The sequence below is a fragment of the Haliotis rubra genome, unplaced genomic scaffold, assembly GCF_003918875.1.
Source record: "Haliotis rubra isolate DU_JTF1 unplaced genomic scaffold, ASM391887v1 Scf3, whole genome shotgun sequence".
Taxonomy (NCBI): Eukaryota; Metazoa; Mollusca; class Gastropoda; order Lepetellida; family Haliotidae; genus Haliotis; species Haliotis rubra.
Window position 1 is genome coordinate 689154 of NW_025766968.1, and position 63030 is coordinate 752183.

General features: G+C 42.2%; 2 protein-coding genes across 6 annotated transcripts; both read right to left on the reverse strand.

The window, feature by feature from the left end:
- Positions 1-10271: 10271 nt before the first annotated feature.
- LOC124282500 (ctenidin-1-like) lies at positions 10272-11905 on the reverse strand. Its single transcript, XM_046718509.1, has 3 exons — positions 11681-11905; positions 10862-10943; positions 10272-10528 (listed from the first exon to the last, which is right to left on the reverse strand). Exons 1-3 carry the CDS (start codon positions 11903-11905, stop codon positions 10272-10274), a joined length of 564 nt encoding a protein of 187 aa, XP_046574465.1.
- Positions 11906-19631: 7726 nt separating this feature from the next.
- Positions 19632-46979, reverse strand: LOC124282397. 5 transcript variants are annotated; one of them, XM_046718374.1, is made up of 11 exons: positions 46818-46979; positions 46447-46490; positions 45730-45876; positions 36448-36520; positions 34443-35111; positions 33030-33099; positions 30638-30763; positions 29521-29568; positions 28445-28579; positions 27078-27150; positions 21206-21715 (listed from the first exon to the last, which is right to left on the reverse strand). In XM_046718374.1, the coding sequence occupies exons 4-11, from the start codon at positions 36493-36495 to the stop codon at positions 21568-21570; spliced, it is 1317 nt and encodes a 438-aa protein (XP_046574330.1). In that variant the 5' UTR covers positions 36496-36520; positions 45730-45876; positions 46447-46490; positions 46818-46979; the 3' UTR covers positions 21206-21567. The 5 variants fall into 5 exon arrangements, 4 of the variants coding, with proteins under 4 accessions (XP_046574330.1, XP_046574329.1, XP_046574331.1 ...); XR_006900145.1 differs by lacking the exons at positions 45730-45876; positions 46818-46979 and adding an exon at positions 19632-20021 and having other exon boundaries at positions 21336-21715; positions 46447-46604; XM_046718373.1 differs by lacking the exon at positions 45730-45876.
- Between the last annotated feature and the right edge of the window lie 16051 nt (positions 46980-63030).

Here is a 63030-nt window from a genome sequence, read left to right on the forward strand (position 1 = left end):
CAGTTGGAAATCGGAGGTGTGCCATTTTGAGATGATGTAATACCCATGTCGGGTCTGTGTGAGCATTTTGGTGTTGGGCTGTCCGCGTTAGGGTGACATCGTACTCGAACATTGGGTCAGGGTAGGCCCAAACCCTAATTTGGTTTATCTGCTCCAGATGACACTGCTCCACAGGGAACCAGCCATTGTTGTGCATGGACCACAGAATGCCGGCTACAGCTTCAAGTTGAGGATTTGTGATGGGGGATTTTAGATGGCAAGGATGTCCAAAATTCAAACGCATACTGTCTGGTTTGGGTGTACAGATCTACATTGCCACAGCAGACGAATGATGGATTGTAACGAAGATTACCCAAGAATTGGTCTTCAGCAACTAATGCTTGTCGTAAGATGTGACTAACGGGATCGGGTGGTCAGGCTAGGTTGACGCATGTCATCGTATTTTAATTGTCCATGCTGTTGATCACTGGGGTGTCTGGTCCAGACTTGATTATTTACATAAAGCTGGAATATTGCTGAGTGCGGTGTTAAACAACCACCCAACCAATCAATCAATCAATCAATCGATCGTAACAAAGTACCCACGAGCTCGTTCCCCAAATGGTACAATTGCTGGAAACCATTCTCTGAGTCGCCTTTAATATGGATAAAATTTTTGAAAAGTTTAGTGAAAAAGAATACCTCCTTATCCATACGTAGAGCGTCTCATGTGCATGTGTCCTTCACGGAATCACACGAGTGAGACATGAGGGTAACTTGGAATTCAACATAGAAATTTACAATACTCACTCAGCAAAAATATATCAATAATTTATAACATTTAAATGACGGTATTTTCATTTCTCTTCCGATTTCATGTCACAGAAACATGTCACGTCTAAAATACATTAATACTGCAAAAAGCAAACACCAAATAACGTCCGTATTTTGTTTTGACATCGATATGTCTTTTTATTGCAGTTTCTATGCAGGTAGCATTTCATGCTGTTCATGCTGTCACAGTGAGTCTTCAATGTATTTCTTTACAACCATTCATACTTTGATCCGTTGTCATACACTCACTGCAGCCCGCACGGAGCTCACAAACCGAGAGGGCTGACACTGGATATATGACAATCACCATTAAATGACAAAAGTCCCCAGTTACCCCTTCCATCAGAGCAGGTTGTGCGGAATCTTCTGCCAGGCTCCAGAACGAGTCTACAGGCGCCTATAAAATGACTGCAATCTGGTTGCGGTGTTGTAGCTTCGTTTTAGCATAGGGGTTGCCAGATTGATTCGATAGATTTATGTGACTCTCAATGGCCAGCCCTGCTCTTGTGGAAACCTACCAGATTCCCTATTGTCATATTGACTGCGGGAAACAATGCCAATAGGGGTTGACATATGTTGTGCCTGAAACCCTCAACAAACGACTGTTACTTGCTAATCGTATAGCACGAGCGTTAGGAGATACGGACGTTCTAGCCGATTTTGATTTTGATTTTGATAACACCTAAGCCATTTTAATGACCATTTTATCCCACACTGGCCAATGCCTGTAAGCTTCATTCAAAGTAAATGTGTCGTGACCAGAAAGAGAGAGTTTTCTGTCATTAAATGTCTAGTACATTCTCATGCCATTTGAACGAATATGTGGCTAGCTTTTGTTTCGTAATTAATATGGAATTTGGTTGTAAGTGGTGCAAGATGTTATCTTCTGGGTGTTAATACACCAGTTCTTTAGGATTGTTAATCACTGTATGATACATTAATGATACCGTGTTCTCATGCGTGGCTCCTGCACGATGGTTCCGATGCCATATCAATGCTATTCAAATACAGTCCTTATCTCTTGCCCTATCTTATGTGGAATCGGCTGTACTTCCCCATTTCCCTTACTTTGTGGATGAATCCGTTTTTAATTAAATTATTTTGAAAAAATTCCAGTTGACATTTCCGGCGTGGTGACTACATATTATATGAAGACACAGTATTTGCAGAAATCATCGAGGACAAATATACTCTTACTATACATGGATTATCCATTATCTTTAAAATGTCCTGTCAACTTAAGTAAATATAATGTAAAGATGACGTAAGGAATAACTCACCCTATGTATTATAGGCCTGTGGCCTTATTAAGTACTGAAATAAACATTGAATAACTCACCCGCACATTCTCAGTTTTTCTATACGGAATAAATGTAGTGATTGAGTGAGTTTAGTTTTACGTCGCTTTTAGCAATATTCCAGCAATATCAGGGCGGAGGACACCAGAAATGTGCTTCACACACTGTACCCACATGGGGAATCGAACACGGGTCTTCGTCGTGACGGGCGACCGCTTCAACCACCAAGCTACCCGGAACAAATGTAAATGTAACGGAATCAGACTGACTGACTGAGTCTGGTTTTACGCCGCTTTTAGCAATATTCCAGCAACATCACGGCGGGGGACACCAGAAATGGGCTTCACACATTGTACCCATGTTGGGATTCGAACCCGGGCCTTCGGCGTGACGAGCCAACGCTTTAAGCATTAGGCTACCCCACCGTCCCAACGGAATCAGAGGCAACAAAGGCGATACATTACCAGAAATACAAACAACCAAAGGAATATAAGAGTATACTTTCACACCCTTCAAGAAGACCACTACTACTTCCATCATCACTGGGAACTCTGGATCTGTCTCCAGGAGCACCAATGCCATTCTACTGTATCCTTGTCGCTGTATGGCTGAAATAACGCCAGTGCGAAGTTTTAATTCACTGCAATATCCATGTTATAAACCATAGTGCCGACACTTGCATCCACTCATTAATACCGCTCCTACTCCACTACGTCACCAATATTGCACAGAATTGGAACTGTCTCTAATAGAACTACTCCTAATCTCGTATATATACTACCCATCAAATTACACTCACTAGTGTAAATGTAGCCACTTACTTCAGTCAACTGTTCTAAACCAGATTTCGTAAAATATTCCATACCGTTTAAAGGTACTGTTTACACGTGAACGGATATATTGTAAAATAAATTCGCAAGGTTGAAAAGATTATTGTCATGAAACTGGGTGAAAATTGGCGAATTCTTAACAAAACTTTACACCAAAACGCAGCTGTTCACATGCACGTTATTTGCACATGCTTTTCAGCAATTTCATGAATGATCCTCGTGCAATTCATCTGCATAAGGTTTGCTGTTGGTTCCCCAAAGTTATTGGAGAAATCCAAACGTCACTATTGAAACTTCCGCACTGAGTTTACCCTGACCTGAGTATCACTCCGCGCAAAGGACGTATCAGACATTATGCGTGAGATCGCATTCCTCAGCCTGATGTCATCAATCATGTGCCAGCTTCTGATCATGAAAGGAACAAAGCAGAATTCTATTGGACACAAAACAATTCCTAATAACAGATTTCGTTAAAACGGGAATACCCATGACCTAATAATGTACAAATGTAGATGTTTACAGAAGGATCCGAGTACTGCCGAACATTGGAAAAAGTACTTCCTACAGTCATGCTATACGGACATCGGGAGTTCCAGTATTACCAGTATTGCAAAGAACTGGAACTGCCTCTTACAGACCTACTGGTGTTCTACTACATTACCAATATTTCATAACAGACGAACCTTTCCAAGCAGGGCTCACGGCTTGTTTCACTACATGTGTATCCCCATCATAATACAAGCAGTATCAGCAGCATCAGCAACATCAGCAACATCAGCAACATCAGGATTCTGTCTCCGGAGGACCACTTCTACTCACTTCTATCCCCATAGTCCCTACACTGGAGCTATCCACTTTTATGCCACTATATTCTCACTATTATCGCTAGATAGTCTCCAGCTGGACCAATCCTACTCCACTTAACTCCTATATTGGACAATATCTACCCTACTGTATCTCCACTACTGCATCTGGAACACTGCATCTGTAGGAACACTCCCCAATGGGCGTGTAGGATCAGTATAGACCCACTATCTGGAACATCCCAGGAACATTGGACGTGTTTCAATGTATGGCCCACTTCTACCCTACTGTATCTCCACTACTGCATCTGGAACACTCCCCCTGTAGGACCAGTATAAACCCACTATCATCCCTGGAACATTGGACGTGTTTCAAGTATGACCACGTCTACCCTACTGTATCTCCACTACTGCATCTGGAACACTCCCCCTGTAGGACCAGTATAAACCCACTATCATCCCAGGAACATTGGACGTGTTTCAAGTATGACCACTTCTACCCTACTGTATCTCCACTACTGCATCTGGAACACTCCCCCTGTAGGACCAGTATAAACCCACTATCATCCCAGGAACATTGGACGTGTTTCAAGTATGACCACGTCTACCCTACTGTATCTCCACTATTGCATCTGGAACACTCCCCCTGTAGGACAAGTATAAACCCACTATCATCCCAGGAACATTGGACGTGTTTCAAGTATGACCACTTCTACCTGACTGTATCTCCACTATTGCATCTGGAACACTCTCTGTAGGAACTTTATAGACCCACTACTCATCCAGTTCAACATTGGACGTTTGACAAGTATGAACTTCTACCCTACTGTATCTCCACTCCACTACTGCATTTTAACTCAACTGCATTTTGAAAAGTAAAAACCCACTAATCCCAGGAACATTAAGTAATCTTTCCACCAATGACTCAAATTGTCTACTATGTTTGAGTTAAATATCTGGAACAGTTTATTCTAGGAAATGCATTTTCTCAACTATCATCCCTGTAGGAAAAACTTGGACGTGTTTCAAGTATGACCACTTCTACCTTACTGTATCTCCACTATTGCATCTGGAACATCCCACCTGTAGGATCAGTCACCCACTATCATCCCAGGACTTAAGTTTGTATTCTGCATCTGGAACCTCCCCTGTAGGACCAGAATCCCAGGGCCTGGAACACTTCTACCCTACTGTATCAAGTATAAACCCACTATCATCCCCCACTATCATCCCATCCTAGGACATTGGACGTGTTTCAAGTATGACCACTTCTACCCTACTGTATCTCCACTATTGCATCTGGAACACTCCCCCTGTAGGACAAGTATAAACCCACTATCATCCCAGGACATTGGACGTGTTTCAAGTATGACCACTTCTACCCTAATGTATCTCCACTACTACATCTGGAACACTCCTGTCATCCCCCGGAACATTGGACGTGTTTCAGTATACCCTACTGTATCTCCACTATTGCATCTGGAACACTATCATCCCACTATCATCCCAGGAACATTGGACGTGTTTCAAGTATGACCACTTCTACCCTACTGTATCTCCACTATTGCATCTGGAACACTCCCCATGTAGGACCAGTATACACCCACTGTCATCCCCGGGGCATTGGACGTGTTTCAAGTATGACCACTTCTACCCGACTGTATCTCCACTATTGCATCTGGAACACTCCCCCTGTAGGACCAGTATAAACCCACTATCATCCCAGGAACATTGGACGTGTTTCAAGTATGGCCACTTCTACCCGACTGTATCTCCACTATTGCATCTGGAACACTCCCACTGTAGGATCAGTATAGACCCACTATCATCCCAGGAACATTGGATGTGTTTCAAGTATGACCACTTCTACCCTCCTGTATCTCCACTATTGCATCTGGAACACTCCCCCTGTAGGATCAGTATAGACCCACTATCATCCCAGGAACATTGGATGTGTTTCAAGTATGACCACTTCTACCCTCCTGTATCTCCACTATTGCATCTGGAACACTCCCCCTGTAGGATCAGTATAGACCCACTATCATCCCAGGAACATTGGGCGCGTTTCAAGTATGACCACTTCTACCCTACTGTATCACTCCGTGCAGTACTTGAACTGTCTCACATAGGAAGACTTCCACCCAACTATTTGACCACTATCACTCCGTGTAGCACTTAACCTGTCTCACATAGGAAGACTTCTACCCACCTATGTGACCACTATCAGTCCGTGCAACACTTAAACTGTCTCAAGTACGAAGACTTCTACCTGGCTATATGACCACTGTCACCGCTATTCTACTCTTGCCCCACTAAATATTACACCAGGCCACAGTTGGCCTGCTGTTACTATTTTCCCCCTATTACACCAGGAACATCGGAACTGTCTCAAGTAGGACCACTTCTACTATCAACACTGGATCTCTCCCTACAGGATCAGTTCCAGGCCGCTGTATTACTGCTTGCTACCAACATACGACCTGTCTCATGTTGGCCTGCTTCTACTATCTTCTCACTATTACACGAGGAACATCGGAACTGTCTCAAGTAGGACCAGTTCAAGCTCACAATTACCCATGTCACCATATTGCCACCAACAACCGCCAGATAATTAACTACAGTTACCGTTACCAACAACACGTGGTAATTTTGGTATACCTTTTACGTTATTGTATCTTATCAAATTGACCTGTGAAGATCCGGGGTAGAATAGGTCTTCAGCAACCCATTCTTGTCATAAAAGGCTACTATGCTTGTCGTAAAAGGCGACTAACGGGATCGGGTGGTCAGGCTCACTGACTTGGTTGACACATGTCATCGGTTCCCAATCGCGCAAATCGATGCTCATGTTGTTGATCACTGGATTGTCTGGTCCAGACTCGATTATTTACAGACCGCCGCCATATAGCTGGAATATTGCTAAGTGCGGCGTAAAACTCAACTCACTCACTCACTCTTATCAAATTACTGGCCTTGCTTATTGACATATTTGCTGTATGGTCAGATATTCTGAAAATGTATATAAAATATATTTCTAATGAAAAAATATAACCAAAGGTCTATCTGTGAATAGGTGTTGTAACATTCAGGATTAGAAAATTCCCTTTTTGCTGTGATTTATGAGGTACAATATCAGAATGTTTGTCTGCTTTTCAGATATGCCCTGCGGTGATATAGATCAGGCGTATCTAGTCAGTGGTTGGTTGGTTGTTTAACGCCGCACTCAGCAACATTACAGCTATTATATAGCGGCGGGCTGTAAATAGTCAAGTCTGGACCAGACAATCCAGTGATCAACAACATGAGCATCGATCTACGCAATCGGAATACGATGGTGTGTATCAACCAAGTCAGCGAGCCTGACCACCCGATCCCGTTAGTCGCCTCTTCCGACAAGCACGGGTTGCTGAAGACCAATTCTAACCCGGATCTTCACGGTCACTTGGATGATGGTGTGTCTTTGTTCCCGGAAAACGTAGGATGCTACAGATATTGTCAAAATATGGTTGATCAAATTCAGTTATTTACAAGCCGATGTCATATAGTTGATAGAATGCTGTTTGTCTGTTGTTTAACGCCGCACTCGGCCATATTCGAGCTGTATGACGGCAACTGAAAATAATCGAGAATGGACCAGACAAACCTGTGATTGGCATCATCGACTGACAAGCATGGGTTGCCTAAAACCACTTTTTAACCCGAATCTTCTTTCGTTTGACCATTGAGTTTGACCATATCTTTGAGCATACCTTCATGGCGTGGATATAGCGCAATAAAAGTGCCATTATTATTATTATTATTATTATTAAATTCATTTGCATGTTATTACATCATACTAAAAATATTAAGCCATAACGTGTTGTGAGTAAGTGAGTTTACTAGCGTCAGTGGACCAAGAGACAGGAGCTCCCGTACTCTTAAAACTATGAAATGTGACCAATGACATGCGAGAATTCGCTTCGTCGTCATTTCAATGGACAAGGGGAGGCAACTCTAATTGGCATGACACTTTTCCATTTCTCTGTTTGTGCTGTGGTGTGGGCAACGATGGTTCGTACCTTAAGTCTAATAGTCTTTTGTTTAGGATAATTGTATCACGATTTCCTTTAGCCGATCCCTGCTTTGTTTAGGATAATTGTATCACGATTTCCTTTAGCCGATCCAAACCCACCATGTATAACACCCCAGTGTATACCAGTCTATACGACACAGAACCAATGCATTCTTAGTACATACATAAAAATAACAACAACAATGTTTTAACCATACAGAACTATTGATATATAAATTACCGGGCAAATGCATGTACATACTTGTATATACTTGAAAACTGGATGTGGTCCACACACTGTATACGTTACTTGGCTGAAAACAATCGGCTAAACAGCGCAAGTTTAAGTTCCAAAACAGCCATGGTTTTGTTGTCACTCGAATCTAAAAAAGATCATCGTTGGTGAGTTTCACTGCATTAGAGAATGGATCAGTGCAGATAAAAATCTTCAAAAACAAGAGTTTCGTAAAGATTCTACCCCCAACCCCCCACCCCTCCTAAATATTTGAAAATAAAATAAATAAGTATAACCAATGAAAAATGAAAATGAAAAAATAAAAAGGACAATTAAAGAATAGAAGAAAAAACAACATTATACATGCAATCTATGCATTTGTATATATACCTTTATATAAACTTCAGTCTGTTTCAAATATTTACTCAAGTTGGACTTCCTAGGTTAATAAATATTTATGCACCTCCGACTCAACAATGTCGTCACACATGTCACTCTCAACAAAATGATCACCTGTTGTTGGATAGAACGTCTTCCAAGAGGGTAGTAGGTAGGTAGTTCGACCCATTTTACCCAACCTCACATTAAAGTGGAATGATTTCCTGATAAACATAAATGGTGCTCTGAGAACACCTCACTAAAGATTTAAAAATTATCAGAAATGACTGGTGCGTTGATAAAGTGTGCATGCGTGTTTTCTGTGCAATAATCTTCTCACTTCATCAGACCGCTGGGTAGTATAGCGCCAGTCAAGCGCTCAAAGTGCATCGCATTTGTGTCCGACTCTCAAGAAAACGGGGGAGGTAGGGTAGCCTTGTGGTTCAAGCGTTCGCTCGTCACGCCAAAGACATGGGTTTGATTACTCACATGGGTACAATGTGAAGTCCATTTCTGGTGTCCCCCTCCGTGATATTGCTGCAATTTTTCTAAAAGCTACGTAAAACTCACTCACCCAAGAAACATGGGATTCAGGGTTGATCCCAAGTCTCCTGCGTCTTCCGATGGATGCGACCAAATGGATCGTGTTGTGAGAATATTGGACTGGTTATCGTCGTCGTTTTGTCATACCCTGTGCGTGCGTGCTTATTTCCTACCCTAGTGACCATCACATTTTCTGGTGACCATCCCTTGACTTCCTTTGTGCCGGGTCGGTGGGGTAGCCTAGTGGCCAAAGCATTCGCTCGTCACGCGGAAGACCCGGGTTCGATTCCCCAAATGGGTAAAATGTGTGAAGCCCATTTCTGGTGTCCCCTGCCGTGATATTGCTGGAATATTGCTAAATGCGGCGTAAAACTAAACTCACTCACTCCTTTGTGCCCCTACTCCATAAGGGACCAGTCGCTAAGCTTCTTGTTTGTCTGGCCCAGACCCATCATGTACAGGATGGTGTCCCATAGCTGGGGGTGTTGCCGAGTGATATGCAGTAATCAATAGGGCGTAAAGGTATTGATGTGGTCCAGCATTAAAGCAAGATTGACTGATTTATTTAGCACCCCATTCCACGAGTTGTCAAAGTCCAAGACGCAGATTATATGTTTAGGACGCTTCAATGTTGTTGTTAAGCTGGACGGATTTGTCTCCCTTAGATCAGGTTTCAAAGCACCAGAAAATGTTCGGGGTTCCGATATTTTAATCAGAGGTACAGAGAATGTAGAATGTCTTTTGTTTAATTAAAACAAAATTTGTTGAAATCATTTGACATTGATACATGTTATTAAAAACTGACTGAGGTGAAGACATCTTGGAAACGTCCCCTGTGCTCTAATTAGACATTGGTTCCTAAGGACACTTTCTCCTGAACTTCCACCTCCATCACCTGATCTGGATGCCCCAATCTCCATTATCTAGATACCCCCACCTATCACCTCATGTGGATACCCCACCTCCATCATCTAGATACCCCCACCCACATGATCAGGTTACCCCCATCTCCATCACCTGATCTGGATACCCCCACCCCTATCATCTGGTTACCCCCACCCACATGATCAGGTTACCCCATCTCCATCATCTCTGGTTACCCCCCCCCCACATGATCTGGTTACCCCCCCATCTCCATCACCTGATCTGGATACCCCCACCCCTATCATCTGGTTACCCCCATCCCCATCTGGTCCATTATCTGGATACCCCATCTAAATCACCTGATTACCCCCAACCTCCATCATCTGGATACCCCCACCTCCATCACGTGGATACCCCCTGACCTCCATCATCTGGATACCCCCACCTCCATCTTCATCACCTGGATACCCCCACCTCCATCATCTGGATACCCCCAACCTCCATCACCTGGATACCCCAATCACCACCTCCATACCCCCCACCTGGATCTGGATACCCCCAACCTCCATCATCCTGGATACCCCCACCTCCATCACCTGGATACCCCACCTCCATCATCTGGATACCCCCAACCTCCATCATCTGGATACCCCCAACCTCCATCATCTGGATACCCCCAAACCCCATCATCTGGATACCCCCACCTCCATCACCTGGATACCCCCAACCTCCATCACCTGACCTCCATACCTCCAACCTCCATCACCTGGATACCCCCACCTCCATCATCTGGATACCCCCCCAACCTCCATCATCTGGATACCCCCAAACCTCCATCATCTGGATACCCCCCCCATCCTCCATCACCTGGATACCCCCCAACCTCCATCACCTGAATACCTCCACCTCCTCCATCACCTGGATACCCCCCACCTCCATCATCTGGATACCCCAATCTCCATCATCTGGATCTGGATACCCACCTCCATCATCTGGATACCCCCACCTCCATCATCTGGATACCCCCCACTCCATCATCTGGATACCCCCAACCTCCATCATCTGGATACCCCCAACCTCCATCATCTGGATACCCCCACCTCCATCATCTGGATACCCCACCTCCATCTGGATACCCCAACCTCATCATCTGGATACCCCCAAACCTCCATCATCTGGATACCCCCACCTCCATCATCTGGATACCCCCACCTCCATCATCTGGATACCCCTAACCTCCATCACCGGATCTGGATACCCCCACCCCTATCATCTGGTTACCCCCTGCCTCCCATCATCTGGATACCCCCACCTCCATCACCTGGATACCACCACCTCCATCATCTGGATACCCCAATCTCCATCACCGATCTGGATACCCCCATACCCTATCATCTGGATTACCCCCATCGTCTCCATTATCTGGATATCCCCACCTCCTCCACCTGGATACCCCCACCTCCATCACCTGGATACCACCATCCTCCATCACCTGGATACCACCACCCCAATCACCTGATCTGGATACCTCCAGCTCAATCACCTGGATACCACCACCTCCATCACCTGGATACCCCCACCTCCATCACCTGGATACCCCCCTCCACCATCACCTGGATACCCCCACCTCCATCACCTGGATACCCCCAATCTCCATCACCTGGATACCACCACCTCCATCACCTGGATACCACCCCTCCATCACCTGGATACCCCCACCTCCATCACCTGGATACCCCCACCCCATCACCTGGATACCACCACTCTCCATCACCTGGATACCACCACCTCCATCACCTGGATACCACCACCCTCCATCACCTGGATACCACCACCTCTGGATACCATCACCTGGATACCCCCACCTCCATCACCTGGATACCCCCACTCCATGGATACCTGGATACCACCACCTCCATCACCTGGATACCACCCATCATCTCCATCATCCCTGGATACCCTCCACCTCCATCACCTGGATACCACCATCCACCACCTGGATCACCCCCACCTCCATCACCTGGATACCTCCATCCATCACCTGGATACCCCATCACCTCCCATACACCACCTGGATCACCCCACTCCATCACCTGGATACCACCACCTCCATCACCTGGATACCCCCACCTCCATCACCTGGATACCCCAACCTCCATCACCTGGATACCCCCACCTCCATCACCTGGATACCCCACCTCCATCACCTGGATACCACACCTCCATCACCTGGATATACACCATGCCCATCACCTGGATACCACCACCTCCATCACCTGGATACCACCACCTCCATCACCTGGATATACCCCACCTCCACCACCTGGATACCACCACCTCCATCACCTGGATACCACCACTCTCCATCACCTGGATACCCCCACCTCCACCACCTGGATACCACCACCACCACCATCACCTGGATACCACCACCTCCATCACCTGGATACCCCCACCTCCATCACCTGGATACCCCCACCCATCCATCCACCTGGATACCCCCACCTCCATCACCTGGATACCACCACCTCCATCACCTGGATACCACCACCTCCATCACCTGGATACCACCACCTCCATCACCTGGATACCCCCACCTCCATCACCTGGATACCACCACCTCCATCACCTGGATACCACCACCTCCATCACCTGGATACCACCACCTCCATCACCTGGATACCCTCCACCTCCACCCCACCTGGATACCCCCACGTCCACCATCCCTGGATACCAACCACCTCCATCACCTGGATACTACCACCTCCATCACCTGGATACCCCCACCTCCATCACCTGGATACTACCACCCACCACCTCCATCACCTGGATACCTCCACCTCCATCACCTGGATACCCCCACCTCCATCACCTGGATACCTCCACCTCCACCACCTGGATACCACCACTTCCATCACCTGGATACCACCACCTCCATCACCTGGACACTGCCATCTCTGGTTGTATATACCATGACATACTCCAGGTGTAAAGGTGTGACCATCCAGCTCCATCACCTGGACACTGCCATCTCTGGTTGTATATACCATGACATACTCCAGGTGTAAAGGTGTGACCATCCAGCTCCATCACCTGGACACTGCCATCTCTGGTTGTATATACCATGACATACTCCAGGTGTAAAGGTGTGACCATCCATCATGGACCAGGATACCACCACCTCCATCACCTGGACACTGCCATCTCTGGTTGTATATACCATGACATACTCCAGGTGTAAAGGTGTGACCATCCAGATCCATCACCTGGACACTGCCATCTCTGGTTGTATATACCATGACATACTCCAGGTGTAAAGGTGTGACCATCCCAGGCTCCATCACCTGGACACTGCCATCTCTGGTTGTATATACCATGACATACTCCAGGTGTAAAGGTGTGACCATCCAGCTCCATCACCTGGACACTGCCATCTCTGGTTGTATATACCATGACATACTCCAGGTGAAAAGGTGTGACCATCCACCTCCATCACCTGGACACTGCCATCTCCATCAGCTGGATACCCACACCTCCATCACCTGGATACCCCCATCTCCATCACCTGGATACCACCACCTCCATCACCTGGAGACCACCACCTCCATCACCTAGACACTGCCTTCTCTGGTTGTATATACCATGACATACTCCAGGTGTAAAGGTGTGACCATCCAGCTCCATCACCTGGACACTGCCATCTCTGGTTGTATATACCATGACATACTCCAGGTGTGAAGGTGTGACCATCCAGGTCCATCACCTGGACACTGCCATCTCTGGTTGTATATACCATGACATACTCCAGGTGTAAAGGTGTGACCATCCAGATCCATCACCTGGACACTGCCATCTCTGGTTGTATATACCATGACATACTCCAGGTGTAAAGGTGTGACCATCCAGATCCATCACCTGGACACTGCCATCTCTGGTTGTATATACCATGACATACTCCAGGTGTAAAGGTGTGACCATCCAGCTCCATCACCTGGACACTGCCATCTCTGGTTGTATATACCATGACATACCCCAGGTGTAAAGGTGTGACCATCCACCTCCATCACCTGGACACTGCCATCTCTGGTTGTATATACCATGCCATACTCCAGGTGTAAAGGTGCCATCTCTGACCATCCATACTCCATCACCTGGACACTGCCATCTCTGGTTGTATATACCATGACATACTCCAGGTGTAAAGGTGTGACCATCCAGCTCCATCACCTGGACACTGCCATCTCTGGTTGTATATACCATGACATACTCCAGGTGTAAAGGTGTGACCATCCACCTCCATCACCTGGACACTGCCATCTCTGGTTGTATATACCATGACATACTCAGGTGTAAAGGTAAAGGTGTGACCATCCAGATCCATCACCTGGACACTGCCATCTCTGGTTGTATATACCATGACATACTCCAGGTGTAAAGGTGTGACCATCCAGCTCCATCACCTGGACACTGCCATCTCTGGTTGTATATACCATGACATACTCCAGGTGTAAAGGTGTGACCATCCAGCTCCATCACCTGGACACTGCCATCTCTGGTTGTATATACCATGACATACTCCAGGTGTAAAGGTGTGACCATCCAGCTCCATCACCTGGACACTGCCATCTCTGGTTGTATATACCATGACATACTCCAGGTGTAAAGGTGTGACCATCCAGCTCCATCACCTGGACACTGCCATCTCTGGTTGTATATACCATGACATACTCCAGGTGTAAAGGTGTGACCATCCAGCTCCATCACCTGGACACTGCCATCTCTGGTTGTATATACCATGACATACTCCAGGTGTAAAGGTGTGACCATCCACCTCCATCACCTGGACACTGCCATCTCTGGTTGTATATGACATACATGACATACTGGACCAGGTGTAAACCATGGTGTGACCATCCAGCTCCATCACCTGGACACTGCCATCTCTGGTTGTATATACCACACATACTCCAGGTGTAAAGGTGTGACCATCCAGCTCCATCACCTGGACACTGCCATCTCTGGTTGTATATACCATGACATACTCCAGGTGTAAAGGTGTGACCATCCAGCTCCATCACCTGGACACTGCCATCTCTGGTTGTATATACCATGACATACTCCAGGTGTAAAGGTGTGACCATCCAGCTCCATCACCTGGATACCACCACCTCCATCACTGCCATCTCTGGTTGTATATACCATGACATAGGTGTAAAGGTGTGACTCCAGGTGTAAAGGTGTGACCATCCATCTCCATCACCTGGACACTGCCATCTCTGGTTGTATATACCATGACATACTCCAGGTGTAAAGGTGTGACCATCCATCTCCATCACCAGGATACCACCACCTCCATCACCTGGACACTGCCATCTCTGGTTGTATATACCATGACATACTCCAGGTGTAAAGGTGTGACCATCCAGCTCCATCACCTGGACACTGCCATCTCTGGTTGTATATACCATGACATACTCCAGGTGTAAAGGTGTGACCATCCAGCTTCATCACCTGGACACTGCCATCTCTGGTTGTATATACCATGACATACTCCAGGTGTAAAGGTGTGACCATCCAGCTCCATCACCTGGACACTGCCATCTCTGGTTGTATATACCATGACATACTCCAGGTGTAAAGGTGTGACCATCCAGCTCCATCACCTGGACACTGCCATCTCTGGTTGTATATACCACGACATACTCCAGGTGTAAAGGTGTGACCATCCATACTGTAGTGTTTTACATTCTCATCCTCCCTGCAGAGGGCTCTATCAGAAGAATGATACAGTACACCAACACCCCCTCACCCATCTTTGGGTTAAACTACAACTGTAATATAAGCTGTCCATTGACAGATTGTAATTTCTGTTGTAATTTCAAAGAATCAGGTGTTCCTTAAAGTCTTTCAAACAATACGTATGTTATATGTTGAAAAATTCACAGCTTGAAGTTGATTGGTTGGTTGGTTTTTCAACGCTGCACTCAGCAATATTCCAGCTATATGGCGGCGGTCTGTAACTAATTGAGTCTGGGCCAGACATGATCAACCATCAACAACATCAACAGCATGGGCATCCATCTACGCAACTGGGATACGATGACATGTGTCAACCATGACATGTGTCAGCGAGCCTGACCACCAGATCCGGTTAGTCGCCTCTTATGACGAGCATTGGTTACCAAGACCAATTCTAACCTGGATCTGCAATGGTGATCTTCTGAGGGTTACGCCATCCAGAGCGTATCAAGATCAGTCTTTAGTATATATTCAGAAATAGCTTTCAATCGCTTTTCACTGTCAGAAAGGAAAGCAAAATTAAAGGGGGTACAATCTGTTCCTAAAAAGGAAGAAGACCAGGGCCAGTTCCTGAAAGCGATCGTAGCGCTAAGGTGATCGTTACTCCCATACTTTAACATAGACTTACGATAGTCCGATAGTTCGACGATAGTCGTGGCTAAGGTGATCGTTACTCCCATACTTTAACATAGACTTACGATAGTCGTAGCGCTAAGGTGATCGTTACTCCCATACTTTAACATAGACTTACGATAGTCGTAGCGCTAAGGTGATCGTTACTCCCATACTTTAACATAGACTTAAGACAGTCCCATACTTTAACATAGACTTAAGACAGTCGTAATGCTACGATCGCTTTGAGGAACGGGACCCAGATCTATTACTTCTAACCTGGATCTTCACAGGACACAGTTGGAAGTATTTCCAAACAATCATGTGCTAATCAACTCATGGCATCACTGTGTTCTGGACTTTCAGCACCATTTTCATGTATTGCTGACTTCACCCATACAAATAACATAACAATTGTTTCCTATTTATATCTTTGTTAGATAATCACATGTACAGCTTGGACTGGAACTCCAGAAGACAATACACAGGAATACTGCATTGCATAATGTAAAATGTAAAACTATCTAGATACACATAAAATGGGGCTCTCTTAAGCTTTAGAAACAAACCAGGGCTTTGAATCCTGACTAGGGTAAAACAACACATATAATAATAAAGATGAGGGTACTTATACCACGCAATACTCTACACCACAAAGGGGCATGCTCAAAGTGCACATAAACAGCAAAAGATTATTACCCCGGATAACCCAAGCTGCCTGTTAGGTGCTAGAAGGTTATAGTCACATGACTTTATCCAACCGAGTACCGGTACCGGTGTTGAATGGGGTAAAATAAGCAAGCCAGTTTGTTGCTACAATAAATATGATATTTAGAGAAGCAAAATATATTATGCATTTTCTGTCAACTACACTTCGTTTCGATCCGTGAGTAGACACAATATATATGACAGTGAATTCTTTGAATAATGTGGACCAAAGTTATAATTATTGGTAACAGCCAGTTGTCTGTGGTCTGTGTTTGCCGCGATTAGGACCCCATCACGGGGGATCGACTTATGCACGAAACATACCATTTTGACACTTATTTTAAGGGTCAAGTTTTGGGGTCATCTTATCCATGGGTCGTCTTATAGACGGTCATATACGGTACCCATTTTCTGCTGGGTGAACAGAGGCTAGTGTTGGGAATTGGTTAAAATCTCATAATTGATGATTGGTTCATTACAACCGATCAATCATCGAAAATAATTGGTTAGCATCATTTATCAAATGTTCCTGTTATCTTTGTTAATGCACACACAAAAAATAAAGAAAAAACATGTAGTAATTTGGGTCTTTTGCAAATTGCACAAAATCCATTGTCAAATTTCGCATATTTAAAGGATTATTAGTATGTTAGGAACACAGATTTCCTGGATTCTTCAAGATAAATTCAACCATGACTTGGAACGAGTTTGTAGTGCTTATGAAATGTAAATTTAATGACACAGACAAAACCAACCTAGTGTAAAATATTGTTGATGCAAACAAGTGTTCCAAAATTGGTTGTGTTCGATTATGAGAAAACACAATCGATTGCTTGGTCGTTTAGGCACCACCACTAACAGAGGCAATTTTGAACAAACTCACTTGCCTAAGGTGAGACCACATGTATCACATGTGTTTTGTTGTGGGGCAGGACTGAAGTCCTAGAAACTCTCAGAAGTCAAGCTGCCAAACACGGTTACCCATCCAAGGACTGTCCACGCTCAATGTTGCTTAACTTCAACTGATTTGTGACCTGAGCGCTGTGCACAGGACCACATGCCACCACATATATACACTGTCAAAGGCATATAATTTGTTTGAACAAATAAGTACACGACAATCAATGATTACTATTCATCACGGCAATATTATGGGTAATATGTTCAATATGTTCATTATTAATCTTCATAAATAGTTTGTATGTTTATGTAATCTGTACAATGCTGAACATCACATCATTATATATAGAAATATTTAGACATATTTAAAGAAATCTACAAAATGATGACACAACATGAATTTCCCTCCTATGCATTTCGACTTCATCTTCAGGGTGAGATTACAGCTGAAAATTATACTGTGACTTTATTAAGTGTTGGTTCATAACTTTATGGATTTCTTTACATATATATACATATACATACCCACAAACCACTTAACCTTTCATTTCACAAACCAAACAAAAACTCCATTTCATTATGAAGACTAACTAGTAACTACCAGGCAAAATGTAAAGTCAACATTTCCATCTTGCATCAATAAGGCAGCACAGAACAGCTCTAACATTCAAATTGATTTGTCAGATATGTCGATGACTGAATTCTCTGTATCAAGATCCCTGCTCAGAAAAGTGTCCCATGATCAGCTTCTTTGCAAGTATTGTTACAATGGACTCCCACCATTAACATATAGAAGTCAATTACTAAACTATCGATAGTCACACATACTATCGATTCATCGATAGTTTTCATTTCTTCCATCGATTAATTGCTATCTGAGACTCAACAATTGCAACCCATCGATAGTTCGATGCATCGTTACAGCCCTATGACTGACTGACTGAGTTTGGTTTTACGCCGCTTTTAGCAATATTCCAGCAACATCACGGCGGGGGACACCAGAAATGGGCTTCACACATTGTGCCCATGTGGGGATTCGAACCCGGGTCTTCGGCGTGACGAGCCAACGCTTTAACCATTAGGCTACCCCACCGCCCCTACAGCCCTATGAAAAGCCCTTACAGACACTGCCTCTTGAGAAAGTAAAAGTGTCACAGCCTACTGGCAGAGGTGCTAACACTTATTGCCAAATGTAAAGTAAAGCTTATAGTGTCTGTTGACTGATGAACAGGCTGACAACTGGTGTATCACAGCCTACTGACGGAGGTGCTAACGGAGGTGCTAAGTGTCTGATAACAGATATAGCAGCATAGGAGAGAGTAAAAAGCAGAGAAAAGCATATAGTGTCTGATAACAGATGAACAGGTTGACAACTGGTGTATCACAGCCTACTGACGGAGGTGCTAGCACGTATAGGCAAAGGCAGAGAAAAGCATATAGTGTCTGTTAACAGATGAACAGGCCGACAACTGGTGTATTACAGCCTACTGACGGAGGTGCTAGCACGTATAGGCAAAGGCAGAGAAAAGCATATAGTGTCTGTTAACAGATGAACAGGCCGACAACTGGTGTATTACAGCCTACTGACGGAGGTGCTAACATTATAGCCAAAGGCAGAGAAAAGCATATAGTGTCTGTTAACAGATGAACAGGCCGACAACTGGTGTATCACAGCCTACTGACGGAGGTGCTAGCACGTATAGCCAAAGGCAGAGAAAAGCATATAGTGTCTGTTAACAGATGAACAGGCCGACAACTGGTGTATTACAGCCTACTGATGGAGGTGATAGCACGTATAGGCAAAGGCAGAGAAAAGCAGACAAACAGGCATGTTCACAAACTGCTAGGTTTAAGTAGCATTTCAAATATGGATATTCACTGGAGGCTTATGTAATAAGACATATCTGTGAAAAATAGACAGCAAAGGCACATTCTATAAGGCTTAAGCCAACCATCTGTATAATCCTCTTACAATGATTATTTGTCAGCGAATAACACACCTACAATGGCTGTTCTCATTTGTTACTGAATGACCCTCCTACAATGGCTGTTCTCATTTGTTACTGTATGACCCTCCCACAATGGCTGTACTCATTTGTTACTGTATGACCCTCCCACAATGGCTGTTCTCATTTGTTACTGTATGACCCTCCCACAATGGCTGTTCTCATTTGTTACTGTATGACCCTCCTACAATGGCTGTTCTCAATGGCTGTATGACCCTCCCATTTGTTACTGTTACTGTATGACCCTCCCACAATGGCTGTTCTCATTTGTTACTGTATGACCCTCCTACAATGGCTGTTCTCATTTGTTACTGTATGACCCTCCCACAATGGCTGTTCTCATTTGTTACTGTATGACCCTCCCACAATGGCTGTTCTCATTTGTTACTGTATGACCCTCCTACAATGGCTGTTCTCATTTGTTACTGTATGACCCTCCTACAATGGCTCATTTGTTACTGTATGACCCTCCTACAATGGCTCATTTGTTACTGTATGACCCTCCTATAATGGCTGTTCTCATTTGTTACTGTATGACCCTCCTACAATGGCTGTTCTCATTTGTTACTGTACAATGGCTGTTCTCATTCCCACAATGGCTGTTCTCATTTGTTACTGTATGACCCTCCTACAATGGCTGTTCTCATTTGTTACTGTATGACCCTCCCACAATGGCTGTTCTCATTTGTTACTGTATTTGTTACTGTCTGACCCTCCCACTGAATGGCTGTTCTCATGGCTGTTCTCATTTGTTACTGTATGACCCTCCTACAATGTCTGTTCTCATTTGTTACTGTATGACCCTCCCACAATGTCTGTACTCATTTGTTACTGAATGACCCTCCCACAATGGCTGTTCTCATTTGTTACTGTATGACCCTCCTACAATGTCTGTACTCATTTGTTACTGAATGACCCTCCCACAATGGCTGTTCTCATTTGTTACTGTATGACCCTCCCACAATGTCTGTTCTCATTTGTTACTGTATGACCCTCCTACAATGTCTGTTCTCATTTGTTACTGTATGACCCTCCTACAATGTCTGTTCTCATTTGTTACTGTATGACCCTCCTGTCAATGTTACTGTATGACTCATTTGTTACTGTATGACCCTCCTACAATGTCTGTTCTCATTTGTTACTGTATGACCTCATCCCACAAATGGCTGTTCTCATTTGTTACTGTATGACCCTCCCACAATGGCTGTTCTCATTTGTTACTGTATGACCCTCCCACAATGGCTGTTCTCATTTGTTACTGTATGACCATCCTACAATGGCTGTTCTCATTTGTTACTGTATGACCATCCTGCAATGGCTGTTCTCATTTGTTACTATATGACCATCTTACAATGGCAGTTCTCATTTGTTACTGTCTGACCATCCTATAATGGCTGTTCTCATTTGTTACTGTATGACCATCCTACAATGGCTGTTCTCATTTGTTACTGTATGACCATCCTACAATGGCTGTTCTCATTTGTTACTGTATGACCCTCCCACAATGGCTGTTCTCATTTGTTACTGTATGACCCTCCTACAATGGCTGTTCTCATTTGTTACTGTATGACCCTCCTACAATGGCTGTTCTCATTTGTTACTGTCTGACCATCCTGCAATGGCTGTTCTCATTTGTTACTGTCTGACCATCCTACCATGGCAGTTCTCATTTGTTACTGTCTGACCATCCCACAATGGCAGTTCTCATTTGTTACTGTCTGACCATCCTACCATGGCTGTTCATACAGGTTCTTGAACACAAGTTTCTTCAACAGAGTGTAGTCATCATCTGACAAGATGGGGGCCATTTCGGGATAACTACACTCACTAAAGATTTCCCGGAGGTTCTTCAGAGATGAAAATGCAGCTGCACACCTGGAAAGAAAACTGTATATTTAAGACACACTTCCTCAACATGATGTTTTCTACTCAAAAGAAATTAAGGTTCATTTGATTCTTTCATGTGGTCATAGTGCTTTTGATGCACCTTTGCAGAGAAATAGTTACCCTCCCTTAATTCTTTTTACATTTTGGATGACCCTTGATTTCATGATCTTCACAGAAAAGACAAAAAGCAAAACCAATGTGTATTACTGCTATTATTATGTTTTACAGATTATGATGAAAATGCAGCAGAGAGGGTTCGGGTGATCCTGGCACAGTCAGGCTGGTAAGGCTCATCATCAGCTCAGGGCCCTCGCCCCCTCAACACGCAGCCCAGATAGCGAATGGGACTTCTCCCAGGAAACGCTGCCTAGTCGAACCCACCAAGAATTTTCCGGAGATTTGTGTAGACTCCCCAACACTGCAGCCTTCTGCTTTACCCAGAGTGTGAGAAGGGCTGTGCTCCCGGTTGAGAACCCGGGCACTCTCCTGATATGCGCCAGGAGATCAGGAGTTACCAAACCAAGGGCACCGAGAACAATGGGGAGCCTGACGACAGTGTACTTGGGATGCAAGCGAGACATTTCAAAGGCGAGGTCTGCATATTTATCATGCTTTTCCTGAATCTTGCCAATCACATTGCTGTCAAAGGGGACAGAAAATTCAATGATATAAATAAATTCATTGGCTTTATCAAAAAGGACAAGATCAGGTTTGTTGGCAGGAATTCTTCTCAGGAGCTGTATATGGGCCTATTCCACAGAAGCTTGAAAGCATCATTTACCATGATGCCCTGGACATGTTGAGGGTCGTACCATGGGTGAACCTCAGAGTCAAAGCACAGGCATGGCGAAGATGATAGTAGAAGCAACGGGCCATGCCATCATGTTGTTTAAGATATGCTGTTTGTGCCAAGGATGGGCATCCACTGACAAGGTGTTGGACAGTCTCTTTAAATTCATTACATAGTCGGCATTTCATGTTAATATTTTCTTTAAGAATCACATTTTGGCGATAACGAGTGGGAAGTGACAGGTCCTGAGTAGGAAAAAGGAAGCCCTCAGTTTCACATTTGTGACCAGCCGACTTCATCCAGGTGAAGGAGTCGGTTGGATTGCTATTCTGTTCCACACACTACATGTACAAACGATGCAGTGGTTTCTCAGAAAGCTTCTCCACAAATGACCGACTCTGGGCAGACTTGGTGAAGGACTTCACCTGGTTTACTCCCATCGCTGTACCGTCCAGCAGTACATCGCAATCAACAAAATCAACATCAAATTTCAGATTTTGTCTAACAACCTTGGCACGCTTAAGATAGCTGTGGAATTCCTTGCTTTCATCATGAGTCTTGACATGCATCACCAGATGGTCATCCGATAAATAAATTTGTGCAAAAGTACACAATAAAATTCTGTCATGAAGAGCCTCCACATTCATCAAACCCTGACCTCCAGAATTTATTGGCATTGAGCTCTGTTATCAGACATGATCCTTCTGGTCTGGTTGTCAAGACTCTGGATGTCTTGTTTTGTCCAATCAACTACTCCAAAGGAATAGGAAAGGACCCGTACAGCAAAAGTATTGGTAGCTTTGACCTTGTTCCGAGCATTTAGCTCTGAGCTCCAGATTTTCTTTAAGTGAGATTTGATCTCGGCCCGAAGCTTGTCTTGAATCTGGGCATTCTGGAGTTTGTCTCCAACTTGCATTCCAAGATAGGTGTAGGCCTGATCTTCCAGAAGATGCTCAATAAAAAAATATATGTTTATATGCATATATAAACAGATCAGCATGAAGGAGAAAACAATTGGAACATCTTTCCTTTTGGGTGTCCATTGTTTCAGAGGGAGTCTTATAAGGAAGCATGTAATGGAAAGACCTGTGACAGTGACAATGTTTCCTCATTGGATGGGTGGGTAGGCTGCAGTGTGCAAAATAGTTTCCAAATATTGCTTGCCAGTCAGGCTGGCTATGCCTGAAAGTTAATAGCCCACAAAATAATTCACTTACCCAAAATTTGAATGTAGCAATTTAGCAAAAGATTACAAAAAAGGTAAAATACCATCATTTATCAGGCCATAATCTTGCATTATTTAAAAGTGTATAATAACTTAACAAGTCGGAAACAGTGATATATTTAAAGAATGACCCCATGAAAATTCACTAGCCAGTCAGGCCAGTGACTGTGGAGATTTACTGGCCCGACTGGATTTTTACTAGCCACGGGCTAGCAGGCACGTGGCTATTTCGCACACTGGTAGGCTGTAACTGATTTGACGTCAGCAGATTTAGCTTTGCAACAGCCAGTGACATTTGATGTTGCTGAAACTGACACAACCAGCCTCGCTGGTAGTGGTGTTGCCATTCGTCTGTGTGGACATCTTTTAAGTCTAGTCCGTCAGTATTAAGGAGTCACTCAGGGCTTTGTCTATTGTACTTTAGTACTTTAGTAGACCACAGTCTACAGGATACCCACCCATTCTGACCTGTACATTCATTTCAACTCTAACCATCCTTCTGGTGTCATCTCAAACCTGAGCAAGCACACCATGAACATCTGCTCCAGCAACAATGACCTTGAAAATGAGCTTAATCATCTGCACCTCAACCAGTATCTCACCAAGTTGGTCAAGAGAACTATTCCCGACACCCCTACAACTCAAGCCCAAATTGCCTATGCCCGAGTCAGATTCAAAATAAGTCCACATTACATTGACAAGATCTTTCACCAAATCATAAGCACCAAGTAGGCATCGAGACCATCTTCACTGGTTCCCAATCCCTCAGAACCATCCTCCAAGCTAATGACTGCAACCCACCCTTAAATAAAAGCAAACCCCTACAAGATAAACTGTGAATATGGTGACTCACAGTCATACATAGATGAAACCTCCCATCTCTTCAATACTTGTATTAAAAAGCATAAAACATCAACAGCCAGGGCAGATAGCAAATCAGCCAACAAAGGCCACAAACAAAAGATCCCCAACCATCAAATTCAGTTTGACAAACCCAAAATCCTGTCCACCAAAACTCAGGACTCCATGACTCTATCAACACCAGTCAATGAAGAGTTAATCAAGCAACAGACTCAAACTATTCAAGTAGCTTGCTTTTACAAATGAATCCGTCCTGTATATTGGCTTTATAACTTGTGCAATTTGTTGTTCTAACTCTCTTCCTCATCCAATCTTGTGCCACTTGTTTAAGAAATACGGTTCTCTCTACCACTGTACATGGTGGTAGAGCGAACTGTATTTCTTTTCTATGTAAGCCAAATTTAATACTTACCGATGATAAATCTAAGGCAAAGCGACTCTACCCCTGGCCTTCCATTCCCCAGACAGACTCAATCCCTGGCCTTCCATACCCTGGGCTGACTCTACCCTGGCCTTCCATCCCCCAGGCAGACTCTACCCCTGGCCCTCCCATCCCCCAGGTAGACTCTACCTCTGACCTTCCATCCCCCAGGTAGACTCTACCTCTGGCCTTCCATCCCCCAGGTAGACTCTACCCCTGGCCTTCCATCCCCCAGGCAGACTCTACCCCTGGCCTTCCATCCCCCAGGTAGACTCTACCCCTGGCCTTCCATCCCCCAGGTAGACTCTACCCCTGGCCTTCCATCCCCCAGGCAGACTCTACCCTGGCCTTCCATCCCCAGGCAGACTCTACCCTGGCCTTCCATCCCCCAGGTAGGCTCTACCCTGGCCTTCCATCCCCAGGTAGACTCTACCCTGGCCTTCCATCCCCAGGTAGACTCTACCTCTGGCCTTCCATCCCCAGGTAGACTCTACCCTGGCCTTCCATCCCCAGGCAGACTCTACCCCTGGCCTTCTGATCCCCCCCAGGCAGACACTACCCTGGCCTTCCATCCCCCAGGTAGACTCTACCCCTGGCCTTCCATCCCCCCAGGTAGACTCTCTACCCTGGCCTTCCATCCCCCAGGTAGACTCTAGCTCTGGCCTTCCATCCCCCAGGTAGACTCTACCCCTGGCCTTCCATCCCCCAGGCAGACTCTACCTCTGGCCTTCCATCCCCCAGGTAGACTCTACCTCTGGCCTTCCATCCCCCAGGCAGACTCTACCCCTGGCCTTCCATCCCCAGGTAGACTCTACCCCTGGCCTTCCATTCCCCAGGTAGACTCTACCTCTGGCCTTCCAGCCCCCAGGCAGACTCTACCCCTGGCCTTCCAGCCCCCAGGTACACTCTACCCCTGGCCTTCCATCCCCTGGGCAGACTCTAACCCTGGCCTTCCATCCCCCAGGCAGACTCTAACCCTGGCCTTCCAGCCCCAAGGCAGACTCTACCCATGGCCTTCCATCTCCCTGGCAGACTCTACCTCTGGCCTTCCAGCCCCCAGGCAGACTCTACCTCTGGCCTTCCAGCCCCCAGGCAGACTCTACCTCTGGCCTTCCATCCCCCTGGCAGACTCTACCTCTGGCCTTCCAGCCCCCAGGCAGACTCTACCCCTGGCCTTCCATCCCCCAGGCAGACTCTACCCCTGGCCTTCCATCCCCCAGGCAGACTCTACCCCTGGCCTTCCATCCCCCAGGCAGACTCTACCCCTGGCCTTCCATCCCCCAGGCAGACTCTACCCCTGGCCTTCCATTCCCCAGGTAGACTCTACCCCTGGCCTTCCATTCCCCAGGTAGACTCTACCCCCTGGCCTTCCATCCCCAGGTAGACTCTACCCCTAGCCTTCCATCCCCAGGTAGACTCTACCCTAGCCTTCCATCCCCAGGCAGACTCTACCCTCCTTCCATCCCCAGGCAGACTCTACCCTGGCCTTCCATCCCCAGGCAGACTCTACCCTTGGCCTTCCATCTCCCCAGGCAGACTCTACCCTGGCCTTCCATCCCCCAGGCAGACTCTACCCTTGGCCTTCCATCTCCCAGGCAGACTCTACCCCTAGCCTTCCATCCCCCAGGCAGACTCTACCTCTGGCCTTCCATCCCCCAGGCAGACTCTACCCTGGCCTTCCATCCCCCAGGCAGACTCTACCCTGGCCTTCCATCCCCCAGGCAGACTCTACCTCTGGCCTTCCATCTCCCAGGTAGACTCTACCCTTGGCCTTCCATCCCCCAGGCAGACTCTACCCTTGGCCTTCCATCTCCCAGGTAGACTCTACCCTTGGCCTTCCATCCCCCAGGCAGACTCTACCTCTGGCCTTCCATCCCCCAGGCAGACTCTACCCTGGCCTTCCATCCCCCAGGCAGACTCCACCTCTGGCCTTCCATCCCCCAGGCAGACTCTACCCTGGCCTTCCATCCCCCAGGCAGACACAAGACCAGAGTTGTGGTGCTGTAACATGTAACACATTCATTGCCTATGACACTGAGGAAAATATACTTACTCCTGACAAAACACTTTGTCCACGATGTCGTCTGTACATGCAGTGAAATGGTCAATTGAATCAGGGTCCAAGCCTGAAGCACAGAACAGTGAGTGAGGTATTACAGTTATATTACAGCATCAGTTGAGTGTGTGAAGCCAAAGAAAGTGAGACAGATCTTTTATGAACCCTGGAGGCAAGGCGTGGTGCTTACTCAATAATGATGATAATAATAAATAATAATAACAATAATAGTGCATATTTATAATGTGCACATATCCACGCTCGTAATCATGCTCTTTGTGCTAACACATTTTTACCCCCAGATAACCCAAGCTGCCTGTTAGGCTCTAGAAGGTTATATACATGTAGTCACATGACCTATCCCATACTGAGCCTAATCCAACATTCCAAACTACCTTCGTCATGAATGATGGACAGAAATATGAGGTTTTGGAGGGGTTTCAAAGGAGGGGTTTCACATAATGTGGAGACAATGAAGGTATCAGTATGTCTATCACCAATGGAACATTGAATATAAGTTTAGGGGATACGGATGGTGTTTGGAGGTACCTACCAGACAGATATAGAAAATGTGTTATCATACCCTACATTCTACAATGGAGACAGTGAGATGGCTTCATCAACACTGTGAGCAGTACCTCAGTTACATCACACAATGTTTGTTTGTCATGTTAGGCCACGTTCGGCACTTTCATGATATATAATCAACTGTCAACCAGACAATCCAGTGACTGACATCACGAGCATCAATCAGCTGAGTTACGATATGCCCTTATTCACCCACTATGTCAGCATTGGTCGATCAGCTGAGTGACGATATGACCTCATTCACCCACTATGTCAGCATTGGTTGATCAGCTGAGTGACGATATGACCTCATTCACCCACTATGTCAGCATTGGTCGATCAGCTGAGTGACGATATGACCTCATTCACCCACTATGTCAGCATTGGTCGATCAGCTGAGTGACGATATGACCTCATTCACCCACTATGTCAGCATTGGTCGATCAGCTGAGTGACGATATGACCTCATTCACCCACTATGTCAGCATTGGTTGTTGAGGAAAATATAAACCAGATCTTAACAGGGCGACGCCACATCAGTTTGTTGTGGGTTTGACGCACATGCCAGTTTGATGTGCAACACAAGTCTATTCATCATTTCATTGATAGCACTGATGGGGTGATGACAAAACCAACACTATCCAAATATCACAACCAAGGTGAATTTTGGATTCAAACAGCTGACCAGCACCTTAACAAAGGGATGTTACTCGATTCAGCCTGCAACAGCATCACAAACAAGAGGGCCACTGCTGCCCCTCTCATGAAAGAATGGTTTCAGAAACCTATTGTTTTACCTCCACTACGTGCATCTTTCTCTGGGAAGAGTTCGGGATTCTCCAGCAGCTCTCTGATAGTCAGTTCATTCGGCTCCCAGATGGCGTGCCAGTCCATGTTGGATTCGCCTACCTGGTAGGCAGTCTCCAGTTTGTCTGTTGTCAAGGTAACAATATTTTGTTGAATGAACAAACTCAACATTAAAAAATATTACAAACAAAAGGTAATCTAATTTAGTCATGGCCGTCAACTTTTTGATGGACAGAATAATAAGATACAGAAAGATAAATGTATTGCTACAGCTGTATTAATAGAACATATTTACATACATATTCCTTAACATCTTATGGGATATTTTGAGCATCGATTTGATCGACATATCTGAATGGATACTGGGAGCTGTTGGCAACAAATCAGATACGATTTGGGCAGGGACTGATGTATGTAAAGCTTCATTTCAAGTAATAATAAAAAGAGTCTACATTGATCAAATGTTAACTCTCTGCTGTAAGGTTTTATTCATATAAGATACCTGAAGAAAATAAATCCAATGATATACATGTACATGTAAATACAGAATTTGTTTTTTCCCTCTTTATTTACCAAGAAAATAGCTATTAAGCATTAATTTCATGATATAAGCCAGTTGCAATGTATGGTATTGTTTGGAAAGTATTAAAGCAAGGAGACATTGAATTATCCGACAAGCTGTAGAATCTGACATTTTTCCCCGGTCCCAGTGAATGTCGGATTATGCAGCTGCCATTGTACATGTAAGAGAGGCAACTCAATTTTCATAATGAATCTTTACAGTTCTTGAGTAATGGGCAGAAATGACATTTTCTATTTGCCAGCCATGCTTAAAAGTTGGATCAGAATTCTGTGAGCTTTTCAGAAGCAGGAATCCTGGATCATTTGTACAAAGTTTCAGCAGTTGAACCATTGTGTCTCGTAGTTCCAGAGGAGATGTTCAAAATGTAACGGATAATGGCAGATGGCTAGCCAGACAGACAACCATGCTGAACTAAAACTATTAGGGGAATTTTGGGCTAGATGACCTGACTGTTAGTGTTGACCTGTTCCAGTGCACACATACCTTTAAAGTTTCGGAGGAAGGTCCTCCTCGACTCGGCTAATGCTGTTTCTGAAACCAAGCATCCATTATGAAACATTGAGCTGAAGTGCAAAGCCAGAGTTTTATGAGGGATTTTATCTGGAACCAAATAAAGTGCCCTTGGCTGGAATTGTTTGAACAAATAGTAATAATGTTGACACTGGATCTTATTTATATCCCTACTGTCATAATTTCTGAGGAAATGGGGAATTCTGAATTATTTTAGTTTTGGTATCTTTAATGTCATTTCTCACAGACTTGCTGCTATCAACTAGGGCTGCAATGATTTGATTCGATTCATCGAAAATCGAATCTGACACCTTAGTTTTGATTTTCGATAAACATTATCACAACTTCAATTCGATATTTGAAAACCTATTTAAATTATTTCCACACAACCAGAACATAATTTTGACCCAACTCGAGCAGTTTGGAGCGCTGAAATAAGGCAAAACTTGATTGGTTGACACTGGGCTAATTATCCAATGAGAATTGTTGCTAGTAGACATAGCCAAGTTGACAATGGATTTCATGATATGATAAAAAAGACGACTCTGAGAGTAAAATGAAATCTGATGTTTACACTTGTATGAAGAATTGAATCGCAAATGATCAAATCAAGGGTCCAATATCAAAAATCAAATTGAATCGAGGCCTGGTTGAATCGTTGCAGCCCTATTATCGACCTTCGAGTAGGTCTAGATAAATCCATTGTTACTTTTATCTATATTTGTGCTAATGAATACACAATGCCATTAAAAATGTGGTCAAATGTAACATATGTTACATTTGGGTTTACACTTTCTCAGTGAAGTACAGATTCCAGTACCATTTTGGGACCACGTGGAAGCCATGGTGGCTGAGCGGGTGTTGGCTATTAGGTGCCTTAATCCGAGGGTGTGAGTTTGAATCCCAGATGGAACTCAATCCAACCCCAATAACCTCCAACTAGAATCTGTACTTTACTGAGGAAGTGTAATTGTTATATTTGAGCTAATATTGACATATCTGCTGTTGCAAATGTTTCTTCCACTGTCATTCATTAACATCAACAAAACAACGTCACATTATTTTTGTAATGTAACAATCTGTAACTGACCTGTGTCCCGTGTGTACGTAAATTGTTCAACATTTCCAGCGATGTGATCAACATTTCTAGAGATGGGATTATCATCCACTGGTTCCATATTCAAACGCTGCTGTTTCTTTACCATGGCTACTGGATCTAGAAAGTATCAAATATAAAGTACTAGTCAAAAGTGATGTTATATTTCACAATAATTCAGTCAGGATTAGGTGTGTCGGCTCAGAGGAAGGAAAGCCTGAAGTGGTGTCTTGTATAGAAGTTTGCCATGAGACCCAATAGGTATTGTGCAGTCACTAGTGGTGGTAGATTGATCGCAGTGACTAAACGACCAAGCGATTGATCATGGTTCCTCATAATCAAACACAAACAATTCTGGAACACTTGTTGGCATTAATATTTTTCACAAGGTTATCTTTGTCTGTGTCGTCAAATTCACATTTCATAAGAACTACGAGCTCGTTCCAAGTTATGATTGAATTTATCTTAAAGATTCCAGGAAGTTTATCTTCCTAATATATATATTTTTTTCATTAACTCCACAATAGGAAAATTTGATAAATGGAATTATCTTCGATGATTTAATGGTTTTAATGAACCAATCGTCAATTATGACACTTTAACCAATTCCCAACACTAGCAATCACACCTGAGTGAGTGAGTTTAGTTTTATGGAGCACTCAGCAGTATTCCAGCTACATGGCGGCGGTCTGTAAATAATCGAGTCTGCGCCAGACAATCCAGTGATCAACAGCATGAGCATCGATCTGCTTAATTGGGAACCGATGACAAGTGTCAACCAAGTCAGTGAGCCTGACCACCCGATCCCGTTAGTCGCCTCTTACGACAAGCATGGGTTACTGAAGATCAATATTCTAACCCGGACCTTCTCTGAAATCATCAGATCCTTGATGCTAAGGTGTAGCATTCTGCACCATAGACCACTTGATTACTCAAACAAACACCAACAGAAATATACCATTTGTACATGGAATAAAGATATGTACCCAGGTCATATTTGTATTATGTAAATGTTATCCAGCTGCTGAGCAGGACTTGAGCAAACAATGGAGTCGATATAAATGCCGAAAAGGTTTAGTAATGTAAAGTATTAATGCAGATGAAATAGATTGTTGTCAGAGTGAGTGAATTTAATTTTAGCAATTTTTGGCATTATCCCGGCAGGGGACCCATGTGATGATTGATGTGATCTTATGATGATATAGTGATGATGTGACAATGTGCCAATGATGTGATATGGTGATGATATGCCAGTGATGTGATGATGACATGGTGACGATGAAACAATGATGTGATGATATGATCATGATGTGATGATATGGTGTAGTATTGATGTGCCAATGATGTGATGACATGATATTGTGAAGTGACGATGTGCCACTGATGTGATGACATGATATGGTGATGTGACGATGTGCCATTGATGTGATGTGATGATGATATGGTGATGGTGTGCAATGATGATATGGTGATGTGACAATGTGCCAATGATGTGATTATGACATGAAGATATGGTGATGTGACGATGTGCCAATGATGCCATGTCATGATGATATGGTGATGATGTGACAATGTGCCAATGATGTGATGATGACATGATCATGATGTGATATAGTGATGTGACGATGTGCCAATGATATGATGATGACATGATGTGACGATATGTTGATGATGAAAATGATGTGATGATGACATGATCATGACGTGATTAAATGGTGATGTGATGATGACATGATGATGTGACAATGATGTCACGATATGGTGATGATGTGAATGATGTGATGATGACATGATCATGACGTGATTATATGGTGACGATGACTTAACAACATTCTGACAATGCGATTATGTGACATTAATGTGTCCCTGACATGATGTGACAATGTGACTATGAAGTGACCATGACGTGACCAAGATGTACATTCCAAACCATCCCTGTTACTTTAAAAACCTTTCTCAAAGAGCCACCTGCCTCAATAGTAAATAGGGGTGGGTATTGCAGAGAATTTCCATATTGCGATATATTGCAATGCGAAAGCATGTATTGCGATATGCATTGCAATATATTGCATGAAGTATTTTTAACCAAAAAACTACTTATAATCGAGTTACTGCTTGATTTATAGAGCAAAAACACAACAAAATCACTATGCTTGATTAAGCTTTAATAACTTTTTTAATCATGATAAAATAAAAATGTGAATAATATTTGGCACAAAGGAAACAACGAAATTTCTGAAGATTTCCGAGTGTTACGACGTTTTCCGAATGCATGTCAAAATACCGGTTTTCGATCAGCGTATTGCAATACGTATCGTTTTCATGTCTGAACCGGTAAATACCAGTAAACCGGTTATATTGCGCAGCCCTATATAGTAATACCTACCAAACAACTGGTACCTTGGCCTTGGTTTCATCTTGGTTATGTTCCTCACCAGCTGGTCCACCGTAGCACTCTACAAGTAGGAAGACACTGTATCCAGCAAGTCATTCACCAGTCTCATTCGAATCACATCAGTAACTCCAATAAATACGTAATGATCTGACAAACCCTCCTCCATATCTTGAAAAAGTACAAACAGGCGGGGATGGTGTGAGTTTGCTATTATGTAATTTTTAGCAATATTCAAGCAAAGGCAAGAGGACGCCACAGAAGTAGACATTGCACGCTGTAACAGGTTTCAAAGTGAGTATGGTTTTATGCCACTTTTAGCAAGATTCCAACAATACCACGACGGGGAACACCAGAAATGAGCTTCACACATTGTACTCATGTAGGGAATTGAACCCGGTTCTTCGGCGTGATGAGTGAACACTTTAACCACTAGGCTACCCCACCCCCTAATTTTCAAAGGGGAATAATGGCTGCACAAAATTTGACTTCAGTAACCCATGCTTGTCTTAAGTGGCCACTAAAGGGATTGGGTGGTCAGACTCACTGACTTGGTTGACACATGTTATTGTATCCCAACTGTGTAGATTGATGCTAATGCTGTTGATCACTGGATTGTCTGGTCCAGACTCGATTATTTACAGACTTCTGTCATATAACTGGAATATTGCTGAGTGGAGTCTTAAACAACAGCCAACCAACCAAGAATAAGGATTTTGATGACTTGGTTTCATTTAAATCAAACCATTTTCTCTTTGTGATACCTCTCTCCATCATCAACCAACTATACACCCTGGTAAATCTGTAAGTAGTGTTAATAACCGTGTTATGTCATATAGTCTTGATACAAAGACATAACATCATAGTGAGTAGTGAGTAAGTGAGTGAGTTGGGAATTACGCTACTTTTAGAGTCCAGCAATATCAAGGCAGGGGTCACGAGAAATGAGCTTCACACATTGTGCCCATGTAAGGAATCGAACCCCATCCTTCGGCGTGACAAGTGAATGTTTTAACCACTAGGCTAATGCACCCCCATAGTGAGTAGGGTTTTGCATCTATACATGGACTTTAATTAGCTAAGACTATCACACCCACAGAAATTTGACAAGAGACAGTGAGTGAGTGAGTGAGTGAGTGAGTTTTAAGCAGCACTCAGCAATATTCCAGCTATATGCCGGCTGTCTGTAAATAATAGAGTCTGGACCAGACAATCCAGTGATCAACAGCATGAGCATCGATCTGCGCAATTGGGAACCGATGACATGTGTCAACCAAGTCACTGATCCTGACCACCCGATCCCGTTAGTTGCCTCTTACGACAAGCATGGGTTACTGAAGGCTCATTCTAACCCGGACCTTCACGGGTAAAATTTGAGAAGAGATGGCTACCATATGAATGACTCACCCTTTTCAAGTGGTAAATATATGATGGTGTTGAGATCTCAAATTGCTGTGTGGCATGGATGACAGCACACTTCTCCACGACATTCTCCCCTTCTTCCTTCCAGAAGTTAACCTGATAGTCAGGCTTGGTACTGTACGAGCGAGAGAACAGACACATACACTCCTGGTCCTGAGTAACGACAAACTGCTTGTCTTCAACTTGCGTATTTGATCTCAGATCAGTCACCACTACATTGATACGATCAACAAACGTTGGAACGAAAGCCTCGAACACTATCCTGGCTTGGGAGATATCCTCTATCACTTCCAATGGTCGAAACTGAAGTTGGCGAAACCTGTTTATAATTCTCCCAGTCTGATCAGCACTTGTGGTTTTCATATAAACATATCTTGTTTTCTTGTTGATGTCTTCATCACTTGCTTCGCGGTAGGAAAATGTTATTATGTCTTTATCTGAATCTGTCATTAGGTTGGGTTTTGTTGTGATGTATCGTATTTGTGTGAAGAGAACGGATTCTTCTCCGGTCGCGATCAAACTCTGCACATGATTAATGCTGATGGGTAAAGTTTTCTGTTCAATTTCATCATTGTCATTGCGGAAAAGGATATTGACCGTAAAGTCATCGCCCTCCATCTGGTATGCTCCTTGTCCATTCAGGAAGTCACTCAACTGTTAACATAAACCAAACGAAAATCTACATATGATTAACAAAAGTTCACATTAGGCCAGACCAATTTTGTTTCTTGTTTTACGGATTTTTGTCCTCAGAAAACCTAAAGGCAGGAGGGAAAAAAATAAAAAATAATAATCACTAGTCAAAATAATTTTCCTTTTAAATACTTAAAGTATTTTATTTTTGCGAATTTTTGAAGTTTATATGGGGCAGAAAACAATCCCAAAAAAATAGTTTACATTTTTGGCCAATAAAAACGAGGATTTTATTAATTAATTATTTTTTTTCTTAGTCTTGAAAAATTACAACCGGCGAATCCGTAAAACAAGAAATAAAATTGGTCTGGCCTTAGGTCTTTATTGTTGATTATCTTTTAGCTGAATCCACCAACCTTAACAAGTACAAGAACAGGTTTTCCCCCCAAGTTAAATGAGTAAGTATGGTTTTATGCCACTTTTAGCAATATCCCAGCAATATCACGGCAGGGATCACTAGAAATGGGCTTTACACTTTGTATCCATGTGGGGAATTAAACCCGGGTCTTCTGTGTGGAGAGCAAACACTGTAACCACTAAGCTACCCCACTGCCCCTGCCCAGTAAAACACACAGGATGAACTGATACCATGGTTTCTCTGGGTGAATTCACTTTCCTTTTGAATTCTTAAGAAATAATTTAGGGGGGCAAAACAAGAAAATAAAGTTCCTGGATGTATATTCGTTGCATCAAGTAAAATAATAACATCAGATATTTTCCCCCTTCATGTCAAGGTACACACAGACAGCAAATGAATGTTAAAAGTTGAAAGATATTATTTAAGGATCATAATTTCTTCTCTTCAGATCCCCTCTATAAGTTTGCAACAAGGGCAGATAACTCTAACTACCCTTCAGTGGTACAGGCCAAGACATGTATGACGCCGATCCACATGATTTACCTACAGTGTACATCACGTACACCACTTACAGGGCAGTTTCATTCCATCTAAACAGAAACATGTCCTACCTCAGTGAGTGCATGATTTAAGTTTTACGCTGCAGTCAGCAATATTCCAGCTATATCATAGTATATGGCAGCGGTTTGTAAATAATCGAATCTGAACCAGACAGTCCAGTGATCCATAGCATTAGCTTCGATCTACTCATTTGGGATGCGATGTCATGTGTCAACCAAGTAAGCGAGCCTGACCACCCGATCCCTTCAGTCGCCTCTTACAACAAGCATGGATTACTGAAGATCAATTTTAACCCGGATCTTCACGGGTATTTCCCACCTCAGCAATATTTAAGTACATAAGCTCATATCAAGGTGGGTTATTAAAAGTTTAACTCACCTCAGTGGAGTCCCAAGCCTGAGGTTTGTATGCCCAGGGAAATGCCATAGTCGTCAATTTCTGGCTCTCTCAGCTGAAATGTATGCTATAATACAATTAAAATGAAAAAGGATTGTTGTCATGGTAATCAATGTGTCCGTAAATCTTTCTCACATGTACACAAGTAGCCAGGTGATATTATGGAGTTTTAATATAAATAAGAACATAAATTACTGAAGATAATCGAGAGATTAGGTTCCTATGCTCACCAGCTATATTCGAAATCACACAATCAAATGTCTTGTCATCCTCGATAATCTCCAGGGTATACGTTCTGATAAATCTCCACTATACCCTGGGTGCATCTATGGCTCAAGCCGATGATTTTATTACCTCCCTTGGTTGATCCAGATTAAAATTACAATGCTGTTCAAGCAGGACCCTTGATGCTGAATCAAATCTGTGTTAATCAAAGATTAACCTTCAGCAGGAAAAGATGTTTCCTGCACATTATGGAGGCGGTGGGGTAGTTGTTAAAGTGTTCGCTCATCACGTTGAAGACCGAGTTCGATTCCCCACATGGGTACAATGTGTAAAGTCCATTTCTGGTGTCCCCCGCCGTGATATTGCTGGAATATTGCTAAAACAGCGTAAAATCAAACTCACTCACTCCTGCATATTATGAATGATATGGGAAGCCATGATGTTCTGTTTGTATCGAGGGTGACAAGCGTAAATTGAGCTGAGTAACTGTAACATGCGACTAGACATGGCGGTAGTCTCAAATAGAATGATTTTAAATTCAAATATCCCTTGCAGATTTCGAAATTTGAATCCAGAATAGTTACTTCATTCTAATACAAGAGATGTTGATTGGTCGATGAATTTGCGTCTTGGGATATGCCATCGACAAGTCACTGACCACTTACCAGCGACCAGGCCACGGTGTATTTGGACCAAGTACTACATTAATGCTCATTTCAATCAAGAATAATTTGAAACGGTCAACCAGTATTTTTTGTGCTGTGACATGTGAGTTGGGCTTATGTGGCTATGGTTGCAAATGGGTCCAGGGTCTCCATCACCATAGAATACTTACTTAATACAATGAACATGCTGACTGATGAGGGATGTTTTGGAGGCAACACAGTCCCCATTGTCAGTCAGTACTTTGAAAGAGGATACAACTAAGTTGTTTTGTATTGCTATACTCAGCAATATTCCCCATATTAGAGGTCTGTAAATAATAGAGTCTGGACCAGACAATCCAGTGATCAACAGCATGAGCATTGATCCACGCAACTGTGAGTGAGTGAGTGAGTGAGTGAGTGAGTGAGTGAGTGAGAGAGAGAGTAAGTGGCTGGAGTTGTTGTTTCTTCTATTTGTAAAAATGTCAACGAGGACAATGTATTCAGAACCACAGAAGCGGTGTTGATGCTACAATGCATAACATTATATCAATACACATTTCTTGAAAGTGAAAGGGGTAGTCAGTTTACAGAAACGGATCATTGCAACGAGGACAATGTATTCAGAACCACAGAAGCGGTCTGATGCTACAATGAACATTATATCAATCATATACAAACAGGGGTAAGAAACGTTGGGCATGGTAAATAATATAATGATATCTGATCATTGCTGAGGAATCTGATTGAAACATATACAAACAGTAAGAGTGAGTGAGTGAGTTTAGTTTTACGCGGCACTCAGCAATATTCCAGCTATATGGCGGCGGTCTGTAAATAATCGAGTCTGGACCAGACAATCCAGTGATCAACAGCATGAGCAACTATCTACGCAATTTGGGTACGATGACATGTGTCTGACCACCTGATCCCATTAGTTGCCTCTCACAACAAGCATGGGTTACTGAAGACCAATTCTAACCCAGATAGACAAGCATGGGATGCTGAAGACCAATTCTAACCCAGGTCTTCAGAGGTTTCATGTAGATGAAAAGAACCCAGCTGACACTATTACAAGACAATTTCTCTATATGTATGAACACACATCAACAGAATGCTATAATGGTAAACTAGACTAATGCGATGAGATTTTCTTTATACATGCCTCTACTCAACATGATCATCCAAAGTCAATTCACGGAGGGTAAGAAAATAGATATATACACTGGGAACAAACAGATTCATGATTTTCACGCTTTTGCCTACATGAAACCAGTGTTAGATTCTTCTGGGAATGTCACTCTGATTTTCTTCACAAAGAGAGAAGAGTGAACGTTCCTGCATTGCTTCGGAAGAAGTGGGGAGATGAACTAGTTGGGAGAACCGTTGATAGGGATAATGTCTGTATGCCCTGTAAACAAACATCTGGGCCCACTTGCACAAAGCGATCTTAGCGCTACGACTATCTTAAGCCTATGTTGGAGAATGGGAGTTACAATCATTGTAGCGCTAAGATCGCTTTGTGCAAGTGGGCCCAGGAAGGCCAAGTTTTCATTCAGTAAATGCCTCCATGAAGTACTGAAATATCATAATGATAATTAAATATAACACTGGTATTAAACCCTATTGCCTATTAGCCTTTCCTTTATTCAAAAACACAACCAGTGAACCTGTGAGGGTATGTTATCATATCAATGACATTCTTTTACAAAGATAGTACCCACAAAACGAAACTGTGCACATAGGACTACAAAATATATTTACTACATGTCTACACAAATACAGAGGTAAACACAGCAATTAATATTGAAATGAAATGAACACATATGTAAATTCACCGGACCTGTACCCTGTACATTGGTTGGTTTGCAGTTTAACGGCACTCATCAATATTCCAGCTATATGACAGCAGTCTGTAAATAATCCAGTCTGGACCACGCAATCCAGTGATCCATAGCATTAGCATTGATCTACTCATTTGGGATGCGATGACGTGTCAACCAAGCCAGTGATCCTGACATCCGATCTCATATTAGTCGCCTCTTATGATAAGCATGGGTTGCTGAAGGCCCATTCTAAACCAGACCTGCATGGTTCTCTCCCTTACAGAGCATGTGTGGGATTAAATCAAGTGACGTTGATGCGGTGTACCAAATCTGCCTGATAACATTTGTGATTTGGCAACAGTCTTGCAGAGAATATGGCAAACCATTCCACAAGTCTTGTATTTTCCCGTTTGATTGATACGATGGGTTTGCAAAGCAATGCTTTTTGTGCAGTTGAGTTTGTGGCATTGTTTCTTGACCCCTTCCCTGCACCTTGACTCGTAATGTCAGCGTCATGGATATTAAACATGCTGTTCTGTCATCATCTTATCATCTCAACATCCACCTATTCAAGTTTCCATGGAAACTTTTCATTGTCGTTATATTTACAAATTTAGAAAGAATTTTATGAATCTTGAAAAAAATGTTCAGTTTCTTTTGTCGATCACAGATCTTCATTGCGGCAAGTTTTACCTTTCCGTTAAACATTGCAATCTTCACAACAAATATTTGATAATTTACTTATGTACTGGTTCACTGTCATCAATGACCATGTTGACATCTAAACTATACCAGTCTAAGTAAACTTAGGCTCAGTATTATTCGGTACACTGCACTACACTGAGTCTAACAACCCTAGTAGAAGGTCGCGTCAGTGCTAAAATAAATACCATTTAGATAAATATGTATCTACAGTTATTTACTTGAGCATACAAAAATGTGCGTAAGTATTGCTGTATCAGTTTTGCAATTATCAGTTAAGTTAGTTCCAAAAAGTATTGATGAAAGAATCAACTGATAACATGTTGATTGATACTGTTATTCTGCACAGTGGATTTGTCAGGTGTTAATGCTTATGTACGCCTTCTAACTAAAACTTTGGGGGAGCTGTGTGATGATGATTTTTATGGAGAAGCATGTATAATGTGAATGACCCCCCCTAAAATATATGTACAAAATAAGTGACCCCCTTGCATTGCATACCTCGTTGGACAAAATACATTGCCAGGTTTGAACGCTTATTGCTTGCATTAGACATTAATGACAATATTCGCAGCGTGCACTTTTGTTACATTATGCAGGGCCCGATGTTGATGACATTTTCGATACACTTTCAAATACCGGAGAAGATGACGATTATGATCTAGCCAAAGGAAAACCTCACTGAGTATTTCCACGCCAATTGTAAACACTGCTTTTGAACTTCACAATTTTCGCATGGCAAAACAGTTGATTCAGAAAGCATAGACACTTATTGTACAAAGGCTCAGGCAACTTGCCAAAACATGTGATTTTACCGATGTTGATAAAGAAATTGCAGCTCAGATTGTGATAGGATGTAACGTCACAGAGACTTAGTAGAAAAGCATTGTGAGAAAATCTACATCTCAGAGACTTACTGAATGCAGGAAAATCACTAGAACTCAGTGAATCACAGGCATCAAATGTTGAGAAATCAGAATCAAAATTTGTAAACAACGTGTCACGTGGCAGAGGTAGAGAAAGATTCAGTGGTTCAAGACATCGTGAGCAAAAATAAATCTCATCATAGAAGCAAATCAAGACATGAGAATGCTAGATACAGACATGAAGGCAAACAATCCTACTCACAAAATACATCAAACAATTCAAGTAAACAATGTTATTTCTGTGGAGGCAATTATCCCCATACAGGCAGATGTCCGCAAGAGGCAAAATATGTGAATCATGTGGTATCAGAAATCATTTTGCAAGCGTATGTAGACGAGAAATCAGCATGCAAGAGTTCAGAATATTGAAACAGAACAAGACAGTACAGTTGTAAATGATTTCATGAATGACTCAGAAGAAAGTTACTACCTGTATCCAATATTTCACGAAAGGCAAGATGAGGAAAGATTTTATGAACGCTTCATCTAATATCAACACTGCTAGACTTGGCTCATCACAGAGAAGAATGCCTATCAAGAACATTGACATTTCGGAAAAGAATTTCCAGTTATCATTGATTCAGGTGCATCAGTAGACGCTATGGATCAGCAAACATGGGATACACTCAAGAGAGAAAACTTGTAGTTAGGCACACCTCAGAAACACTCAACGCAAACTATTTTGCATATGGATCAGATAAACCTTTACCAATCATGGGTGTTGTGACTTTACCAGTGACACATGATCAAGTTCAAGTAGAATGTGAATTTCACATAGTTCGAGGAAGATCAGGAAATCTACTTAGTTTCAAATCAGCAGAGGATCTTGAGATATTGAAGATTGCAAGAAATATCAACACAAGAGATATTACAGATGAATTTCCAGAATTGTTCACAGGTGGCATAGGTAAAATAAAAGACAGACAAGTTGAAACTTCATGTTGATGAAAACATTCAACCAACTCGACAACCACATCGAAGAATTCCATTTCATGTGAGAAAGGATGTAGAAAATGAACTGAAGCGTTTAGAAGAATTAGACATCATCGAGAAAGTTGATGGACCAACTCCTGGGTTAGCCCAATCGTCGAGTCCCGAAGAAATCATCAGGTGTCAGAATATGTGCAGACATGAGAGAAACAAACCAAGCTATTGACGAGAAAAACACATAATGCCAACTATTGAAGATCTCATATCAGACTTAAACGGTTCAACTATCTACAGCAAAAATGGACCTAACCGCGGTTATCACCAGCTAGAACTACACCCTGACAGCAGGTACCTGACTACATTTAGTACACATGTTGGATTGAGGCGCTTCAAGCGTTTATCTTTGGGATCAACACAGCCTCTGAAATTTTCCAAAATGTGATTGCAGAAATCATTCAAGATGTCCCCCGGATGCAGAAATATATCAGATGACATACTTGTTTATGGGAAGAATCAAGCTGAACATGACCAGCGACTGAAGCAATTACTAAAAGTGCTCAGAGACAACGGCATTACTCCTCAACAAGGCAAAATCTTAATTCTCAAAATCAGAAGTCAAGTTCTATGGGCATGTGTTTGGGAAGAATGGAATATCTCCGATCCTGAGAAAATCAAGACAATAATTAACACACCAGCTCCAGCATCAGCAAGTGAAGTCAAATCACTCCTAGGTATGGCGCGAGTACGTTGCCGCGTTATATTCCTGATTATGCAACCATCACAGAACCTCTGAGAAAACTCACACAAGAAATGACACTCCATGGCGATGGGGAAAACTAGAAGAAAAGTCTTTCAAACAACGAGAAATCAGTTCTCAGTTCTGCACAAGTTATGGAATATTTCGATCCAAACAAGAAAATTGAACTTTTGGTCGATGCAAGTCCTGTTGGACTTGGCGCAATACTCACTCAAGAAGGCAAGATTCTCAGCTATGCCAGCCGTGCATTACTGGATCCAGAAACCAGATACTCACAAACAGAAAGAGAAATGTTAGCTGTCGATGGGCGCAGAACACTTTCATCTATACACATTTGGAGAAAACTTCAAGATTATCACCGATCACAAGCCACTCCTTGGTATATTCAAGAGTAGAAAACCTGCTTCTGCAAGAATGGAGCGATGGAGAATCCGGTTAACTCCTACAACTATGAACTTTCGCATATCAACCAGGAAGAGATGAGAACAACCCAGCAGATTACATCAGTCGGCATCCTGTAGCTGAAGAGAAAGTGCAGAGCATAGGTGAAGATTACATCAACTACGTGTGTATGAATGCAGTTCCAAAAGCATTAACCTTCAAAGAAATCCAAGAAGAAACCAAAGAAGATGCAGTACTTCAATCAGTCATATCATCTATTGAATCAGGGAAGATGGAATAACCCTGAGCTCAACAATTTCTTCAAGCTGCGAGAAGAACTAGCTGTATATTAACGGTGTCATACTCATCGCCAGTGATCATCACATTGTTGTTCCGAATCACTCAGACGAAAGAACTGTTGAACTTGCACACATCGGACATCAAGGCATCGTGAAAACCAAGAGACTGATTCGAGAGAAGGTATGGTTTCCTGGTATAGACGACATGGTCGAGAAGATGGTGAAATGCTGCATCCATGTCAAGCTGTCACAGACATGCCAAAAGCGACGAACCTTTGAAGATGACAAACTTACCAGCAGCACCGTGGGCGAATGTATCAGTTGATTTGACAGGTCCATTCCCATCAGGAGACTACATGCTAGTTGTCATGGACGATTACACAAAGATATCCTGAAGTTGAAATCATAAAATCGGCGTCAGCAAGAGCAGTTATCCCAAAACTTGATGCAATATTCGCGACACAAGGTATCCCTGGCTCGTGAAGTCAGACAATGGATCACCTTTCAACAGTAAAGAATTTGCAGATTTTGCGGTATACCTAGGCTTCCATCATCGTGCAGAATTACACCTCTATGGCCTGAAGCAAATGGAGAAGTCGAGAGAGATTCATGAGAATTTTGAAGAAATCGCGTTCAAACAGCCACAGCTGAAAGCAAAAATTGGAAACAAGAATTATGGAAATTCCTGAGACACTACAGAGCTACTCCACACTCAGCGACAACAGTAAGTCCATTTGAATCCCTGACAGGCAGGAAGATGGCTTACAAATACCTGAAGTTCAAAATGAACATATCGTCCAACCAGAAGATCAACCGATCAACTCCGAAGAAGAAAAGATGAAGAAAATAAGCTGAAGATGAGAGAATATGCTGACAACAGAAGAAATACAAAGCCGTCATCGCTAGAAGAGGGAGATGCTGTACTTGTGCACGACAACCTCAACACAATAAGCTGACATCAAAGTATAATCCCCAGCCATATATCATCACTGAGAGGAAGGGCAACATGATAACAGCGCAACGAGATAATCATAACATCACCAGAAATTCATCACACTTCAAGCCAATTCCAGTCAACGCAGATCATCAAATCAACGAAGAAGAAAGCCACGTAGACTTCGACACTGGTATCCAGCCCAACAAAACGAACTGATGATGAAGAGACCATTCCACTGAAGTCATGTCTGAGAAGATCAACAAGAGAGAGGAAGTTTCCCAAAGCGGTTCAAAGACTATGAACTGAATTAATGCTCAATATTGAGTAAACATGGACTGTTATAAATTTTCACCAGTTGTGGACTGTTCTAAGTGTTCAGCAGTTATGGACTGACCAATATGCTAATGTGGTCAAATATGGACTGTTGAAGTGTTGCTGATCAACAAAAAAACAAACCTATGGACTGCTTAGTGTTAAAATAATGTTGTTGATCAATTATCGTGGACAGTTAAAGCGTTGCAAATCACCACATTCATCGGAATTTCCAGTTTAAAGTTTTACATCTTCAGTGAAGAATAGTTAATTCAGTGAAATCCATCAGAGACTCTAAAGTGTAACTGTGTATTCAAGAAATGCCAGGACATTCAGAGATGGAAATAATTATAATCTCTCAAAGTGACATTTAATTCTATTCTATCTGAGAGTTGAAAGTGTTGAAATAATTTTCAATTAATTGTTGATGTTCCACTGTTACAGTTAATGTTACAACAAATATGTGTGGCGCCATAGGTTAATGTGTATGACGTACTACACGGTATCGAGCAGACGACCATTAGATCCAGGGAGCGGTGCGGCCGTCACGTAGACTTACAAGTCAGTGTATTTGAACCATGAAGATTAAAGGGTGTTAAAGTTATATACAACGCTTGTTCTTCCTTGCAATACTTGGACTTCACGATACTATACATGTCCTGTACAAAATCAATGCCCCCCCTTCCCATAATTTCTAAGCATAATTTAAACATAATCTTATGTACAAATTGATGCCACACACACACACACACACACACACACGTACACACTCCCCAGAACAAAATGGGTGACCCCTCTTAAAATCATCATCATCCCCCCACCCCTAGCCATAAATTATGAACGGTCCCTAATCCACAAAAATACACAATGTACACTAACTTTCTGTTTTCTTTCAATCCTGACAATTCAAATATTTGGAATTGCTTTCATGATAAAATGGATGGATATATTTTGCAGATAATTTGCAAACCACACCCAAATAATAATATTCCACAAAGATGACTAGATTTCACATTTAATTAAAAAAAGAAACTGTATTTCATCTTTGTTATTCAATGCGAAGACATGCCCTTATTTTAACAAGTAGCGCAGCAGGGATCGCGAACCAGTCAAGAATTCTGGGATATTATCCGGGTATTCACCGGAAAACAATCACTAACAGAACAACCAGTCCCAGGCAAAATTGCTCAAGATCAGTGGCCTCTTAAATTACTGCAACGGGGTTCTTAGATAACATCTATAGTGAAGTGTCAAATACAGATTTTACATCTTAGCACATAAATTAATAACATAAAAGTGTTAGACAGTTGTTTTCACGAGCTTACCAATCTGCGTTTCCGAACTTCGGTGAGTTGGCATCAGGCGATGCTTCGCTTCGGTCCAATATCTTCTTCATCTAAGTTCTAACACCGGACATTTTTGCTGATATCAAATCGGTTCTCGGGCATACTACTCACAAGGTCTAATCACTACTGTACCAAAACAAATGGCTGCGACGTCAACAAGGATCGGAAAGGGTACCTAACCCTAAATATCGGAGAGGGTCTCTAACCCTAACCCTAAGGATCGCAAATATAAGGTTGTTTGCCTCTGAAGAAGTGCTATATCGTGAGGCCAGTAGCGATATAGCGAGACAGCGGGCGTTATAGTGCGATAATTGCTCAGCGGCGGGCAGTCATCACTGTAGCATCAACACCGCTTCTGTGGTTCTGAATACATTGTCCTCGTCGACATTTTTTGACAAATAGAAGAAACGCTCGCAGCCCTGGTACCAGAATTCCGTCTTAAGTAACAACTCCACACACACACACCCCACCCCCACACACACTAAGTGTACATATGTCAGTTCTTACTCTCTAAGGTCAAGATATGTGTCTGAAATACTATTGAAACACAGGTTGTCTTGAGAAATACGCTTTGGGTGCTACAAGATGTATAAGTGCCAAATGTGTGTTTATTTTCAGTGAAAGTTAATCGACTGATTGTTGACATATGCCTCAACAAAAAAATATTAGAAGTGCTAATTTAATCAGAGACAATACCTTATACTTCCTCTTCTGATGACAACAACGTCGGCTTGATTATTCTAAAACGAAACAAAAAGTAGAAGTCCTATTCCGCGTGAAAACCGTCCTCGTTATAATGCAATGTTGGTATTGTTCCGGGTCCAGACTAAAAATGGATTAACTACAATTTTACACAAATTGGCATCACTATAATTAAGGACCATAATCACCATACGAAATGAAATTGAATTTTTAGTATACAATCTACCATCGAAAGGTGTCGTCGCAGCGCGTTATAATGATGGACTTGTCGCAGTTCCAGTGAATATTAAGCTGGGTCCCGTCTCGCATATCGCAAGGTGGCGCGAGCAAAGGGAGCCGGGAACCAGCGTAAGTCACTCTCCTACCCAGAGTTCCATGCGGCTAGGTCATCACTGTGTCATCATTTGAGTTGGGGGCGGCTCCCTTGGCCCGTGTGAGAGTCACTGAGAAAGGCCAGTCACCGAGAACCCGGGGAGGATAGGGCTACCTAGACTGGCGGCAAGTCTATGTCAACGTCAACGTTTAGCATCAAACTTTCCCCCTCGCCGGGATTTGTTGACCGAGTTCCTTCTTCATAATAACCACTCAACTTCAGCGCTTGCAGCACACTTTGCGCTTATTTTGTACAGAGAGCTCGGGGGAAAACAATACTGTGAGGAACTTGATGAAACGCGATACTTTAACGCATTTGCATCAAAGAACCCAGTCAACTTATATTTATTTGTATGTATTCATAATTTCTCACGTTTTAGTGGAGGTTTATAACCTTATTCAGCGAAAATCTTTTAACAACGGAAAAAGGTGTTCGATCAATCGGTCCGAAGGCCGAGTTGGTTCCGCATGGTATCGCACAATTCGGTACTAAAACATGTTCGCGGTATCGGGTCTACATCACCTATATTAGGGATAATCTACAGCGTCTTCTATTCTCCCTGCTTATACATCACTTATCTATTAATAACATAACACCACATAAAGAGGACATAGAGATTATTAACCGAGTGTGTTTCCGTATCATTAATATATTAGGAATAAAATTGTATTATGCGAGCCTTTGGCGAGCATAGCACATAATTGTTATTCTTAATATATAATATTAATGATAGGCTACGGAAACACACGAGGTTAATAATCTCTTTATCATGTAATGTCATTCTAACATTACTCTAAACAATGTAAACTCGCGACGACGTCATCAATGAAATGTTAAAACGTTTTAGGATTCGCATGTCGTGTATGGAGTTTTGTGAAAGTAGTTCGTGGATTGACGTAATTTGCATAGTAATCAGATTTGGATACCAAGTTTATCAGATTGCTTTATTGCACCGATAACACCCTCCATTAGATGATAAACTTTATTCGGAGCAATAGGTTGTGCAAGTGTAAACAAGATAAGCAATACCTTTGAAACAATGTAGATAACAATGCCAATGCTTGGCACAAAAGAATCTTCTAACATCTCTGATAATCTATCAAAACTCTTCCCAATAAAGTTAATGTCACAAACTTTATCAGGGTAAATACTAGGGGGATGGTCGGATATACTAAATCTGCTTTTTTGAACGTATTTTATTCAGTGTTGAAAGAGACCGGGAACAAGTTATTCAACTTATTAAAGCCCGCTCCCGGTAGTTACACGGACAAAATACATGTAATGGACAATGAACAGAGGAAAGACATATTACACATTAATTGAAACGCTTACTACGTACAATGAATTTATGGACTTGACTAAAAATATTTTCATTTACAGTTTGTTTCAGTCTAAGGCTGCCGTACAGAATGGTGTTAATATCTAAACTAACTTTTAGGATATAAAAGCCTTGCATCTTCCAGGAGAGCAAGATTTACTTTTAGATAAGTTGACACGAAAAAGATCAGCAGTTAAAGAACTACATGAATGTCTTAACATAGTATGTAGAATGTTAATCTTCCTTTCACCAAAAAAGGAAATCTTAAGGATTATTTTTCAGATAATTTAAATTTACATAAACAAGCACAATCATAGATAAATTACTTTTGAAGAACTCGAAACTTTGGAATATCCAATTTTTATATTAGGCTGTTAGGCGATTCTTCATCGTCGACGTAGTCGTTGGTGAGGCAACGGTCTTGGCCGACTCCCCGACAAGTCGCACTATCCGTCCGCTTCTGTCGATGATCTGGGCCCGTCTCCTTGACTCGTCTCGTCTTCTCTCCCTGTCTGATTATGACAGTCAGATGTATTTACACAGGGACATTACGCCACGTTGTGCAAGGTCACTGACCTATGCACATGTACACTACGTAATCTACCGACGTGGGGAGGTGTTAATTGACAGTTACTGACAGCAGTGAGATATAAGTATCCTGCCCGTAAGGGGTTTATGATAAGAGGGGATACACCAACTGTTTGCTGAATACATGAAACAGACAAAGGAGAAAGAATTTCTGTGTACTTTGGATACATATTGAAACAATTATGTCGTTTGAATATATGAAGTTTTAAAGAACTTATATTGAAATGGTTTAGTCTATGACATTTGATACATATCTGCGGGGCAAATATCCCAGACCTCAAGCATATTCAGAGATAGGTCTAGCATACATTTCATACATGCCTGATAGAATATTTCTAGGTAGGACATACTTTAATATGATGATAAATGTTAAGTGTAAACACAGCCTGTGTTGTTATTTATTTAGGTGACGTCACCATGGTAGGTGCACGTGAATGTCAGCTCTCCTCATGAAGTGAGAATTTTGCTAACAACGACCTAAATGAAGGTAAAACTGGACTAGTTATGAACTACAAAGGCATTATGAGCAACAAATATTATTCTTTCTGAGAGGTATATAGAATAGCGGCACGAGATCACTTTTGACAAAAGCCTCTGTAAAGCTTTATTATTTATGAAATAAAGCTTTTATCAGGCCCTAATCTCTTCCGCTATTGTATATACCACTTTTGAATCCCCAGCCAACTTCCTGGTCACTATGACCGCGTGCCAACACTTTCCTGGTCACGTGACACTATTGTGTTTACTTCTTGAGTGGTGGCAACATTGTGTCGTTATCGAGAGCACAAAAATGGTCAGGACTACTAGGATTGGTACTACCTTTTGCATTTTTTCCCCTGCAACAGTAGTCGAAAATTTCCAATTAGAGATTTGGTAGTTCCAATGTATAGCACTACATATAGCAGAAGATGGCAACCGAAACGACTTTCCAACAAATGGGCCTGCGGGTCGAAAAGTCTGTAGGACTACTCCTGGAAAATACTGTAGACACAATCTTGTGTCGAATATCGCAGGCGTCGACAAATCTACAACCTTTGGAACGTCTACCTACATTCGTAGACGATATATATGTGTTTGGCTACCTCCAACGCACAGACTGCGTTTGCAAGAACGCCAAAGTTTCCTGTACAACTGGAAGGGAAGGTTCCGCACAACTCGTCGTTTCCAGAATCTCAATCGCAGAACAAGAGTCTGGCGAACCCCAAACGTGCAAACAAATATCCTACACACGATAGGAATACGAGAAGACAACTGTGGAACAATACGGAGCACCATCGCTAGAATTGAGAGAGAGACCGGAAAGAAAGCGAAAGACAAGTGGCAAAAACTATATCCGGAAGAGAAGGCATACGCTCTATTCGTAGCAAAGATAGACGTTTCCGAAATACCCACCGGCAAGCTACAAACGTCGATTCCAAAACGAGAACGCCAACTACTAGCACACGGCTATGGGCTGTATTCTATCGACTATACAAGAGATTTCTCTGGTGTGCTGGACCACAAGCGACTGGTGGAATACCTTTGGAAGAAACATGGTTTCCGAGAGCAAGGGGACTTGTCTTCTGCTATGCAGTCGAACAGTCCAACAATTCTAGACAATACGGGTAGTGTTGGGGCCCACGTCTGTACTTGGGTTGAAACCTGGAATGGCTATACAATGCAAACGAAACTCTACAACAAGGTTGTTTCCAATTTCGAAGCAGGAGAAGTCCGGGAGCAAATCGGTGGACATCTGGCAGACTATGTGGATTGCCCAAACCAACACTTGCGGAAAACGTTCCTGCATCCAGACGTGCAAGCCCGTGGTTGTACTCGCATAGAAGTTTCGCTCTACGCACATCCACACAACTCGGAAGAAATAGCAAACGATTTGGTAGAACAAACTCTAGAGATGGTATCTCCTCCAGACACCAGCTTGTTCGTAGTACAACCACCAGCAAAACAATGGGAAAACCTATCGAAATGTCTAGACCGCTGTCTCGTTCTGGCAGATCGCCCACAGGGCACCATATTCGTAGTTTGGTATGCACATTCGGAGATGGGTAGAATTTCTGGGGTCCGTATTGCTCCTACAAGAGCAGACGACGATGCTACGTGGGAGAAAGCGATAGAATGGGCTGCAGCAGATTTTGGTTTCCGAGCATGTCCAATATTTCGGGTAGATATACTCTCCGCTACAGATGCTGGTGTGGAGCTAGGTCCACTACCTTGCTATACAAAGGATCCCGATGCCAAAACGATACTGTCTGCGAGTAGAAGACCAACCCAGCTACATCCAAATGGAGCAGATCCAAGTATTCTATTGCCTTCTTGCAAGACAGTAGAGTGGGAATGGAGAACAGCCAAATGTAGCACCATAGGCATGGCTTCTTCCAAATTCCAACTGCAGGAAGTACCAGAGATCGCAAAAGACAGAGAAGTATATTCCTTGTGTAAATAGACTGTCATCTGAATTCACAACTGGATTCATCTTGATTATTCTGGTGGTTTCAGTTTTAGTTTTGTTGTGATTTTGCTTTCGGGGTATTACAATTTGATTGATATTGTGATTTTGCTTTCGGGGTATTACAATTTGATTGATATTGTGATTTTGCTTTCGGGGTATTACAATTTGATTGATATTGTGATTTTGCTTTTGGGGTATTACAATTTGATTGATATTGTGATTTGCTTTTCACACAATTTGTTTGGGTTTTGGTTTATGAGTTTTAGGGGTTATTTCCTATTTCTTTCTTTTGACATATTTATTGAAGGTAATTTCCAAAACTGTTGTTCTTCCGCTGGGTAATATAGTTATTCTAACTATCTATTATCTAGTTTTGATAAGCTAAACTACGTCAACACTTATCATTATGACATGCCAACCACAATGTCAAATACATAGCGTACAAGTTATCTTATCAAGATAATAATTATAGAGTGGATGTAAACAATAATGTGTACATACATACTGATTATCCAGTTTTATCTTGACAGAAAGGTATCCCGTTGCAGCTTCATGTGTTTGTAAACACACATTTCATCTCTCGCATTCCAGGACTCTCAGCACGGGTTTCCCGCCCCGAGCGTGCATGCACGGTAACGTGTACAATTTATCCGACATAACTTAATTAAACGTATAATAGTATTGACGTATGATTTATGTTCTATTATTATTTTTGAGAATGGGTTTTATTGGTGCATGTAAGTTGATGCGATTAGATCAGCTAGTCATCATTCATGTATTTATTTGAGTATGGTCGAGTTAGACCACAAATGACCTCACTACCTGCGGAGTTTTATATCATATTGTGTATTTTTCATTTTTTTCTGGTTTTGTTTTAACGCGGTTCACGTCCGTTGATTCAAAAGACACCTTGCGGTTTAAACAAGTTTACAGAAATTTACATCATAATGGTTCAATAGTTTTACCGTTTGTGACCCGTGAAGGTCCGGTTAGAATGAACCCTCAGTAACCCATGCTTGTCGTAGGATGCGACTAACGGGATCGGGTGCTCAGGCTCGCTTGCTTGGTTGACAGTAACTTGACACATGTCATCGGTTCCCAATTGCGCAGATCGATGCTTATGCTGTTGATCACTGGAGTGTCTGGTCCAGACTCGATTATTTACAGACCGCCGCCATATAGCTGGAATATTGCTGAGTGCGGCGTAAAACTAAACTCACTCAATCACTCTTACTGTTTGTATATGTTTCAATCAGATTCCTCAGCAATGATCAGATATCATATTATTATTTACCATGCCAAATCCTGCGTTTCTGTAAACTGCCAACCCATTTCACTTTCAAGATATGTGTATTGATATAATGTTATAGATATAGATTGGGACATCCCATGTTAAACTTTCTTGTAACTTGAAGTGTAAACTAGACTGGAAAACGTGTTTTTTGATAATATCTGTTTATTGCATGGGAATACCTGGTATTTTTTAGACTGACGCTTTTGTTATTATGGCCAAATTATGCAGATATTCGTCATGTAAGCTACTTTTATGTCAATGGTCACAACTTGAACACTGTCAAATCATGTCAATACAAAAATAATCCAATCCGTTCATAAGTTTATATCACTAAGCAAACGTTTTACGTGAAAATACTAGTATGTCATAATGCTTTTTCTACATGAATGTATAATAATTGTTGATGTAAATATCCTGTTGTAATATGCATTTGTTTGGGGAGAGACATTGATATAGGGGAAACCCAGTTTGTCAATCCCACTGTACATGCCTTAAGTACAAGAATAAATATTGTTTAAACCATTTATTTAGGCAGTTCAGCGTGTACTGTGCATACACCAGCTTGAAAGGTGTCAAGACAAGACAAGACAAGACAAGTTTTATTTCTCAAAAACCACCCACGGTGGTACAAGAGAATAAAGATATACATGTACATATATTAGACAAACAGACAAGAATGGTGATATCAATAGCGTAGGTTATTTTAACTTTTCAAAAACAATATGTAAGTATTAAGACATTCTTCAATTCTGACATTTTTCTTGTGCAGATTAAACTTTTATGTTTGTACATATTTGGCCATTTGGCAGTTACAACGGGGTATTCCCGTGAAGTAGAATTTTGTTATTACAGTATCATCTCCTTGATGTTCTGCCGGTGTTCTTATGAGAGATTAAGTCACTGGGTGCTGTAAAATTCTGAACTATGTGGTTCTGTATCTGTATAGGTTCCCAGGCGGACTCTGAGTATTATGCTGGGGGTTGGGTGGTGCGCATGCGCTGGTTAGTCTCTAATGACTGTTGTGAAAAGGTCACAACTAGGTGCCTGTACTGCCTCGTTTGGAGTAGGTTCCAGTCTTTAATTGTCCTTGGATAAAAGGATTGCTTCGATGTCTCTGTGTTACACTGCACGTGTTTAAAGTTCAGTGTATTATGTGTTCTGGTTGTGGTGGTGTTGGGGATCAGAGTTTGATCTTTTGGTATTGCCACTAGCCCATTCACTATCTTGTCAAGTAGTACAAGTCTTTGTTCCCTGCGTCGTTCTTTGAGTGGTTTTAAGCCAATGTCTTCTAGCGTCTTAGTGACGCTACTAGTTTGTGAATAGTCTAATGTTATAAATCTGGCTGCTCGTCGCTGTACTCTCTCAAGAGATGTAATGTAGACTTGATGATAGGGGTCCCATATGGTTGAGCAATATGCCAGTACCAACCTTACAAGGGATTGATAAGCTGTGATCTTTAGTGTCCTAGGGCACCGGCGTAAGTTACGGCTCAAACAGCCGAGGGTTGAGTTTGCTTTACTGACAGTTTTATTTATGTGTACTCCACTTGAGGGAGTTACTAGTGATTACTCCTAGATAAGGCTTATCGTTAACTTCTTCTAAAATGGTGTTATAGAGTTGATAGATAAAGGTGCTTGGAGCCTTGGATCTCGGTACTCTGAGGATATAGCATTTCTTGGCGTTAGAGGACATTCCCCATTCCTTGGCCCAGTGTTCCAATGAGTTGCGGTCCGCTTGTAGTTGGATGTGGTCCTCGAATGTGTTTATAGCTCTATAGAGTAGGCAGTCATCTGCAAATAATCGCACTGACGCGTAGTGGTAAATCGTTGATATGGGTGATAAACAAAATTGGTCCGAGACAAGTTCCTTGAGGTACTCCAGACTCTACGTGTACTGAGGATGATGCATTTCCTTCTACTACCACGCATTGGGTTCTTGTTGTTAAGAATGACTTGATCCATAGTAATAAGTTGTTGTTGACACCGTAGTTTTCCAGCTTGTAAATCAGCTTGTTGTGGGGGACTGTGTCAAATGCTTTGCTAAAGCCTAGTATGGCGAGATCGACTTGTTTTTTGTCATACATTAACATAATATCGTGGGTTGTAAGTAGTAACTGGGATTCACACGAATGCCTCGAACGGAAGCCGTGCTGTAGGTTAGTTAAGATGTTATACTTCCCCAGGTGTGACATTAGGTGTCGACAAATAACATGTTCCAACATCTTCGCACAGACACAAGTAAGCATGTCTATTACCCTTCTTGAAGATGGGGGCTATGTTCGCACTTCTCCAGTCTTCTGCTTATGGACTGTGTGTAGATGTGGGTTAAACCAGGTACAAGTTCTTTGGAGCAAGATTGCAGGACTCTGTTTGGTAGTTTGTCCGGGCCACTGGCTTTATTTGGCTTGAGTTTGTGTATTAGGGCTTCAATTTCTTTTACATCTATTATCAAGTCCTTTATTACAGGGTAAGTATGATGTAATAAAGGTGACATCTGCTCGTCGGCTTCCTCTTTGGTTAAGACTGATTGAAATTGTCTGTTTAGTATTTCTGCTTTTTCTCGGTGTGAAGGGTGCAGCCTTCCTTTAGTGGACCTACTCCATTATTGTCCTGTTTCTTGGCTTTGATGTATTTCTAGAATGGTTATGGTCTTTTAGGTTATTTTCTAGTGTCTCTTTAAGGTAATTTTGTTCTGCTTGGCGTAGTAGTTTTTGTGTGTTTTTCTTGTGCAGCTTATAGTTCTCCCAGTCTTCCTCCGTGCCACAGTTCTTTGCTTTGTAGTGTAGTCGATGTTTCTTCTTGACCATTCTTCGTTCTTCTCTGTTGAGCCATGGTAGATTGGGTCTAGAGGATACTAGCTTCGATGGAATGTTATTGTTGATGGTGGTGTTGATTCCCTGCTTCAAGGTCTGCCATAGTTCTTCGGTTGTACCTGGTTTGGTTAATATATTGTTACTAAGTTCCACCGCTGAGTCCTTGATCTTGCTCCAGTCGGCTCTCTTATATAGTAGCACGTTGCGGGGTTTTGGTTTGTGAGTTACTGGTTTTATGTCTTCATCAACCACTACTATCTCATGGTCAGATATACCTGGCACAGTCTGAATAGACTTAACAAGAGATGGGTTACTTTTGATATATATGTCTATATTATTGTCAAGTCTTGTTGGACTTGTCTGTACATTAGTTAGCGAGTAATTATTGAGAGTGTCAATTAACAAGTTATGTAGTTTGCCTTGAGGTGATCCTGGTACAGTAGAGGTGGTATCCCAGTTGATATTAGGTAGGTTAAAGTATCCGGCTACTGTCAAATGAATGTAGTCTGGTCCTGTCACACGTTGGAGTGAGGATTCTAGTTGATAGATGGTATCTTCGGTGCTTGAAGGGGGCCTGTAAAAGGAACAAAGTCGCATCTTCTTGGCGTCTTTGAGTTGAACTTCAACTCATAGGATTTCACCTTTATCATCAGGATTTGATGTTAGTGAAGAGGGGTAACTTGACTTAATGCAGATGAACACTCCTCCACCATGTGAATCTCTATCCTTCCTATATACTGTGAAATCCTCAGGGAATAGTTCGCGGCTCCTTATATCACCACGGAGCCATTATTCTGTTCCTATAATTGCGTCAGGTTTTATATAGTGAATTACAGTTTGGAATTCTGCAGCTTTATCAATATAACCACAGTTACATACTTTACAAATTCTTTCATTCCTTGGTACATTGAGATATCTGCCTTCTTCAATGGCTAAATACATGTACATATGTGTTACAAAGATGTACATGGAGTATGAGGTAGTTCACTTTACTATAGTATGTCTAAGCTGCGAGACAACGGTAAATAAAACAGGATAAATTTCTAACAAAAGATGTTTGCTTAGAAGACATGAGTATATTAAAGTTTGTCACAGTAGGATATTCGTAATATTTCTTGGCAATATATCGTTGACGTAGATCTGTCCTCAATCTCCCGGTAGAACTTCTGTTGAAATACAAGCTTCGAAACTATTTGACATACCAACACAAGCATGAATTCTACGCATATTTTTTCTTAATTTGGAAACTAGAAGGGCCCTCGTTAGAGAACATGCCTCCGCCTTGCACAGCAATCTCCATTCACTATTTCATTTTTAAAGTACTACTGTGTACTTGTACTTTAATGTACTTTCACCAAACCGTACGCAGTTAGCCCTTGTGTCATACCTAACATAACCACCAAGATTCAGACAAATCCACCCATAACGTTTTGAGATATTATTCATATTCCCCATTTACTTAACATTGCGATTATTTGCAAAGTACCTCTGTGTACATGTGCTTAAACATACACTCTTAAAAAAGAAACACAAAATAAAATTTGAAAATAATGATCGAAAGTTTGTACACATATGTCAAATTAAGCATGTTTTGAAGGTTGAATATTGTTGTTGGTATGGTTTAGAAGAACATGCGTGAGCGAATGCAACCATACACGATTTTGAATGGTTTTATCAATCATGATTGTCATGATGAGCTTGAACACAACCAAAACCCGCAATTATTGCTTTTCGCGTGCAAAACATGAGTACAACCTATGACTATAAGACCCAAATGCATCTCGTAAATTCATCCACAGTTACCCCACGTGTCTTAATAAATAAGTGCAACCTCGAAAGATGTATTCTATTTTTTATTTTATATATATATTTCATGTAGGTCTGTGCGTTTACAAAACAGGTACGATTAGCTTTATAGCTATGATGATCTGACCTTTCTATACATTAACATTGCGAGAATATCACATTACCTTCATAGTTAATCGTAGCTGTTTTGTGAAACAGTTCTATCAACGCGCTTGTGAGAGAGCACATTTTCATAACAACAGCTGATCAATATAATAACATGAAACTGTATGATTTTAATTCAAGACACTTAATTGACTCGAGGCACATGATTTGTTAATGTACGATTAATCTGTTCTGTCTTTCTTGACAGATGTGTTCATAGCCTACGGCTAATCGTCATTCTCTCTAGATTTTCTGTCTCCATAGTGTGCGATATGTTCAACTGGAAACACAATGTACAGCATCGAAGCAAAATAGGATCGGTAATGTCTGATAGGAAATAATAACCACTATCAAACTTTCGAAATATTTGGGAAAACCGTACATACTGTAAAAGGAGTATCATATAATTAAACATCTTACAATTATCAAAATTATCGAAAAATGATATTATGTTGTATTTTAAACGGGAAATTTGTTTGGAAATTATAAACATTATCGAAAATTGTCATTTATTCGATGAATTCGAAAGGTAAGCTTTGGCATCAATGACATGTTTAGTGATTGCATCTGGAAATGTACACATACATGCCATGGGCGTGTAGAGAAGCACTTTTACTCTCAAGACAGTTGGAAGAAGCATGGGATGATATATACCCACCAAGGTGAGTGTTCTCAATAGATGTTTTGATTGGTTATTATTGCAAACATAGTAACGAATATCATGCCAATATATGTCTTTTTCCTTATTTCAACCCATTTTTCTCCTAGAACTATTTGCATGGTTGGTCCATATACATGATCAGGTACAGTTTGCTCCTTTCATTCATTTTTCTCAAGTGTTACGAAATTGTTCTATAGTCATATGTATGTGTTCTGCTGATATAAGGAGATCCACATCTTCTTTGATTTCATCGATATTGTGTGATTTCGGATTTTCAAATAAGCAAGTATGAATTTGTGTACATATTCCGTATTTATCTGTGATGGGTTATCCATCACACAGCTTGAAGGGAGAGGTGGTGTAGCCCAGTGGTTAAAACGCCCGCTAGTCACACCGAAGACCCAGGTTCGATTCCCTACATGGGTACAATGTGTGAAGCCCATTTCTGGTGTCCCCCGCCGTGATATCGCAGGAATATTGCTAAACGGGGCGTAAAACTAAACTCACACACTCACACACAGCTAAAAGGAGGTTCGGTAGTGTTATTTTACAACGCTTCATTTTGTCATCCTACATTTTACAAGGCGGTCTAAGAGAGGCAACTCCGATCAATGTAGCTGAGTCGAGTTAATTGCAGATTTTATCGGTAAAAAAACTGATAAATAGCTGTAAACCGAAACGCTGTATAATAATTATATACTGAAATAGTATTCCTAATACATGACAGACATGTATGTATGCTTTGCAACCCAGTGTAAAAATGATATACAATTTAATGTATTTTGTCACGTGGATTTAGATTTTAGATCTACAGATGTAAGAAAATATTTGATTTATTAATGATGCAATTGCATACAGACTTTGTAAATCGTTTATGTTTACTATGTTAGTCATTACATGATACTGCGCTACATATTGATTCAGCGGAGATAAATATGTTTTTCTAAGATTAGTTAATGCATAACGTTCAAATATACTGAGTCAAAAAAGAAACTTCACATTCTTTCTTCAGGGCACTATAAAAGAACAAGAGATGGTAAGATGGTTAAATTGTTATTATTTCATTGCTGAGATCTGTGTGATGTACTCGATACACTGACAGTGCCATAATCAGTTTCATTAGGCTACACCGCCGTTCCAAAACATGGGTATACAGAATGTCAAGTCACAAGAATAAAAATGCGAAATATCTCAGTTCAATATCGTGTATGGCCGCCCCGCGCATTCACCACTGCCAAACACCGTCTCCTCATCGACTGCCTGATGCTTGTGAACACGTGGTTGGGGATTCTGCGCCATTGCTCTTGCAAGGCAGCGCCAAGTTCCTGCAAATTCTGAGGTTGGTTCCTAAGATCACGAAGCCTTCTCCCAAGTGCATCCCAAACGTGCTTTATTGGATTAAGGTCAGGGGACCTCGATGGCCAGTCCATGACGTTGATTCCAGCGTTTTGAAGGAAATTTCGTGTCAACATCGCGGTATGCGGCCGAGCATTATCATGCTGGAACTGTAGACCTGGGCCATTAACCGCCATGAAAGGAACGAGTTCAGGGGTGAGCACCTGGTCGCGGTAAGCAGCAGCTGTGAGGTTTCCACGGATGACCAGAAGTCGGGAACGGTTGTTCCCACAGAAAGCACCCCACACCATGCAACTTCCGTCCCCGAATCTGTTGACTTCCTGTACACAACATTGGGCATACCGTTCACGACGTCGTCTCCAGACTCTATGCCTGCCGTCCGCGAATCTGAGGGTAAACCTGGATTCATCGCTAAAGACGACTCGATTCCAGTCTCTCTGGGTCCATCGGAGGTGACGTTGGGCCCACAGCAGACGTTGACGTTGATGAAACGGCGTCAATATTGGCCCACGATATGGACGTCGAAAATGGAGATTGGCAGCCCGCAACCGATTTCGAATGGTCTGTGAGGACAGTCGACCTCTAAACATCTCAGCCCTGGTTCGTGTAGCCGGCAGAAATCTGTCACGTAGGTGACGTAGGACGATTTGACGGTCTTCTGCTCGTGACGTCACACGTGGACGACCCGACCTTGGGCGATCAGAAGTGGTGCCAGTTTGTTGTAGACGACCTCGCAAGTCATACACAGTACGACGGCTGCATCCCATTGCTCTTGCGACGTCAATAACTGATCTTCCCGCTTGCAACATGCCAACGGCACGTTCACGTTGCACATTTGACAATCTTGGCATTTCAAGTACCGTTAGAACTGTGGTTTAAAAGTGTTTTTTCAATTCTTGAGGCCAATGCAAACACGTGCATATGAAGAAAACTTCGATGCGAAGATCACGTGATCGACTGCACGTGCAAAACCTGATTTGGCACTAACGTCATTTGCACGACGAATGGATGGGTTTGAGTGGGTTTTGCTAACATTTTTCTAGAGTCGAAAGATAGGGATCCCATTTCGGATACATAGATGTATCATCAGAGAAAAATTATTCATTATTTTTCAAATTACATTTTGTGAAGTTTCTTTTTTGACTCAGTATATAATAGTACATGGTATTCGTTTTCAGTATAATTACTTTCACACCTTTTGCATACAATCTTAGAGTAATCAGGCTCATGTTTTTCCTTAATTCTTGTATACCCAAAAGAAGTGGTGGGAAATTCTAAGTTTATATAGGTCACGAATGAGTGCTTTATTGTTAAGGACAGTTAAATAACTCTTTGAATGGTATTTTTGACAGATCATGTGAATAAATTCAGGTTCAAAGTGAGTTTTGATAGAAGCGTAATGCGATAGAAAGATAGAGGAAGAAATATCATCATGCATTCTTTGTTTGTACACAACAACGGGAGCCATGGGTAGCCTATAATGGTTAAAGCGTCCGCTCGTCACTCCCTCTCTCATCATATCCCTGTCTGTGGAGAATTTTATGTACATTTACTTCTTCCATGCACAATGCCATAAAAACACGTGATGTTTTCTCCATAGTGATTAAAGCAGTTATGTCCATATCAAAGAAAACTTTTTCAATTCTCAGGTAAAGAAATACATTTTGCGATATTCACTTTTATATAAAATGAAATCATTTTCAAACAAAAGCAATACTTCTTGTCACAACAGGTTCTTCTTTAGCAATATCATATTTATATACTTGACTTGCATTTCAATACAGGAACAATTATATATATAAGCTCTTGAAGTAGTGGATTAGACAAATGACTTCACGACTCGGTTTGTTTACAAACAACATCGTACAGCTGTAATACTGCTGAAACGGACGGGTGCTCAAGATTTCGTCACAACTGTACAATCCACTCTGCTTTTAGGAGATATTTCTTATGGACGTGGAAAGGGTTTTGTCGCTTCTATTTCCACTACACGTTTCCTTGTAACCTCCTGCATGGGCTTTAACACTATATCAAATATCAGCACGCGTGTCCTTGATTGTTCCAACAGTTTAGCGCTTATCAAAGTTTAAAACTACTAACCGTATTTGACTCTGAGGGCATACTTGTCTCGTCTCGCGTGTCCTTGTTTGTCAAAAGTTAAAACCTTGCACCGTAGTTGCCCTCGTACCTGACTCGATCTCCCTTCCAACTAATTATAACACCGAGCACATTGCATATCATCCTAACGACTTATTTTACATAGCTTTTGTTAAAACAACATCCACTGACCTCTTATTCAGTCTGAGAAGAAAATAACCACCTTCCCTCGCTGATGTTATGTGAGTGCAATATTAAAAGCATACAGAATATGTGAAATTTGTGCAACTAATAATGCAAAGTTCATCGAAGATGATGAATACAATGTTCTCCTGTGTTGTGCCAAGCATCATCACCTATATTAGCCAACTTTGCATAAATTTTCTCAGCTCATGCAATCCACTGATAAAAGACAATTCAAGCTACAGCTATGTTCCTGTACAACGTGTTCAAAGCACGTCGTGTAAACTCATGAACTTTAAAACTAATGCATACAATATACATTATCAGTCGATTTCAATACTGTATTTTGGGCCCGAGGCCTTATACTGTAATAAATCTGTCTGTCGGTCTGTCTTTTACAATGAGAAAAAAAAGTCTTGCGTCATATTATATTTAATGACTTGGGTTTGATTGTTTCAGCTAATTTTTGAAAATGCAGTCTCCTCTGAAACAAACTCTGAGCAAGCATTTGAATTAAGGAGCGTAATGTAAAATGCCCGTTTGACTGTCATATTTGTATAGGAAACCGAATCTTCAATGGGGTCTTAAGTCATTTTCAAGGGTGTGTGTGTGTTCGCAACCCCAACCCCCCTCTGGATCCGCCAATGAAGTGTGTCTCTCCATATTTTCAGGTTGAAGACTGACTTGGTGTCTGGGTTTGCTATTGTGGGGATTGTATAAACCCTTCCTATCGATGACATTCTGTATTGTCATTACCGTCATTAACCATTGTCATAGCTATAATACCAGTATTCTCATCTGTGACACATTGCGATTTCCACTGAGGTACAACATTCCATTTTCTTGCTCATTGTCGTGGCCCCTTAGAACAAGAGCAATGGCTCAATGATAGGTCTGAAATGAGTATGGTGGACTATGTTTCATCATTTCTGACTAGGCTTTCGGAAGCGCGTTTAGTCGCTAGGCATAGTTTGAAAGAATCTCAGAACAAGTTGAAAATACATTATGACAAGAAGTCTCAAGACAGAATTTCAGTCCTGGCAATAAAATTTTTGCGTTTTCGCCAAGCCATGGTCAACCTTTACATGTCGAAAGAGGATCAGTGCCTTCTACCAGAGACTCAATAAAGACAATTGAATGTAAATTTCGAGAAAAAAATATTTACATAGCAACATGCACAGTGTTTATAGTCATTTAGTCATTTAGTTCGATCCCCGACCGCGTCATACTAAAAGACGTTAAAATATGGTACTTGTTGGTCCCTGCCTGGCGCTCGGCATTAATGGGTACAACAAGGACTGGTCGGCTCGGAGTCAGTATAATGTGTCTGAGTAGGGTATTCATGCTTCACTGCGGCATGGTATCTCAGTGGGCTAGCACTATAAAACCAGCTTCAGTCTGGGCTAGTACAAGCAGCCGCACATACACATACACGCATGCACGTCTTCATATGAGCGAAATATTCTCAAGCACGACGTTAAACCCAATTTCACCTCACCT

Coding starts and splice junctions, on each gene's coding strand:
- LOC124282500 (XM_046718509.1), bottom strand. CDS start 11,905: ATGGAGTGGGGTGATCCAGGTGGTGTATGGGAGGTGATGGGGTATCCA. Junction 10,944..11,680: donor GGGGTATCCAGGTGATGGAG/GTGGGGGTATCC, acceptor TGGGGTATCCAG/ATGGAGGTGGGGTATCCAGA. Junction 10,529..10,861: donor CCAGATGATGGAGGTTGGGG/GTATCCAGATGA, acceptor GGGGGTATCCAG/GTGATGGAGGTGGGGGTATC.
- LOC124282397 (XM_046718373.1), bottom strand. CDS start 36,495: ATGGCATTTCCCTGGGCATACAAACCTCAGGCTTGGGACTCCACTGAG. Junction 33,100..34,442: donor ATATTTACCACTTGAAAAGG/GTGAGTCATTCA, acceptor TCCTACTTGTAG/AGTGCTACGGTGGACCAGCT. Junction 28,580..29,520: donor CTTCCTCCGAAACTTTAAAG/GTATGTGTGCAC, acceptor CCTTGACAACAG/ACAAACTGGAGACTGCCTAC.